At 45.4% G+C, this 71,288-nt stretch overlaps 3 protein-coding genes across 8 annotated transcripts in view; 2 read left to right on the top strand and 1 right to left on the bottom strand.

The window, feature by feature from the left end:
* The window catches only part of loxl1 (lysyl oxidase-like 1), a 14,357-nt gene extending 13,958 nt beyond the window's left edge, over window positions 1-399 (top strand). The window contains exon 7 of the mRNA XM_011609726.2: window positions 1-399. This exon is cut by the window's left edge and continues 1,564 nt beyond it. The gene's annotated coding sequence lies outside the window, so the exon portion shown is untranslated.
* Window positions 400-6,929: 6,530 nt separating this feature from the next.
* LOC101078619 (secretory carrier-associated membrane protein 5-like) lies at window positions 6,930-10,828 on the bottom strand. 3 transcript variants are annotated; one of them, XM_029846141.1, is made up of 7 exons: window positions 10,564-10,828; window positions 10,144-10,195; window positions 9,648-9,767; window positions 8,810-8,966; window positions 8,602-8,703; window positions 7,741-7,858; window positions 6,930-7,662 (listed from the first exon to the last, which is right to left on the bottom strand). In XM_029846141.1, exons 2-7 carry the CDS (start codon window positions 10,148-10,150, stop codon window positions 7,483-7,485), a joined length of 684 nt encoding a protein of 227 aa, XP_029702001.1. In that variant the 5' UTR covers window positions 10,151-10,195; window positions 10,564-10,828; the 3' UTR covers window positions 6,930-7,482. The 3 variants fall into 3 exon arrangements, with proteins under 3 accessions (XP_029702001.1, XP_029702002.1, XP_029702003.1); XM_029846142.1 differs by having other exon boundaries at window positions 10,144-10,218; XM_029846143.1 differs by lacking the exon at window positions 10,144-10,195 and having other exon boundaries at window positions 10,564-10,827.
* Window positions 10,829-18,756: 7,928 nt separating this feature from the next.
* On the top strand, window positions 18,757-50,683 carry igdcc4 (immunoglobulin superfamily, DCC subclass, member 4). Of its 4 annotated transcripts, none has more exons than XM_029846539.1 (20): window positions 18,757-19,323; window positions 30,679-30,990; window positions 36,024-36,165; window positions 37,296-37,429; window positions 38,729-38,863; window positions 39,270-39,422; window positions 40,441-40,851; window positions 40,920-41,084; window positions 41,674-41,811; window positions 41,960-42,142; window positions 42,371-42,565; window positions 44,825-44,926; window positions 45,022-45,205; window positions 45,291-45,418; window positions 46,881-47,051; window positions 47,135-47,269; window positions 48,010-48,112; window positions 48,225-48,453; window positions 48,582-48,710; window positions 49,493-50,683. In XM_029846539.1, the coding sequence occupies exons 1-20, from the start codon at window positions 19,257-19,259 to the stop codon at window positions 50,006-50,008; spliced, it is 3,732 nt and encodes a 1,243-aa protein (XP_029702399.1). In that variant the 5' UTR covers window positions 18,757-19,256; the 3' UTR covers window positions 50,009-50,683. The 4 variants fall into 4 exon arrangements, with proteins under 4 accessions (XP_029702399.1, XP_029702398.1, XP_029702397.1 ...); XM_029846538.1 differs by having other exon boundaries at window positions 18,758-19,323; window positions 37,293-37,429; window positions 41,963-42,142; XM_029846537.1 differs by having other exon boundaries at window positions 18,759-19,323; window positions 37,293-37,429.
* Window positions 50,684-71,288: the final 20,605 nt, after the last annotated feature.

Here is a 71,288-nt window from a genome sequence, read left to right on the forward strand (position 1 = left end):
CTTTACCAAAACTGTGATTATATAAATTTGTGTTGACCAGTAGGAGTGAATAAATCAAATTCTAAGGAGCTTACAGTTATATAAATACAACATGCAAGGGTCTTTTTCCTCCCTGATGTCCTTGCTTCGGTTCAAGGCCTTGATTTGCCCTTTAGCTACACAGCTTTTCCTCATTGCAGACAGTTCTTCACATTTTCTTGTAAATTGTTTATTCCTTATTTGTTCCTCGGTAGCCTCTCATATCCGCTCACTGAAAACTGCTACATGTAAGTCTGAGGTTCGTGGAACCTGCGGGTGACAGTTATAGAGCCCGCGTGAGACACGGTGATGAAATTTGTATTTTCATAACAGTCAACACCTGTCAAAATGTAATTTACAATAAATACATTTACACATTTGCTCTGTGCGCGTCGTTCCTACCACACGTGCAGGTTTACGGAGGATCGGCAGCAGGTGGCGGGCTAAAGAAATCATCAAGATTATTGTATGTTTAATGCATTAAGATGTCTTCTTGGGTTCTGTTGACGCTTTTGTCATTTATAATTCAGGAACGTATGGAAATGTGACCTTTAAAAATAAATAAACACACACGGTGGACGGATGTTTGCAACCAGCGTGCACTCCACATCTGTCCACTGGTGCAGAGCACGAACGCCCCTCCCAGCGCTGTCGAAACCCGGTCCTCAAGGGCCACGATCCAACCGGGTTTTCTGACCTACCAGGTGGCCCCGGCAGTTGGCCGATTTCTCCCTGGGAGGACAGACCACCCGGCTGGGCGTCACCCCTTGAGGACTGGGTCTCCACACCCTACGAGGCTGGTCATCAGATTATTTTCCAAGATGAGATCTATGTTTCTTTCCTTTTCCTGCATGAATGTATAAACTGTTTTACACAAAGATGCCTTTTTATCAGAGTGCTCCCCTATATGTTATATCGGTATCATAGATTATGCGATCCCCCCCCCCCCCACCCCCCATTGGGTGGGGGCTATAATTCCATGTCCACCACCCCGCTTTCATTTTCATGGTGATGCCAAGAACTGTATTTAGAATAGCTGTCAAAGGTGGTGTACAGTTTTCCAGTGGAAGGAAATGAAAACCACTGTTGTGGGGGTGCATCCAATGTGTTTTCAAACAGTCTAAGAGGAGCGCATGAAAAACACCCCTGAAAGGGGGGTGGAGGCCGTAAAAGAATCTAGCCGATGCCTTGTGTTTTGCTAAGAAGAGGACCACAACGCGTGCAAAACAGCACACATGCCGCCTTGAGCAGAAAGGGACTGAAAGCTGATGGAGCAGCATGTGTCAGGAGGAAATGCTGGGACGGTCAAAGCAGCTTGTCAGCTGATGATCCAATTTGTGGTTGTCAGGTGGTATCGATCTGCTTGCAACCCTGCAGGATTTAACATAAGATGCATGACTTTTGCAAACAAAATGGAGCCACAATATTCTTCTTTTTTTTTGTCTGCACTGGGGATTCACAGTATCAAAGAGCTGTTTACAATGAGAGCTTCAACATCCCCCTGCAGCCCAGCGGAGCGTTTTCCCACAGACCAACATCATATTAATGTTGACAGTAAGCCTCAAAGTGCAGGCAAGGTCAATTGTGACCGTATCGCTTATGAAAATTCTATTTTGAACTTTCCTCCAGAGGAGAAAAGCGGTCTGAAACCCTCCGATGACCCCGGCTGTGAAATGCAGGGCGGAATGCTATCAGGAAACCAAACTAAACCCGGGAGCTGGAAAGCTTTGGCGGTTTGGACTGAATCTGGTGACTAGTTCATCTTTGTCCAGCCATCATCTGACCTGAGAATAAAGGAATTCTGGACTATTTAGTGCAGTCCAGATCTGCTGTGGCTTCTCCTTGCTGTAGCTCTGTCTTTTGCTGACCATCGTTGAGGTAACTAGCATTTCTGCAGCTGTAGCTTGGAGACCTTTGCGAGGAAAAAATCCAAATGATCTCACGCATTGTGTGATTACGCCCCCTAGCAACACTTCTTCCTGGTTGGCCCATCGGAGCACGGCTGCCTTTAATGTTTGCTTGGGCTTTAAATTCCATGGCGCTCTTCTGAGACCTCCAGTGTCCAAATCAAATATGAAATAAGGGCTGAAATTGGCAGTCAAGCTTCCCAGATACCCACTAGACTTATGCTAATAGTCAAGTGGCATTTGACTACAGAGAATCAGGCAGAAGGCTGCAAGAGAGCACAGGGAATTTCTTTTAAAGAAGGCCAGATTAAGATCCTTCAGACAACGTGATGGCCTGTGATCAGGCCCAGTGACGACTCGGGTGGCAGGTTCGTTCCCCCGACAGCTGCAGAAAGTGATGCGTGCGTGGCCATCATTACCACATAGACTTTGGCGGGAATCTTTGGGCTGGAATTTTAAGTGTCTCTGGGGAAAAACAAAACAAAAAGGAGAATTACATTTGCACAAACAAGGAGCGTTTCCCCAGTTTATACGTGAACCGGTGGGATAAAACACACGCTCCCCCTCTCATGATAATTTTACTGTCAAAAAGGTTTTCTCAAAGTGTGAACACCCCCCCACACACACACACACACACACCCCTCCGATGTCCTCCTCTTTTCCTCTCCACTGAGCACCAGATCCTTTATTTGACCTGACACTTGCTTCACTCTGCAGCATGTTAATGTCAAGGGCACATCATTAGGAAGTGTTCGCGGCCCAACGTGGATTATTATTTGATGAGGCGTTTTCCGATGAAGCACATGTAGCGGTTGATAAAGCGTTAAAGTACGTTTTAGCTTAATCTGTCCCCGAAAATCTGAGACCGGAGACGGGAAGAACAAGAACGAGGAGGATAAGCAAGGATGCGAAGAAGAGAAAGCAGCCCAAAATAGTTTAAATTGTACTTTTGACTTATTCGTTATTTAGCAAACTACTCTAAATTGAGCAGTTACGTTGCTTTGAATAAGACATGAGGCCAAAAAGACGCGGCTTGAGACCTCCATTCTTCAGTCTAGGAGGGTAATTAAATTTAGTGCAAAAGGAAGAAGGCGAGCACGCAGTGGAGGAGCCAACGTTCCCAGAAAGCCCACCTCCAGCCCTCAGCGTGGACACTCTGTGGCACGCTATCAAGGCCACGGGTAACAAATGTTCTGGCTCTGGTTCTGCATTTCTGCCTAATTAAATGAATGAAAAATGTGGCAAAGCCTTCGTTTAGACGGGATAAACACATCGCCGGACCGGGAAAGCAAGCCTTTGTAAAGGAAAATGAGAATCCGGTGGCTTAGAGATGGTGAATAGATGGGGGGGGGGGGAGTTTTGGTTTAAGCTGAGCTGACTCCAGCATGTGTTACATCTGAGCATTAACTCTCCTCATCAAAAAGGCTGTGTGTTATATGAGAGAAAGCAGCTTGTGTCTCTTAGATGAAGAGGCCGACAGCTTCCTGTACCCACAGAACATCTGGCCATTTGGTGTTGACAGCAAAAGTCGTTCTCGCACCGCCGTCCCCTCGCTATCCTCGCCCATCAATTTTAAGCGGCGTGCAAATGGCCGAGCCTTTGCCGTGTCGCCCAGCCAGCACGTTTAGAGAAACGGGGCAATGCATTCTCATTAGGGCTGCACTTCACAGAGGCAGGAACTTCAGTTGGGATATTGGTGTGGATACTTTGAACAAATGAGGGGATCTCACAGTGAAACGGATGCTTCCAACTTTAATCGGGTTCCTGATGCCCCAAACCGCCCCCTCGCCGCTGCAATTAGCCAGAGTGAGTGACAGCTCCCTCCATCCCCCCCGACGATGGAATCAGCCCCTGGCGAGTCCACATCTCATAGGACTGGTTCTCTTACCTCCGCTGTCACTCCGGTATGACATGTGCAACACACAAACACGTCCCCAGCTCCAGACAGCTGGCCGACCCCTGATTCTGGCGTGCCACTAAAACTCCTCACGTCTACGTGGAAAACCGAAGGCTGCCAGTATGGAAACAGCTGTTTTTAGGACATTGACCTGTTTTTGGTGTTGGAATTTTGTCAAAAATGACAAGAAGCAAGAATAAAATTCAGAGTTTCCCTCAATGCTTCTGGATTAGGCATTCGTTGAAGACATGACAGATTGATACGCCGAGTTTGACCTAAATATTAACAAATGGGTGTTTTGGTGATAAAGAATAAATGGTAAGAAAGCAAGAAGGCTCTGTTTAGCTTAGACTATTTTAGAGAAAGTGTTTAGCTCCTTTACATGTAACAAAATGCTTGACTGTTTACTGGAGAATTTCCAGTATGAAAATGTAATGGAGCAAAACTGACAGGTTCCACTGGTCAGACTAATTAACCAGCGCCTCATCTGTAATCAGGGAAGAAGAAAAGAGCTGATAAAGATAAAGTATTGATCCACAACAATAGATGCTGACTCATGCCTTTATTTATTTTTTGATATTGCAGGGCAATTATGCACTATAACTAATTATTCTGCTGCCTGTCAGCGTCGGCGATTTAAAGTGATTAGAGGATTTAAAATAAAACGTTAAAATGCTGCGTTTTCTCTTGATGATCTGAACATTTGTTCATTCATTGGTTGACATCTCACCAATAAATTTGGGATGGACCTCTGACCCCACTGACCCCCTGAGCTCTAGCTTTTGTTTCCTGGGTGTAATTGATGTATCTGCATGTATGACGTACATCTCTCCTCTATCTGCCCCCCTCACCCTTTCTCCTCCTCTTTTATTGAGCCTGCCAGAAGCAGACGGTATGAGTGTGGTCCTGCTCAAGGTTTTTTCCTGTTCAAGCAGAGGTTTTCCTTTCCACTGTTGCTTGTTCATTCATTCACCTCGATCTAAAGCTTGGATTCCTGTCGTTTGCTCATGATTTCTGCTTGTCACTGGTGTCCCCCACCCCCCAGACTTTCACAGGTAACCTCTGTTTGGCACAGTCAGGCAACCCCCACCTTGACCTTTTTGCCCCTCCCTCAAAATTGGGGCAAACTCAGCATAGTGAGGTTGTGACCTCAAAGAGCAGTTTTATAAGCGTCTGTGTTACGACTTGGGGGGGGGGGGGGGGGGGGTCGTCTGTCAGCACGCAGCATGTCTCAACTCTGTCCAGACGGTAGAGTGTGTGTGTGTGTGTGTGTGAGTGAATGAGTGTGCGTGTGTGTGTTCACAAGCATGAAAGGACACCCTATCTCCATCTCTCCTCGGAAGAAAAACACTGTGTGATTCATCAACATTCATAATGTGCCCTTTAAACTTGGGGTCACAATGTGGCCTTTATAACCCCCCCCCCCCCCCCCCCCCCCACACACACACACACACACACACACACACACCCCTCCACCCTGTTCCAACCTCTGTTCGCACGTGTAGCTCCAACTTTAATTAAATGTAGCTTTGCGGTGCCGCTGTGCAGGAATCGGTCGGCGGGGCCAATTACAATTAATGAGCGATTACCTTGACGACCACTTTTAGAGGGGTGGGGGTCGTTGCTAGGTTTTATTGAAAGCTTAATAATTTGGATATTTTAATTGCTCGGCAGGAGTCGGACTTTCTACTCAGGTTAGCTTCTTCAAGGGAGTTCGGATCAGTCCGTCAGGTCTCCGTGGGAGAGGGTTTAAGACAGAAATAGACGTTTTTAGGGAAATTATTCATATTAGAAGAATAAAACGGCCCCAACCTAAAGACCTACAGCAGTCTCCCTCCAGTAGAACCAAAAGAAGAACATGTCAAGCTCAGCGGTCCAGCCATGCACTTTTTATCCTGTTCTGATACTGCCCTTTTTTGTGCACAGAAGCTCCCTCAATCTCAGCGGAACAATGAGAACGCGCCGCCTTCAGATGAAACGGTTCAAACATATTGACGTGGTAAGATGCTTTTGTGGCACCTTCGCAATGCTCGTTTGCCACGGCGGAGCATTTACAGCAGCAGAAGACGCGCGTCCCCCAGGAGACAAAACAACAACAGAACAGAAGAGAGAAAACCTTTGGCGCGCTGCCGCACACACAATCTCAAATGAATGCCGATGTTTGCATTGCATCGCGCCGCCATTCGTCCTCAAATGTTGCGTTTAATGCTCGGTTTGCACGCACGGCCGCCGCGGACGCGGCAGCAGGCTGACGAGCTTTGCTAAAAAGGGGAGGGAGACAAAAACGAGAGAGGCACCTTCTATCTTCGAGACAGGGTGGGGCTTGAAATTTTCTGGCTTTCCAGACACAATCCATCACACACCCCTCCTCTAAAGTGCTTGCTGCTGGAGACTACATAAAGCTACTGAGACATGTTGAAAAATTCAGAATCTTGCCAAAATCTGCTCCGTTGTTTGTGACGTGGCAGCAAAACCTCATGCGGCCTGTTTATCCTTTCACAGAATCATGATGGTTGTGTAGATTTTCCATCCATGTTTGACAGAAGTCAGAATTTATGACTGGGGTGGGTGGGGGGAGTGTCGGTGCCGGTGTTGACTTGTTATGTTGCTGACAAAGGGTCCTGTTTGGGGTCAAGTTTCTGCCCTTGGGATTTTCACGTGTGTGGCAGTTACCGCTTTTGTTAGCGGCAGCCAGCTGGTAGTGCTGTATGATTTCATCCTGTCACAGACTAATTCAATGAGAGGAGACAGTCGAGAACATGACATCCACACAGAAATCCGCTCATAGTCGTATGAATCTAATCTGGGATGTCGGCAACTCAATCATTCTCTCAAATAGGTCACTGCAGCGCCCCCAGTGGACGGTCTGTGCAGCTGGTTAAAGTTTACAAAAAAAAATAATAATCCAGTCTGAATAGAATTAAAATTAAATGATGAATTAGTTTGTTTTTAAACGACTTTTTTAATCACAAATTCTAATTGTATTCTTTTCAAATAGAAACCAATGTTTTAATCAATCCTTGAATACAGAAATAAAAGTATCGCTGGTGTGGTTACCGGAAGGTATGAAAATCTTCTATAAAATAGAAAGAAGGACCATAAATTTCCTTTAACCTCCTAGAAGGATGAATGACAGCTGGAAGATTTCTTTATTTCACATTAAATCCATTAGCGCCCCTTCGTGGCCAGATTGTGACACAACAGGAAAAAAACACTTTATGGAAAACGACGGTCTAATTTACCAATCAGCACAAAACACACACATTCACTATCCTACCAGTCACACACACACTGCCTTTCTTTGCATAAAATTCACCTTCAACACATCTGATTCATCTGTGATGTGTCTCAACACAGATTTACTGTACTGCACATCGGTATGCAAACCTTAAAGTCACGGCAACAACATCAAATATAATCTTTGGTTTGTCCTTAAACTAAAAAAAATAAAGGCCAGCTACATCCTATAAACACAAATTATATAAAACACTCAAAAATACTTAGCATCCCTGCTAACAAAGAAGTGATTTGGCCAAGTGTGAAACCCAAATATGTGTAGTAAGCATTGTTTCTGGTGCGTTAACTGTCTTGTGGGAACTTTATCTCGGTATTTTGCCCAAAGTTTGGCATATCTGTCGCATCATTTCTTTGTTAAAGAGGCTACATCTGGTTGTCCTGGTACTGTGGACTCGAGAACTGATCCTGCATGCTTCCTGCGGCTGCACCCATGGCCGCCTGCTGAGCTGCAGCCTGGACATGAGGGTTTTTCCAGGCTCCTGTGGTCCATTCCTCCTGAGCCTTGGACATGCTGGCTCCGCTGCCACGGTAAAAATTATGGATCTACAAAGAGACAGTGATGAGGAGCGGCTGGGGCTACCGAATCAGCAAAGGGTAGTTTTGATATGTTAAGAACTCCACCTTGGTGAAGGCGATGAAGGACAGAGATGCCACAGCAGTGAACATGAGGGTGGGAACCAGCATGACCAGCGCAATCAAAATATTGTAGCTGAAGAAGGAGATGGTAGCCAGCCAGCCGCTGCAGAGACAGATCGGGGCAAATGTGCGATTCGAAACAAGAACACAATGTGAAAGCTCACTGGTGGAGGTGATGATGAAGTCAGAGCAGGAGCACGGCGCTCTCCTCCTGCCCTCGGTGACATTTCTGAGCTTTATCGCCACTGTCATAATATGACTGGGGGACTGTCAGAGTCAGGTGACATTTGCAGCGTGTCTTCAACAGCCTCCCAGACTCTAATAACACAGCCGTCATTAAAGTTTTACCAAGGTTGTTTCTGATCTTCCGTCGTTCTCGGGCTAATAAAAGTGTTTCTGCAGGTCTCTCAGAAACAAACTGCAGGATTTACTGTTTAAAAAGACTAAAAAGATTATTCATTTCAAGGGAGGCGTGGCAGAGATTTATTTTTCAACCTGGCAATGTTTTGAAAACAGTCATAATTTACTGTTTTGGGAAAATATTCTCTTTATCACCCGATGAAGGACCAAATAATAAGTAATTGCTCTTAATTATGCACTGCGATGAAGTGACTTGTCCAGTTTTGATTCCATCCCGCCCCCCCCCCCCCCCCAAAAGCAAAATAACCGTCACTTATAAGAATAAACTTGATTTTCTCTCCTCAATAAATAAATAAATATATAAATAGAGCAGCTTGAAAAGTAGAAATGACTAAAAGGGGGTAAATGCTCATCGGGTTAGCTCCGCTCATTATTGTCCTAGCAGTAATATCTGAGCGCATGTTCCCATGGAAACCCAGTCCTCACCACACTCCCCAGCCAGGGATGCCGATGCTCTGGATGATACTGATGCCAACTTGAGCCATGAACACAAAGAAGAAGATCATGAAGTTGAAGGAACTGTCGCTCCTGTGGGACCAAAGACAAGAACAAAACATCTGAAAAGCATCCAGATGCTGTGGAGTCGCTCCCAAAGGCAGCCACAACCCATCCCGACCGGCCTCCCCTGGGTTACCTGAAGGCTTTGTAGATGGGCCGGAACCAGCACACGTAAGAGCAGGGGGTGAACATGAGGAGCCAGATGATGGCCAGTCCGAAGTTGGTCACGCCGCCGCCGCCGAACATCCACACGAAGCAGCCGATCAGATTCACCACCAGCGTGGCAGCGTTAACTGGAAGCACAAACACCTTCCTGACCACCTTACAGAACCTCGTGGTAAAACAGGCTTCTGGCCGAATATTTGACAGGATTGGACTGTTAGCGGTTCTGCTCTAACCAGGAGCATCTCAATCAATCAATTTTATCTATATAGCATCTTTTACAATCAAAATTGTTTCTAGGCACTTTCCAGAATCCCAGGGCCTGACCCCAGACAAGCAACAGAGGCAAGGAAAAACTCCCCTTTAACAGGAAGAAACCTTGAGCAGGACCAGGCTCATGTAGGGGGAAGACAGGTAGAGGAGAGGAGAGGAGAGGAGAGGAGAGGAGAGGAGAGGAGAGGAGAGGAGAGGAGAGGAGAGGAGAGGAGAGGAGAGGAGAGGAGAGGAGAGGAGAGGAGGGGAGAAGGAGAAGGAGAGGAGAAGGAGGGGAGGAGAGGAGAGGAGAGGAGAGGAGAGGAGAGGAGAGGAGAGGAGAGGAGAGGAGAGGAGAGGAGAGGAGAGGAGAGGTAGAGGATAATGATCTGGTCAGCATCCTTTACCAGCAAGATTCAGGCATTAAAAAATACACTTTAAAGTGAAGGAAAGGGACTTGCACAGTGCTGCCCTCCTGGACCCCCTGCGGTGGACCCAAAACACGACTGAGGACCTCAAAGCTACACGTCTGCTTCAGACGGACCCGCGGACACACTCACGCATCCACAGGTGGTACATCTTCTTGCACATGCTGCGGTGCTGCTCCGGGATCTCCTCGAAGTCCTGGTAGAAGCAGGGCTTGAGCGGGAGGAAGCCCGGCAAGGGGGGGAAGTTGGGCTCTGGGATAAACGAGCGGTTACGGTCAATCCTTTGTTTTTCTGAACAGTGTGAAATTAGTGTGGCTGCCTTCGTTATCGGCCTGGACTCCACAGACTTTGATCAAGACCTAATCTCCCCTTTTTTCTGATCTGAGCTCTTCACACGCTCCTATAGAACCCGCCAGCCGGTGTCACTGCGCTGCTTTTGGGGCCCTTTTAGCATCGGCCTCACGATATCACAGTTTCCAGTTACGCTAAGTACTGCGGTTCAGAAGATCAGTGCTGAGCGTTGGAAACGCGCGTACAAGTTTTGCATTTGGTACCAGAGGCAGAACTAAAACATCAGAGTCGAGAACATCTTAGAGGTGAAGCCACGGCTGAATCTATCGGTACTGACCGGCCATGTGGAGGGATTGCTTGGATTTCTTCCTTCTTCAGTGTTTTGGGGCCTGTCAGACGAGAAGAGAAGAAACTATTCTGCGGTCAGTTCCCTCCCTATGTCGGAAGTGTGTGCGCGTGTGCGTGTGTGTGTGTGTGTGTGTGTGTGTGGGGGGGGGGGGGGGGTCCTGGGGGAAAGGGGGCTGCTACAGGCTAAGCTTTCTGTTGAGGGATTTAACACGCAGGCGCACATACACGCACGCACGCACACCTTCATGGACTGCAGGTTTTATATGAGGACGTAAGGAAACGGAAACACGCATAAAGACGCACTTTTAGAACCCCCCATGAAGCTGAAATGAGCTGTATTGTTCACCGTTGCGCACTCTGACAAACAGCCGGGAATAAGACGCAGCTAAGGGGGGTCTAATCTTCTTACCTCCCCTCGGGCAGCAGCTCCTCTGGTCCGAACTGTCCTGCGGGAATCTCAGCTGAGCAGTTCAGCCGAACAAGCGCCGCAAGATCCACAAGAACGCAACACTTAACTTCAGCAACTTTTTTTCTTTTTAGAGTGCACGAGCGGAGCTATTTTTAATTTAATTCTTCCAATTCTCCACCAATCACTCTGCCCGTGACTTCTATCCAGGCCAATAAGCCGATGGCTCTAATCCTTGACGCGGTGTGGTTGGACGGATCCCAGTTGGACTCTCTGTCCATGGTGCTGAAGAAGCTGCTGACAATGATCCGGCTGTCACATGTCCGACCAACCCAGGTCTGCCCTGGAAAATGCCTGTCCTCATATTTACATTAAAACCATTGTTTTGCAGTTTCTACGCTGTTTACAGGTAAGTAAAATTCCCCAAGTACTTTAAATTAAAAGATTAAATTCTGACTTTTGATAGTAGCAGCCATTGATAGCAGCATATTATTACTATGCCGACGCCCCGATTCAGGGAGAGTGGGTCAATAAATCGAGAGTCAATTTAATTCAACCACTGACTGTAAAATTAAACTATATTATACAGAGCAGAGCCGCTTGCAGCCACGCTTTCGGGCCTAATAATATTAACCGCTAGATGGTGCTGTTTCATTACATTGACACACGGGATTTTAAACATACATGAAATACAAGATTGCTGGTGTAAACAAATTATCTAATAAAAAACATGTTTTTGTTGATGCACTAAATAAAATCTGTGATTTGGTACTGTGTTGTTTGCATTCATCCTCCAAGCAGAAAATAACACCAACATTAATGGGAAATAAATTCCAGTGCTCATGCACCATGATGATGACATCATATTGTGCTCAAAGACATGCTGGTAGAGAACTTAAGATAAACTCTTAAAATATAGCAAAATGACTGTATGTTGCACATGAAAGGGAGCGAAAAGAGAGAGGAATATGTGCCCATAACGAAAAGGAAACTCTTCTAATGGTGATATGAAAAATTCGCAAAATCCTGCAGAAAGTGCAAAGCACTCAAAAGCCCTTTCTGTGTTCACCACGGAGCCAAATTAACCTTCGATGAATTATTTTCTAATGTGAAGAAAGAGAAGCGACAGCTGCGCATTCTGTGAGACCTGCAAAAGTCCTAAATGCCACACGAGCTGTTCCCACTGGCTGAGTGTTGGCCTGAGAACTTTTCACTCTCGGTGGCATTCACATGTTCACAGTTGCAACTCAACCAAAGAATTCGTTTTAAAAATGTTAACCTAAATGCCTTTTGAGCTGTGAGGACAGTTTCCCATCACTGTCTGTTGAGGCTGAAGATGATGATCACCAGAATTCCTTATTAACGGCTTCCTAACAACCAAGAGAACATTAAAGAGCAGGTTGATGTTTGAGCTGAAAATACAGTCATTCATCCACCTTCTATCGCATTTACCTGTCCCATTACTCTGAGATGCTTAAAGCTGTCCACTGAGATGGGGGGTGGGGGGTTCTTAGGCAGTCACGGGTTTAGGAAGGGTACGTACGTCCCTGCAGAGCTTGGGTGTTGAGGAAGAGGAAGGCAGCCCAGGAGAGGCACCGGGGCACCTCAGGTCCTGGAGCCTCGCCAGGCTTGCACTGCTCGCTGAGTGCTCATCGCCATGGTCTGATGTAACGACGTCTTCAAGCACCTGGATGAGAGCTGCTTGTGCAACAGTGGCGCTTCCATATTGTTCCAGGAGAAACATTTATTTCTCTGTTTTCATCGGTGAAAGCTGACTCAGCTGGAACCCTCCTAACCTCCGCAGCCTCATTTCAATCTTTTATCCTATTGTAATAAGGTAACGTGCGTAAAATATGCAATTTGTGGTCAATGTGGAACTCGATAGCAAAGCATTTCATTCTCTGTGGCATTCAGAGAAGCAGAGCTTTCAGGTTGCTCACTGGAGGCTGCCGTTTGCCCCACTAAACAGAAGAATTAAGGCAGCTCCTTGCAGGGCCCAATGATGAAATCGGCTGAAAGTGTAAAGTGCACAGACAAAAGAGGAAGAGGAACCCATTTAGGTTATAATTGGCTCTTCCTTCTCTCAGCAGTAATAAATAAGTTATGCACGCAGAGTTAACTGACACAAGGAGACAAGACAGACAAAAGGCTCTGATGTGCCAAGTGTGCCCTATAAAACGGAAAACCCGAGAATAACTCGGGAAAAGCAGACAGACACTTTGGATGTGCATTTATTTGCATTTTCTCTCTAATATCAGGATGTTGGAGGCCGCTAATCCCTCTCAGGATGTGAGGAATCCAGTTCTCTCATCCATCAAAACCATTTCGTTGTTGGTGACTATTGAAGGGTTAAAAAAATGCAATGCTAAAGTTAAAAGTTTGCTAAATCTTGGCCTTGTTCGGCCAGTTTAGACTTAATCATCACAGCTATGATCCATATAAGCATGTACTGATGTGTTTTGCTCAGTTAGACACTGAATGTTCTCCTTATTTAATCATCATCTAAGCGCTGAAAGCTCAAGCTGAGTTTTGAACAGCATGTTTGCATTGTGGAAAGATAAGTTGTCTGCTAGGCTTCCGGTGCCTCGTGTCCTTGTTGAAGGATCTTGTTCCAAAAACACAAGTTATGTAAGCGATGGGCCTGGTTTTAAATTTGTCTTACAGTTTATTCTCTAGTGGATGTAAAAACTGGCTGCTAGCATAAGGTGTCATCACAAGTCCGGAGAGGTACAGTTGGCCTGGTGAGCGTTCAGGCAGGAGACCGGAGGAATCCTGGCAAAACAATGTTTTCCATTTGTCCGAGACATTTTCAGCATTATAGAAGAGTAACTAGCATATAAGGCTACTATACTACTAACCACATTTCTTCCATCCAACTGCAGTTGTAGATGAACAAGTGAGTTGGGATGTGGGGACTCCTCAGGCTTACCTGCGACCTAGAGGCTCTTCCACGCACAGAGATGGTGTTGAGGTGGTGCACGTTAGGTTAGGAGCAACAGGACGCGATAAAAAGAGCCCACAGATATTTACTTCAAAGGCTGGTCCACCACAACTCCCATATTGCTCCCAAAAAACAGTTTCAACAATGTCAGCAGTATGAGCTTCTCTTTAGTTGGTGTCTCTACAGGAGAATTTCCCTCTGTGTTCAACCTGCTCCCAGTTTGGCTCCAGGACGACACCGGCTCTGTTTCCAAGGTGAAGCATGGAACCATCATTTTCTGATGAGGGTGCGTTATAGAGTTGGCTGACGTGACCCAGAACCAGGCCTGTGGCTGATGCTCCTCTCCTTCCCTCCAACCCGGAGATCCACATATTTGACCCAAGGAGCTGATGTGTTTCACCTGTGGGCCTGACCTCATCAACCTGCCCGGCCCCTATTAACCGTTCTGGTCCTCCTGCTAATCATAGCTCATGGTCTCATACAGACAAGACATTAATACCACATCATAGAATTTAACTTTTTGGTGATAAACTATATGTTATAAAACTATATGATAATCAAGTGGATGAATTCTTCTCATGATAATCACTCAGAAAAGGGGAGCTAGTTTAGCAACCTGAGTCACAACCTTTGATGTAGGTCTGATAAAAGGCGGCACACTGTCACCGGTGACCCGGGGGCCCTGGTCTTTTGGAGTGTGCGCAGGATCTGTGTGGGGGATGGGTGCCTGGGCCTCTTTGATGTGGGCGGGCCCCTTGTTTGGGGGGTGGGATTTGGTTTCAGCCTCGCAGGGCCCCGGCCCCGGATCCCTATTGTGCTCGGGATGGCTGCCCTTTGGCTCAGTTGTGGGCGTGCTCTCCAGGCATGCTGCCCCCGCTCAACTGGTGTCCTCGGTCTCAGCCTGGGCCGGTTCCTGTGGTGATCCATGTGTGCTTTCACTCTGGGGTGGACATATGTTTGTCCAGGGGACACTTGGCCTTGGACCACAGGGTTTGGAGGAATTTGGGGTTCTCACTTGCCTGTCGTATGGATGAGTGTGTGTGTGTGTGGGGGGGGGGGGTCAGCGGCCCAGGTTTACGATTAATGACATGCTGTGACAAGATGACATGGACATGGACGTGCACACACAGCAGGCAGCAGCTCCCTTGTTGCTTTATTCCTTATAAAATATAAAATCCATGGAGTTCAAATTTCCCACGACCGACTTGAAGCCAGACAAAGTTTCTATTCTGGATCTTCTTTATTTCATGCTTTTTTTATTAACTTGAGATTTAAGATATAAAAAAATGTAATGTTGTTTGTGTGTGTGGGTGTGTGTCTGTGTGGGCGGGGGGGGCAGTGTGCCATTCACAGCAAGAGGGCGGGAAATGAATGTCAAATGAAGAAAAGGTAATTAATTGTGAGAGCAGAGTCTGACGGCTTACAGTGAGGAACTAGAGAATCTTTTATGTATTTTGCTGTGTCAGGAACAGTCAGAGACAGACAGAACCCACACTGCAGAGTTACAGGAAAAGAGAACTTGAAGGATTTTAGAACATAAGCACAAGGAAGCAACACAATCAGGAAACCGGTCGGTGTCCTTCAGGCAGAGAACTTCAACAAACTGCCCAAGAGCAGCACGGCCACCAGAGATTTATGGAGCACGAGTAATCAGGGGAATCACAGGCAGCTGGGCTGAGGGGGGGCAGATGGGGCAACAGGGCAGAACCGCCCCAGCTGAGGATGAGAGTGTCACTGAGAGCGGGTCCCAGCACGTCGCTTGTGGTTACCCACAAAAACGTTGCATATACTGTGAATCTGCTGAACTGGGCGCAGCTATATGCCCATTAATGCATCCACGCCTGTAATTTGACAACTTGAAATCCAATTTTAACAAACATCTATTAAATCTAGAATCTTCTACAACCCCTGCCTGCACTTGTCAGGGCTGCGTAAATACACTTTAAAGAGCTCCAAGTGAAAGTCTGTTGTTTGACACTCAATATTCCTCCTTGATGCTTTTTATTGTGGCACACTTCCAGTGCACCCCGGTGTCATTGTCCCACAAAATAAAAAGCCATTCGTCCAGGCGCCCCCTCTTACCGCCCCTCCTCTGTGTGCCACCGTTTGTTGTGGTTTCCATGGAGACGTTCCCTTCAGATGAAGCATGTGGAGGGCACCCCTCCAGCGGAAGGAGGTGGAACAATATTGCGGTAAGGCAATCATACACCAAGCTCATTTACATATCCAAACATGAACCATGGACTGTACCGTACAGTGTTTGTTCTGTTAAAAGAAAAAGGAGATTAAATCCAGATGCTAGTGAGCAGATATTACATATGTTAACATGTGTTCACCACCGAAAGGTTCAGATGAAAGAGAGTTAGCCGAGTGAAAGACTTCTGTCCTTTGTTTGTGCACCGGTTAGTTAAACATTCTGGTCACATTTTCCCATTATAGAGATTACACATGAATGCACATGAATGATGCAAGCCTGTCTGGCCTTAATGGGTGCAGTTCTCAGTGCCTCCTGCTGGGGGCGCTCCTCCGTCTGTCTGGCGAATCCTCGTTCATACAGCACATCCAGGAGTCATGCTGACTCTCCTGTCATGATGGAGCTGTGTGGCTCCGACCTTGAGGAGGCTGAAAGGCAGACATGTCTTATTCGTATTGTTCACACGTTAGACGATGAAGACAGTTTTGAAAACAACAACAAAGAGACAACAAAGCAGGAAAGAGCGTGGCTATGTTGCCACAATATTGAATATTGAATTCAATCTCTTTAAAAATCCTTTATTACAGATATGAAAATTAAAAATAAATATTAATTAAAAATTTTCATTTGTTTAAAAATGTGGAACCGTAAAGCCAATACCACTGTAATACAGTATAGCATGCTTTCTACAACACTAACTAGTCGTTGCTAACTAGTCGTATCATCTTCAAATCTTCTGGTAGAATATGTTTCACTATAGATACAAGATGTAGGTGAAAACTTTTTTGAAAAAACTTTTGAGTATCAAACCAATATTATCCAGCATGTGGCTAAGATCAACTTCCATGTTGGGTTTATTAACGACACCACGACCGTAAAGTAGGTAAAGGGAGGGAACTTTGCGAAGGTGACAGCATCCTGAGGGATATACGATGGTGGAGATTAGTCGAGAGTGCCAAAAAATAAGTTTTCAGCCTCAAATCATCTGCCCAATCTTGGTCTCCAAGGTCCTTGTCTCGACAGCTAAGGCCGCGGTGAGGAATTGATATTCTGGAATCGAGGTAGATCGAGTTGTGTCATGTATCATGGTCTGTGCAGGGATAGGTAAAAGGCTGTAAATATGAATTCAGTTCTTGGGGAAGTCTGGGAAGAGAAACCTGGGGTGTAGTATAGAAAACTAATGGGCTGAAGCTGAAAGTTTTGGACAAACAGATATTTTTCTTCGTGGAGAATCTTTTTCTGCAGGCTCAAACAAAGCAGCTCAGTTCCGAAATCCGAGCTAACACTGAAATCTGTAACAAACCACCAGATAGAATACATTGAATTTCCCCGAGAGAACCCCAAAAAGGTGAGATAGTGCACCAGAAAAGAGGATCTTTGGAGCTGAATCCTTGCCTGGAGCGTACTGCACACGAGAGAGGAGCATCCAAAACCTGATGCTAACTGCTGAATGCTCCACAAACAAAGAGCATCCTCATCAGCCGCTCTCTTGTTCCTATTAGCAAACACACGGACGGACTCCTACTGAAAGTAAATGATCCCTTGCAGACTTCTGTATGCCGCTTCATCTCGTTGGAGCAGCAGACCCGTTCAGCTAATATCCAAAATCATCACAAAACTCTTGTTTTCAAGAGTAACGGAGCCGCCAACCAGGGATCAACCGCCAAATCAAATGACATAAGTAGGAAGTGTTCATGCAGCCCCATTCTCCCCTGAATGGCCTCAACTGGCAGATCAGCGAATGTTTAAATAAGTCTCCTTTCACTTTTTTAACAAGAAAAGGAAAGATTCCTCGACATTTTTTCCAACTAGCCGGTGAAGACCTATGCGTATTAGCGACAGTTTGAGACCTTGAGAAGCCACACGCAACCAAATATCCCTTTTGTGATGGAAGAGGCTCCAAACGCTGACAAACTACGAACCAGAACTGTTGAGTGAGAAGTCGCTGCCTTTATGGAAATTCCATTTGGTCTTTGACTTTCTGCAATATCACCCAGCCTGGGACATTTCCTAGAGTCTATATTAGTCTATTAAATAAATAAAAGCGAAGAGATGAGGGAATGGGAGAAATTACAGACCATCATTACAGCGGATACAGCGGCGCAATTAGGTTTTCCCCAGCACAATCCCATAATCCGATGGCTCAGCCGTTTTCTTTAAGCACTCACCTGGGAAATTCCTCGGTCCCCTTTCATTTCATCAGCTCAAATCAATCGCACATCGTAAATGAAAATGCCCAGACGAGAAAGCCGGCCAGACAAGATATTATTAGCTTCTCAAAGGGAACTCCTTCATTAGGGCCATTTTTGACCACACGCCTTTCTGCTTTAGGAGGCAGGCGATGTGCTGGTGGTGGCGGGATGGTGCAGTGCATGGACATTTTAAAGAACCCCCCCCCCCAAAAAAAAGAGGTTTACGAGAGCGAAGGGGAAGCTTTGATAGCTGCATCTGACTGCTGGAGGGGAGCTTTTGTGTTCTCCTTTCCCTCTCAGCCTTTGCTGCCTGAGTCGGTGATGCTGTGATGCTGCGAGTGCTGCGCGAGGCGGAGTCTTTTGTCTGCTGGAGGAAGGCTGGGCTCCAGCTGGCTCCCGCTACCGCAAGAGTCAGTGGGTCCAGCCAGTACAGGAGGCAGCCTGCCTGATTGATTGGGATGCGCGCACACACACACACACACCCACCCCCCATCTCAGCTTCCCTCCTTCCTCCTCCTCTTGTCTGTTTTGCAGGGTGCACGTGTGCCACTCTCCTGTCCCCCCCCCCCCCCCCCCCCCCGGTTTTGTTTTACTTACATGTTGTCATGTACATTTGTCTCTGATATACACAAGGACGAATGTGTGTGTGCGCGCGTGTGTGTGAGAGAGAGAGTGAGAGAAAGAGAAAGCTAGAGAGACGAAGGCTTTTTAAATAACTGAATAGGTAGTCTCCTCCTCAACAGAGTATCTCTCCGCGCCTGGGTTCGGCGGGGACGTCATCCCATTTACAGCTGTAGTTGCGCGCACATGATCGCGCTTGCACACTCGGTCTCGAAGCTTCGCGGTGAAATGACCATATCCGCTCTGAAAGATCCTCCCAAGTGTTTGTTGGAGCTCGGAGCCCAGCCAAAAAAGAAGGAAGAAGAGGGAGTGTGTTAGTGTCCCCCGAGTGCTTTCCAGGACTCAGGCGAAGCAGCCAGCCACTGTCTGGTGAATGTGCGTGTGCGTGTAAGAGCGTGCGCTCGTGTGCGCCCATGCGTTCTCTCTCTGCTTGTGTGTGCGCGCAGACCAGCCGCCAACACACACACACACACACACACACACACACACACACACACACCCCACACACACTTAACATTGGTTCGCAACATGGCGTTGAAGCGCTGAGAGACAAGACGGCGCTCCCCGGACCAACGCAGCCTTATTGTTAGGTGGACCGAGCGTCTGCGTGACCAAAGAGAGCCGGAGACTCTTTTACGCACCGGCAGAGACAAAAGCGGATTCCAGCATAGGCTTATGTCGCTGTGACGGTACAGCTGCCTGGATAGACGCAGACCGCTACCCCGCTGGTGGAAATCAGAGGCTGTACATGGCGCTGGAGAGTCCAATTAGGCTATTCTGTCTTCTTTGGCTGCTTTGTGGTCCATCCAAACAAGGTAAAACACTCACTTTAATCTCCCGCATGGTTTGTTTTTGGGGCATAACGTGTGAGACGGTTCACTCCCCCCTAAAGCGCAGCCGCGCCGACGGTACCGTTAAACTGGGATGTGATACGAGAACCGACGGGCGAATGCGCACCTTGCTGTAACATGCACCCGTGTGCTCGGTAACCTTTGGTGGCCTCTCCGGCACGTTTACTTAACGGGCTGTCTCGAACGCGGGAGGCGCTCCTTGTTTTCAAAGTTGCAGCATTGGCTCGGAAACGGGTCCCCCAGAGCCGCCAGAGGGCTTCGAACTGGTGGAGAAGTTTATGTTCCGGCCGCGGCCGGAGGCTTCTGGAGTCAGCCTCGGCCTTGAAACGCGCTTAACTTAACTCGTTTGCACCTTGCATGTGTGGATTTTGAGAGAAACGAGCCGGGGAACGTTTAAATGGGAAAGGTGGAAGTGCTGGGTAGTCGCACACGCTTGGGAGAGAGCGCAAAGAGGAAAGTCAGCCCACACAGGCGGCGACGAGACGGCGGCTCTATTTACATGACAAAGACCTGTGCGGAACATCACTGCTGGTTAAAGTGCTGGAAGTGAGATGGCACCAGTGTTTTGTCCGAGGGCTGAGGAGAGGGCATCAAGTATTTCTGCATCCACATGTAGTGAACAAAGCATTAAATACCGTTCTGACTACCAGAGACGGAAGTTTTGGGTTTGCTTTGGCCTCAGGTGTCAGACTGCAGCACACATTTTTGGTTTCATGGGTTATAAGCAGGGAAAAAAAAGTTTTGGGACTTTATCAGAGAGAGAAAGAGATGTGATTTGATTTCTATTTTCACCCCAGTCATCCTTTTATTTCATAACTTGTCCCCCTTATCCTCAATCCACATATACAGAGGCTGATATTAAAGTTCAGCCCACTCCAGCAGCCACTGGCACGTCAGTTGCGTCTGTTTTTATTACCCTGTATGGCTCCTCTTCATCTGAGAGATGGGCCCAGCGTGTCGGACTGGATCTCATCAACTAACTCATCAACCAGGTTCCATGACTTTTTTGTTGAATTGTGAACAGAGAAGCCTTGAAGTGGTGGTGGGTGGAGCGCGTTGAGCGTCCAGGATGCTTCACTTTTCATTTGATTTAACTGGAGCAGGTCAGAGAAGGCAATTTATATGCTGTTGGACTTCCAGGACGCGCAGACGCCAGCAGAGACAGAATAAATAAGGCTGCCCTATGAGCTCATCCTGACACTAGCGTGAGTGGCGCTTGCATTCAGATGATGGAATCTCTCTCGCAGGTAAATGGAGATCCTGATGGACGCGGGGATTTATCCGCGCCCCTGATTTATCGCTGCAAGTTGTGACAGGTAGCCGCCGTCGGAAGAGCCGCTGGGTTGATAAACGAGGCGCACGCTGAAATAACTGGCGGTCACAAACAAACAGATAAATGGAACAAACACACTCAAGTGCGAGTTGGTGGTGATAAGTACGCGCTCGATCTGTGGTCACACCGCTCGGCGTTCGCGGCCTGCTGGCGTGTGCACGTCTCTGTGCGTGTGCTGTGACGGTCGAGTGGAGCGCCAATGCTGAGCGGTCGGTGTCGGCCGTGGGAACCGAGGCCGCCGAGCGGGTGGGCAGCTGAGGGTGGGGAGGGAGGGGATTTCGGGACAAGGATGAATTTGCGGTCACCAGAAGAAGCTAATCTGAGGTCAAGGGTCGACCTTCCGTCCGCCAACAATAGAGGCTGTTCTGATGGATTGAAAACGTGTTCCAGCAGTGTCACATGCGCTCGTTAACCGGCTCATATGAAAAGAGCATCTGCGTGAATCTCTGGGCATCAATGTAACGCCTCACGCAACGTTGTCACATCTCATACGGCATCTCGCAAACGCTTGACGTTAATGCGCGTTCACTTGACTTGTGCCAGCAGGTGAGCGGGAAAGCTCTCCGCTCCTGTGGCTCTGTGGCACCACAGTGTTGCCTCTTTTGGCGGGAAAAGTAGAATTACCGCAATCCACATTGCTAACATTAAAAAACAATAAAAAGAAAAAGGAAGGCACCGTTTTCATTTCCAGATAAGGGAAATCATTTGAATAAAACCATTCCAATGATTTGAGTTTGCACTGGTGCATGATTCTAACAGCACTCAATAACATAAAAAAAAACCTGCTGCATTAGTCTGTGAGCAGATATTGCTTCAATGTTCTCAGGTCAGGCGGCGTTCGCGTGCAGCTCCTTTTTCCCCTCCAAAAGACTGAACGCCAGAGGAAATTTGCGTGCGGTGAGCAACTTGGTTGGAATGACCCTGTGCGCTGGTGGGAGGGAAATGCTCTTTGAGTCAACCATTTATTCCACTGCACCATGTACTCCGGTCCAAATTCCATTCTCTAGCCTAAATATGTGGCGATGTAAAGTTGGACAAGGGTTTCAGATTTGCAGCTTGGCGGAATTTAGAGCGGTGCATTTGTGGTCATTTGTGATCATCATCAAAACGTCGGTGCGCAGCACAGTAGGGCCTGATATTCCACACATAACCACACGGCAGTCTTTTTAGACAGATGCACATTTTCAGTCTAATCCAGTCAGAGTTTCTATACAGCTGCCGTCTCGTCATAGTTAAGCTTGTCAAAGACAGTGAATTAATGTTCCTGTGGAACGTCTTTCTTCTTATTTCCAAACAGTCTAAGTCAGCAGCCTCATTTGATCCATTTGATTAGTTCATGAAGTGTTTGAATATAAATCTGATCTTTCCAGATATATTTGTCTCACTTGAGTCCCACGTTAATTAAGCACAACAGGCTCTGGACGCTCGTCTGGTTTTATTTTATTAGATTTCGTTTGAACAAGGTACAAAACCGCTGGTCTGTTGTTGTGTTGAACCTCCTTTGGAAGAGAATTCAATCTTTTTTCAAATGAGGCTGCAAAAGTCTGGACAGATTTCGGTGGACACGGATTTGGTGATATTCCAACGACCTGCAGATGTGGATAAAACGCTGTGGCAAAGGTGAGCAGACGCCTGTTTGGAGGAACAAAGTGGAAACAATGTTTTTAGGCTCTGTGTCCGGTTTTACTTTGTCATTTAAACGGTGTTCATTAAAGGAAAGACGGCCGGCTGAGTTTATGTGGACTCCTGACTCTAAAATAGTCCCTGTTCCTGGCCGCCTCTCAAGTGGACACTTAATTTTAAACCAAGGGCTATTCTAAAAGCATGTGTCTTACGTTAGCGCCATTAATACGCCACAATAAAAGCGTACTGACATTATTGTTGAGTTTTCTTTTTCTCGCCCTCTGCCATCAGGCACATGTCAGTCAGTAAACTCAATAAATAAAATCATTAAATATGTGATGAAGGGACTTTGCCCCCCTCCAAGTCCAACGCTTCACCTTCTATTCATTCTTTCTGTCTGTGGCGTGAAGCCACAGGTCTTCGCTGAGTTTTTAATCAAGTGTGCAAAATGCAAAGCAGCAGCTTTCAGGGCACGGTGCCACTAATTTGTCCAATTTGGCCCTGGTACTTATATATTGTTAGTTTTCATCCAAGAGGGGGTGTGGCCAGACACAGGGGGTGTGGCCCGAATAGCTGCTATCTGCTGTGCAACTGTCCATCTGAGCCTCTGGATCCCAGTCACGGTCGTTATTCCCCAACCCACCTCCTCCGAGGTGTCCTGTGTTCTCATCTTGAGGCGCTAATCCTTCGTCTCGCCACATCAGAGCTTGTCTCACACGTGCGCGGATCGTGCGGGCCTTGGCTCTGCACGTTAGCATTCAATCAACCGAGTCTGCGTGTGTTTGCCTGTTTGCTGGGGAGATTTCACCCTGGCGTGCGCGCCTGTTTACTAGCATGTGTGGATGGGTGTGTCAGCTGTGATTTGTGAGTACACCCCCCCACACGAGAGTCCCAGTTAAATTAGGATGCATATTATTTAAAGAGCCCCTGGGCTGAGTACAGGCTGCATGTACTTCTGCGGCCAATATGCTGATTCCTAGTGAATATGTTAAATTTCCGGTGCCCAGCGTTCCCTCTTTTCATGCTCAGGGAGCAGAACCACGCTGATGCAGGTAGACAGAGCTCGGAGCACAAATTCCATCTGCTGAATTCCTCCTCTTCTGGAGTTAAAAAAAAAAAATTGTCCAGATGTATTTTGTAGTAAGAATAAATTAAAAATGTGAGATCGGCAGTGCGCAGGCAGGTGCTGCCCATGTTAAATATTTAAGATTCTCCGGGATGATAATTCACTGATTTCTTTTTCATATGTCATTAGCTCATTTACATAAAGAAATATAAATCAGCACCTCTTTAGTGTATCTGCCAGATCTGCTTTGATAACATTTAGACTGTGGCCTCGTGTCGGCCCACAATGTGATCGTTGAATATTTAATATGCGATGGAATTTTTTTAAAGGAGCCATATAAATGAGCTCTCTGCCATGTGTAGATCACAAGAAGTGTGACTGTAACAGCTCACATTTCCATCCAGTCACAACGGAGTTAAGGGGTTTGTTTTCTTTCCTTTTTTAAAGCATTGCTTCTTATCAGTGGCACTTTCTCTTGGTTCTTTGTTCCCAGGAGGAACAACAGATATTACTGCGGCGACAAAGGCACTCAGACAGATTGCACTTTTCATCCCGTCTGCTTATTGGCTCAGTGACGTTTGCCACAGACTGTCATAGATAACTACGCATGATGTCCCTGCTGCTGCTGCACCGGGGTAATAAAATACATCGCCCCAACAAGCTCGGCCGACGTCAACTTCAGTCTGAAGCACAACATCACTGGAAAAGCCGGCTATCGCTCTGGCCGCCGCCTAAAACCCCAAATGCTTTGAATGTAGAAACACTATAGGACTGGCCAGAGAGGCAGTAGGTTGAGTAATGAGGTTGGTGAACATCAAAAGGAGGCAGTAAACTGCAGTTGTGGACCTCTTTGGAGGAGAAAGTATGTATTTCATTAGCTGTACCCGCTGGACTCGGCAGCATGTAACTGATGCAACCTTCTCATTCTCTCATTAGCTGAAGTTTTAGTGTGCGTGTGAGCCGGCAAGCTGCTTGTTTACGGATCGGTCCCATTTGAAGAGAGCACACTGATGAGGCAGTCGCAACAATTGGATACACATTTGAGAAATGCTTTTAGCTTCTGTGCCTGGGCAAATCTAATCTTATATGGTATGAAATGAAGTGTATACACCGTGAATTAAAGCTCGAGAACACGTTCCCCAAGCAAAAGCCACTCTAAGTGGCTTCCAATCAAGGATCTCTATAATAAGGTCATATTCAAAGAGTGAAAGTAAAAATCAGTGGCCCTGACAAGGAAATGTAGCCACACACTTTTGAGCCTCTCTCCAGCAGCTGCAAATAAAAACATCACTTGGATTTTAGTTGAATTTCTTCCTTTCAATCAGGCGTTCTTTGAATTTATGTATAGACGTGAAATGACTTCGAAATCATGCCATTAAAAGTTCCCTCATTTGTTTTGTTTGTTTCCACCGGCAGGTAGATGGCTTCGTTGAAAGTGAAGCCTATTTTGCTTCTGATTCCACTTATGTTGAATAGAAGGCGTTTTCTCAGAAGAATCGCGGATAATCATTTTAAAGATTTGATACTGAGAAGGGAAAGGCAAAAAAAGAAAATAACTGCAGTACAATGTCGCTTTTCGGTCTTTGATTCCAGGATTAATCATTTGTACGAAGCGCACTCTCAAGAATCCTCGGGGAAATGACGGGACGCGGGTGAATTTGTTACCGCTCATTCAAATGCAACGCCTTCCTCAAAGATCACAGCAAATGTCTCACAGCAGTGATGGAACATTTAATTGTGGAGCACCATGGGGGTGAGCGGAACGTCCTGTACCTGCTGTCACGTCGCAGCCGCATTTATCATCTCTGTCCCCCTGTGAGATCGGCCCCGTCTTACTGTCAATCTTTATTGTTTTCCAGGTGACACATTTTAGGGCGACGCGTTTTGCCTTTTTCCAGCTTCCGCTCCAGCGTCCTGTAACTGGGATTGTGTGTTAAACCACTATTTGGGTCACAAATTCCTGCGTGTTCACCGCGCCCCCGCGTGAATGAGCAGATTCTGATTCGGCCGCGTTACTCCCGTGTTAGTTTTATAACTCGCTTTGTTGACTCGCGCAAGTGGGCCTGACAGTTGACATGGCCCCGTGCTGTTGGGAGGCCCTTCATAAAGGGAAGGTGCGCTGTGATTGGAGGAAGTCGGACTTGGATGAGTGAGCACTGTACATAGAGCAGGAGGCACGAGGGGCTGAAGTGATTCACCTCCTCCTGCATCCCTCCCCCACCCTCGTTCCCACCTGTGGAGGACGGCAGCCATGTTTGTCCCAGCACGCAGCTTCATGGCTTTTTTGCAGCAGTGTTTATTTTTTTTTGTTATTTCTTTTTAATTCACCTATCTTTGGGTCACTCTGACCGCTAACTTTTCATTCGTACCACCACCTGTGACATGCTTTTAAAGTCAGTAAAATGCTACTTGTCCTGAGGGATCCAAGCGAACTTTTGGATTCTCTTTTTTATTGTAAACATGCTCAGATATTAGCATTGACGTTTTAATTTGGGACCTTTACTCAAATCACTGGGTTTTAGTGGAAAAGAAATATAATTAATACAAGAAAAGCATATATGAGAGTGACATTCTGTCACACACAGAGGGGGAGCCATGTCACCCTTTAGACAGGATCTATAAAAAAGAAAAGAAAATGTGATTTTCACATGAACACCGAGGATTCATTGTTAGTCTGGTTAAACCCGGCAATGTCCCTATTCAACCAAAATCTCCATAGTGGGTTCCAACCTGAACCGGAATTAAAAGTAACAATAAACCAGTTGAACCTCACCGATTAGACTGGAAACAAACTTTTTAAAGATGCTGGAAAGAGTCATTACATGTGATCTCAGTCAACCCTGCCGATACCGAAGCTGTGTAAAGGCATCTGAGGGTGAAGGAAGCCCACTGTCTTGCATTATCATGGGAGTAAACCACAGCTGGGCTGTTTAACACCTAACAGAGCAGCTGTTCAGAACGCGGAGTGACGCACAGCCTTCTGCAGCACTCCAGAAATCGTAAACACTGATTTACCATCACAGAAGATATCTGCCTCAGATAGATTCAGATCACTCAAACAAATGAGAGTTTTACTATGTAATCTTGCTCTCTCTCTCTCTCTCTCTCTCTCACACACACACACACACACACACACACGATCACTGCCCTTGTCCTCTTTGCCTATGGGAGCCCAGTTTCCGACACCAATATGACCCCTAAATAGTTCTTCTTTTGTGGATCCATAGCAATTATCCACCGCAGCCGTGTCCCTTCAGCGGGAGGCACCAGTCACTGCATATCACTGCACAGAGTGTTCTTCATGGTCCTTCGTGTCAAATGCACCTGTAATCACATTGCACTGGACTCGACTGGAGACAGCCTTGCCTAACCTTACCTGCACTGTTGTAGACTATTGTTTTAAAAATTCTTTAGTTTGTTCCCTCATGGTGTATCTTTCCTCTTCATAGTGTACCTTGAATTTTCCATCTTCTGAAGTGTGCACTCAGCCTTCCTTCTATCTGTCTATCTATCTGTCTGTCTGTCTGAGTGCATTATGTTCTTCCTAAACAGTTAAAGCAGCTTTTAATCCACACTCTGGGTTTGAATGCTTTAAGTGATAATCCTGTTTTCATAAACCTTATTTATACATCAGAATTTTTAATCCAATTCAGTTATTCTATGAAGAGACTTTTTCCCAATATAAACCTCATTTTAAGAAAAAGTTTTATTTTATTTTTTTTTTTTCTTTTAGCTTAGTAGTTCACTCTAAATGCTTCACCTTGTCCAGGGCTTCATATTAAATCTACAGCTCTTTCAACTCTCTGGCTTTTCATCGGGAGCTATGCGGTCCAAGCTGTGGGTCTTATTGAACTCTTATTGAAACATTAGTTCCAAGCCCAATAAAGCTTATGTGGTTGTCCTTTGGTCACTAAACATAAAGTGGAAAGGCAGTGATGCTATTTCGTGTGTCTGTACTTATGTGCACACAGTGAGGAAACAGAAATGTGCCCACTTGGTCTCTGATTTAGAAGCAAGATACAAAATCCTCCATATTCTTATGGAGCACCAGAATCAGAAAAAAAGAACATTTGCATGCAAAGACCCAGAGCTTCTTTAAAATGGCTAACAGAAACAGACTAGCATGATCTTAATCATTATTATTCATGCCATTTTTGTTTAATTCGAAAACAGGAAACACACTTTTTTTTCCCAAAAAATAGAATTTGTTTTCCATCTCCGACTCTGTACAGTACAAACACATTTATACTGATTTAATAAATCATTGCAGTCCTACTTTAATCCCCGTGTAAGACCGATGCATAGCCAGAAAAAAATGTCGATAGCTAGTGATGCTATATGGGCGGTGTATAATACATGTGAAATGTGCTTTTGTGTATGTGTGTGTGTGTGTGTGTGTGTGTGTGTGTTTGCTCCCAACGCAGTGTAAGCTATGACTGATTCTGGCAGAGTGCCATCGTGATCCATTCACTGCAGCTCAGCGTGCTCGCACAGCTGGAGAGCGCCCTGTCCTTCCCAACAGCTCTCATTTGAACAGTAAAATGGCCACTAAACCCCCCCCCCCACCCCCTCCCCACACTGTGTCCTCATGAGGCGCAGATATTTATGTTGGGGCTGCAGATATTGCTGTGCTGGTTTTAATGCCGCTCCATGAACATGAACATGCTTGCATGTTCATTTTCCCAAATTGTGAGAGATTCCCAAATAGGTAATCTCTGTTTATGCTTTAAGTTCTTCCACAGTGAGTTCCTACTGGGTTGGTGTCATGTGTTGGAACCTTGTTAAAAGGAAGTACGCCCTGTCCTGTTTTTTTCCTCGTTCGCCTCACACCTCCTCTCAACTTCTGCGAGAAATAATGGCTTTCATCCCCGGCGTGCAACCATCCCTACCTCTCCGGTGAAATCGTTGGCAGCGAACTGGAATAAGGCTGCTCGCGTTTTAATGACTTAATGAGACCTAATTAGCTGAAACAGGAGAGAGTTGCTGTGAAAGCGATCTGCGCTTGTGTGTCGGCATGCTTGTACACGAAGGGTGTGTTTTTTTTTCTTACAAGGTTTGCACGAGTCCATGTGTACATGGGTGTGTCGTTGCCATGGCGATTGATGGGCACTGTGTGTGTGTGTGTGTGTGTGTGTGTGTGTGTGTGTGTGTGTGCGCAGCCCTCCTCGGCACAGTGCTACCTCGTTTCTTCATCAGGAAACGATGGTGGGGGGTCAGGCCTCATTTAATCAAGGAAGAAAATTCCATCTCCCATTAACTTAATTAAACCAATGCTGGTGAACAAGAAGCAGAAAGAAACCTGCTCTCTTACACACAAACACACACTCTTACACACACACACAGTGAGCGCGCGAGAGAGAGCAGCCAGAGGTTGATCTATCTCACAGCCACTTAAAACCTGTGGATTCCTGGTTAGAAAGAACAATGTGACCTTTAAAGGTTGATACTCTGGTTTGGTTGACAGTGTTTAATAATAGACAGTTAAGTGCCAGTAAAATATAGATATATAGTATATATACACACACCCACACATGCATGTTAGATGACATGTGAACTTTTTCAAACAGGACATTTTATGAGATCACCCCCCTCTGATTCGAGACTGGAATTCCTCCAAGTTACCTGGGGCGACCTTGCTACAAGAGGACTACTGTTTGCAGCCATCTTAATGTCTCATGTTACTCCTGTCGTCCAGGTGGACATCAAGAAGAGGACAGAAAATGGGGATTTATGTAGATTAACACAACAGTAGACAGCCCAGGTGGATCACGGAAGTAGAGGCCTTTGAGATCCAAAAAATCCATCTGCTCGGTTTTGAGCCCTGAATTGGATTTTCTTAATGAACAATAAAAATGGCTTTACTTTATTGATCCCACAAGGAGAAATTCAGTTCATTTAAACACAATTATTTTATTTTCTTCAAAATACATGACGCTTTTTGAACAAACAAATGAACACAACACACACATTGAGGGGGAGGTGACTGAGTGGGCTGAGGGTATATAACTCTGAATGTGAAAAATAAAGTCCATTTTTGTTCTATTTGTCATTTACGTAGCAGGCATCTATATAAGTACAAATTTTAATAAGTACACAAATGTATGGCAAGCATTCATTCCATTTAAAATGCATTTCGCCCTGATTTAATCTTCATTTGCTGTGCCAAACTAGACTGAATCTGTATCATTGCTGATTCTTTCAGTGAAAGATGATTGTTTTTTGAGTTATTTGTGTTTATGGTTCATGAACTCTCAGAGAGCACGCATTATAAGGTATTAAACAGCATTTTACCTCTTCTTCATGAAATCGCATCAGTGTATTTGCCTACAGAATTGAGATTTTAACACAGATGTCGATGTGCAGATTCAACCCCACTTCGTCTTTACTTCGCTGTCCTTCACCTTGAGCATTCTCTTCCTTTTCTCATGGTATCACGTGGGCGCCTTTCATGCCAGAAAGTATTAAACCCACTAATAAGAGGTGAGTGGGTGCAGTCCCACAGCAAAAACCTGGAGTTTTTCCTTCTGGTATATTTCATCAGATGTTCGTAAACTCTGGAACGCTACACGGAAGCTCGCGGTAGCGTTGCCCCTGTCTTTGGTTTACCTGATTCTCTTTGTAGGGGTGCAAACTCAACGCAGCCTCGATGTTCGACCGTTGCTTGAATGGAAACAGAGGAGGTTTTGGCTGACATTACGGTGGCGTGATGAAGGTTAAGTCTTTCATCGTCAATCCGAACGTATCGTTCCCTCTGCTGCCAATCAGCCAGAGCCGGGGTGGTTGGCCAGTAGGGAAGAGCTTTTTGTCAGACACCTCTGAAGGAGATTCTCCCTCAGCAATAAGAGAATATTTCAGAGTTTGTGGATGAAGGTTTTCTTCAACTGAGGATGCTTCTGCTGCTCATTTCCACAGCTCGTAGGCCCCTCGCCCCAGGGCTCCCCCCTGGATCTCACTGACTCTAATGTCTGCTGCTGACAGACAAATCCCTCTCCTCCCCTCACCTGCCCAACCCTCTTTTTTGCACTCCATCTCTTCGTGACCCGAAACTCCCGTTTTGTGGAATGCGCTACCCCGATCCCTCCATGTACCGCTAACACAATCAAGTCATTGAAGCCATCCTATAAGCAATAAACTGGATCAGCTCATTCTGATGAGCAAGAGGGAGGGTGGCAGAGCTGCAATAGTGTTATGCTGCAATAAAAAAATGTGTTAAGATGGACAAACTAAACTTTTGAATAACTGTTGTTTAAAACATGTTCATATATAATGACACACTTCTTTTTTCCCACCCGCACAGAAACTATTGTTTCAGTGGAGCTGAGCTGTGGGGGTGGACCCAGCCATGTAGTGTTGGAGCCTGGCTTGCCCCTCTTGCTGGATTGCAACCTTGGGGCCACCGAGGCACCTTTTAATGTCACCTGGCTTCAGGATGGTCAGCCGCTGCCTCTGGAGGGAGGAGACTTCGTGCAGTATTTGGACAACGGATCTTTGCTCCTGCAGCCCTCTCAGGATGGAAAGCCCCCTCCGGGTGTGGAGGGAGCCTATAGCTGTGTCACTGCCAGCGCACTGGGAGCCTTGACCAGCCGAACTGTGAATGTTCTCGTGGCAAGTAGGTGTCAAGTAGTTATATATCATCCCTTAAACTGCTGTAATGAAACACCTATTTTAATAAAATTAAGGATTTCAGATTCGGATGCGACTTGAGGTTGCGATAATGTGATTTTCCATCCATAAAGGTTTGCCCACTCATGACCTTGAGAGACTACAACTGACATTTTGCTAACTTCTGGTTAGAAAAAAAAAAGAAAAAGAAAAAGCACACAAAAAGACAGGGAATTCATTCCATTTCCTAAGAAATGTTTTTCAAACTGGAAACATTGCTCACACAACTGTGGGGACATCAGCGCAGGGTCAGCTTTTGGCCCAAAGTGTCTCTTCCTTTGTTTATGGAAAGTTAGTGAAGGTCCCGCTGTTCCTCCAGCACCAACATTCTCGCAGCAGCTGTAAGATCCGATACACGTGTTGGCTGATGGGATAACTGTCCAACTCGAGTGAGCTCGAGAGCTACTGGATGGGTTTCAGATAGACGTCAGATTTCTGCACATTAAGGGGTGATGTGAGCTGGGTAAGATTTACCTAAATGCCTTAAAGTAAACATTCAAAATGCAGTAAATGGGCTTTCAGCACTAATTAAAGTAAAATTATTCATTAGTCTCAATTGGCGAGTCAACTCTCCGGCTGGTAAAGCTTTAAGGTTATGAGCACACAAGACAAAAGATTCCCAAGAATGAAAACAGGATGTAAAGGCTTTTAAAAGTACCAGTACAAAGATTTATGAAGGGATGTCTCAAATAATCAAGGCTCAGTGCTGCTTAGGCTACAGTTTCTGCCTGTGCTGCTGCAGCCTTTGTTGTAGGCTGATGTGATGTGCTGCAGCTAAATAATGATTTTTGAACTACCCTAGTCTGAAGAGGGAGTTGGTCTGGCCACTACAGTTTACATGCTGTAAGTCTTTTTATTAAAGAGTTTCCTCTTTTGCTATTACACAATAAGACTTGCCAAGATTGTGGCTAACAGGTGTTGACAAGGCTCTCACCAGTGCTTGAACTGGGCCTCTCTGCCCTCACTGACATCTGATTAAAGCAAAAACATGTTAAGGGATATGTAGCATATTCCATTGAAAGTTCTTGTTTAGACAGGTGCTAAAGTAGACCTCCTTAAGTGATCTAAAAATAAATAAAAAGGAAAAAGCACCAGTGGACATATCAGCTTTGTTTTGTTTTAATGGCTTCTAGAGCTTTCAACTCAGCCACATTTACAGCTGTATATCTGAAGTTGTCACTCATTTACCCTGAACAGACAGAGACGGGGCTGTGAGTGATTGAGTGCAGGTACGCTTTTTTTAAAACAGGATTCTGAGCTGTCATGGAGTAAAGGAGAGCAGAGGAGGAATGCAACATGAACTGAAAGCTGTTTGTGTGAGAGGAGAGAGGACAAGCTGCAGGTTCTGAACTGCACTCCAGAGGAGGCTGTCAGTCTCTCATTCTTGAGTGCCCGTCTTTATTTCATCATTAGCTTTGTGTAAAATGATACAGTTTCCTTTGTGGATGCCTCCCCTTTTGTCCGCTGTCACATGTCTATTTATGAGGAGTCCTTGTTTGACGGACAATGCGGACTGAAAGGAGAGGGAAATGAATGGCAGAAGGTGTAAGAGGTGAAGGAGAGTCTGTGGGGATGGTGAAACCATAAAAAATGACCTTCAGCATGCGTGCATGCAAATGTGGGTGCAAGCACCCCTTCATGGTCTTTTGAATTAGAATTAATGCTAAGAAGCTATGAGATGCAAGCAAACCACCTTAAGTCTGAATGGGCATCCAGTGTCAAAACGTTGCCATGATCAAATAAAACCTGCCACTCTTCACTGTTGTGGAGTATAATGAGCATGTAGATACGGCCTGGACCAAACGGTGTATGATAGAGCCTCATGAACTGGAGAGTCACCCTAAAACAGGATTTCAGCTCACAACACACAGCCGGCTTCAAAACACCAAAACAATTAAACGTTTCTTTACTTCGCTCATCTGAAGGCAGTGCGACAGCTGCAGAAACATCTCACCTGTGAATCAGAAAATGAATTCATGCCAACAACAAGAGCGGACGCTTCCAAACCCAAACATCAAAAATGTAAATACTTTCATACGAATCACGGGTCGTGCATATTTTCTATTTTACGGTCAGCTCGAAAGCTGGTGTGCAACAGGGTCACATGGTGGAATTATCTATGTGTGTGTGTGTGTGTGTGTGTGTTTGGGAGGGGGCTGCAATCTGATAGCTGTGGGGCGAAAGAGTGAGGCAAAGCTACAGAGTTGGACAGAGACAAAGACAGGCAAAAGTCAGAGGAAAGTCAAGGGCTGGAGGGAGAGAGTGGGAGAGCGAGGCAGCAGATGAACAGGAGCGATGCTGCAACTTTTGATTTCTGTTGCCTACATTTTTTTAAACATAAAGTTGGACCCTGCAGCAACACCATGATTATTCTTTGCCTTGGCAGACGTGGAGGCTCAGCCAGATTCCGTTGCTGCATTACAACACGAGCAAAGTGTCTCCTCTCAACTCTGTGTGTGCATTGAGACTGTAGAATGATCCAGCCCACTCGAGCCTCGTAGCTTTCGTCAATGACACACGCATTCCCATTTGCCTGTCAAGCACTTTCTGGCAGCCTTGCGAGTGACGTGTTTGCATGGAGGCATCGCGATCTCAGTAACCGCCGCCGAGTCACGAGGGTTAATCATCAACCCCTCCTGCAACGCTCCCCACGCTGGAGGGATGACAGCATTTTCTCTGACGGATCGCCACCTCTTATGAAGGCGCACCTCTAGATAGTATAAATTAAAAATGGAACGGACTTTTCCAAATGAATGTCTGCTCTCTGCCCTCAGTGTCTCTGTAATTCTGTTGTTGATGAGAAGCTAGTGGACGTCCTGCTGCCCCCCCAGCCTAGATGTGCTAGCAGCAGCTGTAGTCAGACAGACATGTCAGTCTGTGGGATGACCGGACACACTGTCTAACACATGCTCTTTGGGTCTGGGGGAGTGGGGGGGGGCTCAACAGCTATTGGATAGATTTCAGCTTTTTTTTTTCTCAACTGGAAACATATGAACATGAACGAACCACGGCTTTATTCAAAGTAAAGCAGATTAAATAAAGATTTATTGATGAAGTCTTAAATAATCCAGGCTTAGTGCTGCTCATGCCATTTTTATTATAAGATTGACCCCACCAGTCTCAAACTGAGTTTACTTTTAGGTAAACTAGAAATATATTTTAAGGTTTGAGGCTGAGCCATGTCCTCATTTTTGGTTTCAGTTCACTGCATTCTGAAGACAGAGTGAAACCATCATTATCTTTGGTGTCACTGAAGCTACTAAGTACAAGGCTGCAGTCTTTGTGTGGGATGACATTGATCTAGCAACGAACAAGAACGGGCCTTCCTATTCACCAGAAGAACAATTAGGAGAACTTAATTGGACCCTAAATTCAGAGCAAGCCTTTCCCACATCAAGCGAAATGTCTTATTCACAAAAGAAATGGTTCAATGGTCGTTATAGACGGGCATGATCAAGTTACTGTTTAAGAAATCACAGAGACGCACAGCAACATCAATGGCAAACTGATGCAGACAATGATGCAGAGCACCAACTGAAGGTTAAAACTTCTGTTAACTAATAATTAATATTCTGAGTTTGTCTGATGGCCGCTGGTTACATAAATCTATTAATTAAAGTGCTTTTCTATTTAACCATCATGCAATGACAGAACTCTCCTTTTGCAGATCACCTCAAAGAGGTTCATGATGTCCTCTGATGGACTCCTGGCTCAGCGGTCTTTGTCATGACAGAGTTCTAACGATACCAGATGAGGCGGCTCACCGCAGAGCTGGTACCTGTCTCCCCTCGCTGACATCTGATCACATCAGTGCCAGCCGCGATGACTCCTACAGACCTGCGGTGTCGCTAAGCATCCCGCGCTGTAGGCGTATAGACCCAGTTCTGTCCCAGACAAACCAGGAAACCAGCGTCCTCCTGCATCGCCCTCAGTTTTTCACCCTGTAAACTGGCTAAATGCAACAGGAGACACTGGATAAGTCAGTAAATGTGACTCACAAGGTCTAATTGCACCGTAACAGTTGTGTGGAAAGAGATATTAAGGTTATTGGGTTCAGCCGCCCGCTTTACGATATTGATTGATTCGGCTTGCGTTTTAATTATGGACTGCTAAAGCTAAGAGAAGAATTGGAAAGATGTGATTTGTGTTCTTGTCGCATCTTTCATGCAAAGTGTTTATGTGTATTTTAACTGAAGCATTTATTCAGTGATGAAGGAGCATCAATTGTTTCTTCTTCAACAGCAGCCTGCAATGGTGAAGGAAGGTTTGTAACTTCTATGGCTCCAACCAAAATGCTGGACCTCTGGCCACACTTAAGAAAAGAGGCTGTAGCATAAGTCAGCACGCTCCCTTTCTTTTTGGCCTTGCCACTGGTCGCCTTCGGTGTCTCTCTGCTCTCTCCTTTAATCAATGCCCTCTCCCTACTTCTCAGTCTGAGCCAGTCTGAGTCTGAGTTTTGTTCTATCCTCCAACAGGCGGTCGGGGTCAAAGATCAGACCCTCAGACAGTGCTCAATTCTGCCTCCTGGTGCTCAGCTTTGTCCACAGGCTTTCTTCTAGGTCAATGTCCTGGAATGCAGCCAATACTTGACCTGTTGAGTGAAATAATATATCAGAGCCTGATTAAATCCTCCAGTTTCTCCTTCAAGAGTCTGTAAATGGGTGCAGTGAATACACAGTTAAAAGTGGCATTGCTATTGTTGTTTATGCTCTTCTAAATTCGATTTATTCTTAAATGTTGTTTACTTGCCTCAGTCCATCACGAGGCTCCGTCCATCCTTCTGTCCCGTGCTTTGGGAGGGAACTTTCACAGAAAACGGCCCCAAACCGCTGCACTGGATCACACTTAAAAATCAACTTCACCTATTTAAAAGGATTTACTCTCCTGCTGTTTGTCAGCACTAAAAATAGGCCTTCTTGTGTGTTTGCTTGACAATCACCACGCCATATTTTTTCCATTGTTTTTCTTCTCTGTTTTCAGGCCTGTCAAGGTTTCACCATGAGCCGTCACCCCAGACAGTACTCATCGGGGGGGCTGCCCGCTTTGAGTGCCAGATCGAAGGCGTGCCCACACCTACTATTACATGGGAAAAGGACAGAATGGCGGTCCCTGAGGAGACAAGGTCAGCGCGCTGAGCCGACTACATAGTTGCTGTTGCCGATGATGCTTTTGTCTTTTGATGTTTTCTGATGTGAAACATCGCTGAGATTTACGGCTACTTTAAGCTGAGTCGGCACAATTGAGGAGACGACCGAGTCTTTCGATCTCGCCAGTACTGCTCGTGGATCATGCTGACTGCTGACTCAGCACACTGCTATGACTATTACACTATCAGTCTGGAGGGAAGTGACTTAACAATTAGAGAAATCCTGATACACAGAGGTAAATCCCCGCTAGAGGTCTAAACACACCATTTATCATGCTGCTAGCAACAAAACCTAAAATGTCACATTCTGAATCCCACTTTCACATTCAGTTAAAACCCCCAGACGTTTAACCCGTCTGACATGTCTGATATGGCCGCAGTGACTTTTCCCTACAGCAGCCCTGTTTTGTAAGTGCCACGGGCAGCCGTGGCCTCGTCTGACCCCCTGACCGCGTGCTGTTTGTGCGATCTTATTAACGGGATGTGGTTCTCCCACCTCTGGTGCTGTAAATGGCCTGCCAGTGATAAGCTAAGGGACGGCAGAAACATCATTGAGATTTGCTCGCTGTGTTCCCCCTCGCTCCGAATCACCTTCCCCTCTGTCCACCTCTCTCCTCTTGCTCGTAGGATTACTCTTTTCTCACACGCTGCACCAGGCTACTGCTCACATTTCGTAAGATTAATCAGACACTAGGAGGATGTGAGCCGACCCAGGGCCCTTTGGGTCAGAACAAGCGGCGAGCATTAATATGCAACCCCACATTGAGGACAGGAAATCTCAAGTCCCCAGAAGAAATTTTACAATGTTATAATGCTTTGTGCCAGGGAAAGAATTTACTTTTGTCCTTGTATTGAGGCCACAATTTCACTGGCCTGGCTAATCACAAGAACCCTTCCCATTATAAGAGTAGATGAACGCATGAGTCTCTCACCTGAATAGAGAAGAATGGAGATGTGTGTAGACTCCCAAGGTTCCCTTTGGGCAGCTGGTTGTTTTATACTGCAGGGCATAAAGGCCTTTTTTATGATGATCTTTTACCGCTTCCCTGTTCAACTCACTTTGTTGTCGCTGGCTTATTTTCTGGCCTTTGTTCCGTCTGCAGCAGGTTCATTTCCCTTCCTAATGGGGTGCTCCAGATTCTGAGGGTGACCAAGAAAGATGAAGGTGCGTACCGCTGCGTGGTGTCCAACTCTGCCAGGAAGGATGTGAGTCTGGAAGCCAAGCTCACAGTCTCTACAGGTTTGTTGTTTCAGTGTTGTAGTCTGTAGATAAGCAGCCTAATTAATCTTTATTTTCTAACCAATCCTAATGTCAGACTTTCTGACGAGGTCATTCTATTGACGCTGGTCTGTCCTGTGATGCTGAATATCAACACCTCTGCATTGCAGATTTCGAATTCTAATTGCAAATGACAGGTTGCTTTAATACTTTAAGAGCTCCTACGTATGCTTTTATGTGTGCGTTGAAAAGGTGTTTTAGAATCTGCATGTATAGGTATTAATGCACATTTCTTTCAGAAATGTGAAAATGAAAAGTATGTGTAGATAAAAGAAGAGGTTGAAACTAAAAGAATGCATGCTCTGGTGTTTTGACCTCCACATTAAACACATGGAAGAGAAAGAACACCATAAGGCTAAAGGAGACAACTTCAAGCTGCCTCATTAAATTCCTACACTTGAAGGGGTGGGAGCACTTTGAACAGTTTTGCACAAGGTTTTACCAGATTTCTGTCAGGGCTTGCATCTGAGAGTTCTGATTTTGAGGCGCATCACAGATTATCAGGGCTCTGGCTTGGCAGGCTACTTTTCATTTAGAAGCTTTCTTCCTCGTCAAATTGATTGCAGAAAGCTCTAATAATCCCAACAACCAAAGCACTCACAAGTGGAAACCAGTGATACTCTCGTCACACCCAAGGATACATGGAAATCTACTCAAGGCTTTCTAAAAGGACTCCAATCTTGGTCTTCATCACGAAAGAAAGCGGAGATAAATCCCTCACTGTTTCCCTACTTGAAGCAGCAGCAGTCAGATAAAAACAACAAAACCCTTTGTGTGTGGAATATTTAAAGGCTTGACGATCCAAAGACTGATTTATCTGGGTTCTTTGCTTAGATCTCCTAGGTTCTAATATTAGAATAAAAGACGGTTCCACTCCTCTGACTTTTGGAGTTTGATCACTCTGCGGGTTTATTTTGAGAGGAGGTCTAAAACAAGCTACCTTAAGAATACAGTTTGGAGCATCTTTTTAGTGTTCCTGCTCCGTCCTCCTCAAACAGAGCTGTACGGAGCAAAAACCCCTCAAAACACACGTGCACACCTCCTATATTAGTTGTAGTGTCTATTTTATTGAACATGAGCCTCATCAGTGACATCTGAAAGAACTTCTGATGCTGGGAAAGGCCACCAGGGGACAACGTTGTAGAGACAATGGTCAGAGATTCAGAGAGCATGAGCTCGGGGATGGGGGGGGCAGCACCAGTCAGTGAGCTCTAGTTGTCTGTCTGAAGCTCTTGCCGATCTCTGATTGTCTTCTTCCAGAGCCGACAGCAAACCCGAACAGAGTTGTGATTGTGGCGCCGCCTCGCAACACCACGGTGATGCTCGGCCGTCCTGCGGTGATGGAGTGTATGGCAGAAGGCCAGCCGAAGCCCCTGGTGTCCTGGAGCAGGCAAGGTAAAAGTCGGGAACACGCTTCTTTGCTGTTTGGCTCTATGGGTCATTAGAGATGAGGTTTCAGTTAGCACTTGCTCCATAAACAAAGAGAGCGCCCAGACATGGTGAGAGGATGATAGAGGGAGGCGGCTGTAACAGGCTGATTGGAGGAGAGTGAGTGCAGGAGGCCAAAAGTCAAAATACGGCCTTTTTACTACATTTTTCAGGGCCATAATCAAATGGTGTGTTGATGTTCACGTGTGACTGAAACCAGCCACCAAGACGCCTGTTTATTCCACCTTTGTGGTCACAGGTCAAATGTACAGCTAATCAGACAGCCGCCTCTGTATCTGGGTGTTTCTCTGGCAACTGAAGGCTTAAGAAATGATCTCTACTTCCCTCGATGGCACTTTCACTCTCTGATCAGATGGGAAGCCCATTTCCACTGACGTGGTTGTCCTCGCAACCAACCTGGTGATTCGGGACACCAGGAGTCACCACGCTGGAGTTTACGTGTGTCGAGCCAACAAGCCGAAGACCAGAGAATTCATCACCGCTGCTGCTGAGCTGCACGTGCCTGGTAGGAGACAAGCTATGCAATAGAAATCCTTTATTATCTGTAAATATCAAATGTCATTTCTCTTTATGTGTTCCCATCTTCGAGAAATATAATTCAAGCAGAAATGTAGGAATTAATAATATTGAACTGAATTTTGTATCAGAGCGTTCTTTACAGAGTGAAGATGTGCTGCAGAAGTCTTTGAATGTTTGCCCTTGAAAATAACGTTATTTTCAGACAAAGTTAAACGTTATATTACTGCTAGTATCTAAGCAATTAAAATGTTTAATCAGATTAACCACAAGGTTTCTGCTGATTCATTCTAATGAATCTCGATTTTTAATCTATATTAATCACGTTTTGTTTTGCATGAGACTCAAGAAAAAAACTTGTTGCAAGCTGAGCAAACTGTTAGCTAGCATGCTAGCAGAGTCCATGACTAGCTTTTGCCTCCTTTTAATGTGGGATGTTAACCTGGAAGTGAAATTAGAGTCTGCATAATATTACTGTTTTGTTTTGGGTTTTTTCAATACATGTTCAGGGCTGATTAGCATCATCCATCTTTATCGGTTGCTTCTGCTGCTGCATCAGCATCTGCAAGAGTAGCTCTACATCGTTAACTGCTTTTGAATTTTTAATCAGATTGATTGTGACGATGGATTAATTCACATTAACCCGTTCATTTGGACAGCCCATCTTTATATATATATTTTTTTTTTATTTTTTTTTTTTAAAGAAAGATATGTTTATGTCATCTCTCATTAATATTCTCAAAAAGCAAACAAATTGGTGCACCTTATATGATGACCAGCGATGAAGGTGAAACTTACCATTTACTTACATTCATTTGCTGATGACCTTTCAGGCTATAATGAATTTTCTTCTATTTACGGGGGATTCGTCTGGTTCACTGACATCTGGCTGAATTGTTCAGTTATCGGCTGTTTCCAATAAAGATATTTGGTACTATATGTATACCTATTTGGTAAACATCATAGTTGGTGCTCAGTTGCTTACTTTTGTGTCCCACTTAAAACAGCACCTCCATTGATTGTGCAGCCCCCCGAGACGGCGTCCTTGTCCCGGGGCAACACGGCCAGGTTTGTGTGCAACAGCACAGGTGAGCCCTCCCCAGTCCTGCACTGGCTCAAGGACGGCCAGCCCATCAAATCATTCAGGCGGGTCAAGAGCCAAAGCCCCGGGATCCTGCTCATCAACCAGCTGGCACTGGAAGACGCGGGTTATTACCAGTGCATAGCTGACAATGGACTGGGAACCGCATGCGCCACTGCCAAGCTGACGGTCATCGTGAGGGAAGGTCTGCCCAGCGCTCCTCAGCACGTGACCGCTACGCCTTACTCCAGCACATCCGCCCTGCTCGCCTGGGAGAAACCCGAGCACAACTCAGACCAGATCATCGGATACTCCGTTCACTATCAGCGGGCTACAGGTCGGTCTCTGTCCGCGAAAGCCCGCGCTTCCTTAACGGCTTAACGACAAACTGCCCAATCTTCTCAGGCGCTGATAATGTGGAGTACCAGTTTGCGATGAACAACGACACCACCGAGTATCTCGTCAAAGAACTTGCCCCTCATACTGCCTACACCTTCTTTGTGGTGGCTTATTCCCCCATGGGTGCTAGCCGTCCGTCTGTGCCTGTAACCATAGAGATGATGGAGGACGGTGAGTAACACATGAGACATGCAGATAAAGTATTGAGAGCCATTAATAGTATTCACCACCCTTAGTTGTTGTTCGGGTTTAGGAGGCCTTGGATATTCGTAATGTTGGTTTATAGTTTATTTATGTCCTCATGTTAGAATTGGAAAGTTGCTGCCTGTAAACCAGTGATTCCCAGAGCAACAATCCCAGCATGTCGATAGGTCAGACGTTGCGTAATCTAGCTGGTAAAACCAACAAACCAAAGTTTTCCCGCTGATAATGATTTGACTGTTGTGCAATGTGGACCACTAACACAGCTGTTGGACATTCTCGCGATAAGCTGAAGCGAAGCTGCAGCACTTAATATTTCTAACCTTTATTCATAACAGGCTGCAGTGTTCACTGAGAAAGAAGCTCAGCAAATGAGCATTTAAAAGAGACAAACATCCCTGATATAAAGACGCAATCATTTCTTTCGTGGATCGGACTGATCACGGTGATCACAGCACCTTCGCAATGATGCCGGCTCAGAAATAAATAGAACCTTGTGTAATCTACAAGTAAGATGACCCAGGTTACACTTTGCAACATCTTTTATGACACCATCCAGTTCCGAGTGCACCCCCGCAGCTGGCGATAGCCAGCTCTTCACCTACTGAGATCAGGCTTATGTGGCACCCTCTGCCCTCGGAGCGCAGCCGAGGAACCGTCACCCACTATCGCATTGAGTACAGCACTATGGAGCAGGGTGAGTGATGGCATCTGCTCAGCAGGTGATTGCAAGTTACCCCCAAAACAAATAAACAGGAACCCCTCTTTGCAACATGCAGGGGTTCCCTTTCAATGGTCCACATCTCCCAGGAATACAGTCTGTGTCTCCCCTTGTGTCTCCATAGCAGACAGTGTGTTCTCTGTTGAAGTTGGGGGCAATGAAACTCAATTCACTCTCAGTGAATTGGAGCCCAACCAGCTATACCGAGTGAGGATAGCGGCTGGAACTGGCATAGGCTTCGGGGTTCCCTCCGACTGGGTCCAGCATCAGACGTTAGCCCGCTACGACCACAGCGACCACAGCATCTGTAAGATCTGGCTCCTTTTTCTTTTTTTTCCTTAACTTTCCCCATCTTTGAGTGTCTTTCTTTTTGTTTTTCGGTGGCTCCCTCGCAGATTTCCTTCTTTAAATAAATACACAGAGACACAAACACAAGTGTAGCAGCTGTATGTTGTGTCTTCATCTGACTGGAGATCTGATTGGTCCATGGTCTCCACGGTTCAAGTGTTACAAGCCCTCCATGTTTTCGTTCCAGTGATCTTTGCCCCAACCGAGCTGAAAGTCCGAGCGCACATGAACACGCTCAACGTGACGTGGCAGCCGTCACCCAATCACACCCTGGCGTCTGGGTACAAGCTCTCCTACCGGGAGGTGGATGCTGCTGAATCAGCCAAGACCCACACCGTCAGGCTGCGTAAGAAGGCCAGGTACCATCTCCTCACTGGGATGGGTAAGTTTTGGAGAGCCTCTGCCGTGCGGTACTGTAAAAAGCACTTGCTTTGTTAGAAATATTGAAACTGATTTTCACATTTCTCCTGTTTTGTTTCGTGGACGTTCAATCAGACTTCACATTGATTGAAAGCACAGTTAGCAAACAAACCATTAATAAAAAGGCAGTAGCTCCAAAAGTCATCAACACTAATCTCTTCTTCTGTGGCCTATTTTAATCAGGTTCTTTCATATCCTCCCTTTTGTTGAAAGCCACCCTTTAATGTAACTCCCTAATGCAGTTCTTCAAGGAAAAAATTCTAAACATTCACCATCACCTAGACACAGGCACACTTTCCGCTCTCCAACCCGGACCTCCTCCCAGCCCACCAACTAATCTGCCTCACCGTCATCAATTCTCCAATTTTCTTCTCCCTCAAAATCTTGACATCGATGCTCTTATCCGGAAATCCAAACCCTCAACATGTCAGCTGGATCCCCTACCCACCAATCTGGTCAAATCTTGCCTCCCTGCTGTGCTCCCCCTCATTTCTGCCATCATTAAATCGTCACTTTTGACAGGAACTGTTCCCTCATCCCTCAAAACGGCAGCCATCACCCCAATCCTGAAAAAACCAGGCTCAGACCCCAATAATTACAACAATCTCCGTCCCATTTCCAATTCTACCTTTCATTTCCAAAATCCTCGAAAAAGTAGTCGCCTCTCAACTACACACCCACCTAGCACATAACTCCCTTTATGACCCGTTCCAATCTGGTTTCCGCCCCCGCCACAGCACTGAAACTGCTCTCATAAAAATAACCAACGACCTTCTCACTGCAGCTGACTCTGGTTCACTTTCCATCCTTATCCTCCTCGACCTTACTGCAGCATTGGACACCATCTCCCACCCCATTCTACTCCGTAGACTCTCCTCCATCGGTCTTGCCAAGACCCCCCTTCAGTGGTTCCATTCGTACCTCTCAGGCCGCACACAGTTCATCCAGCTCAAATCATTCAAGTCCAACCTCTCCCCAGTCACTTCAGGCGTGCCACAGGGCTCAGTCCTGGGACCCTTGCTATTCATCATCTATCTTCTTCCCCTTGGTGCCATCTTCCGCAAATTCAACATCCAATATCACTGTTATGCAGACGACACTCAACTGTACCTCTCAAGCTCACCTAACTCCTCACTTCCACCCTCCTCCCTCCCCACCTGCTTAGCTGAAATCAAAGCCTGGTTCTCGTCCAACTTCCTTAAATTAAACAGTGATAAAACTGAAGTGCTCCTCGTAGGGACGAAATCATCCCTCTCTAAAGTTCCCAGTTTCTCCATTCCCATTGACACCTCCGTGGTCTCCCCCTCCCCTCAAGTTAAGAGTTTGGGCGTTATCCTTGACAGCACTCTCTTATTTAAATCCCACATCAGCCATACTACTCGGGCCGCCTATTTCCACCTCCGACAAATAAATCGACTTCGTCCCTCCCTCTCCCCCAACACCACCTCCATCCTCGTCCATAGTCTTGTCACCTCACGTTTAGATTACTGCAACTCCCTCCTCTTCGGTCTCCCTCAAAAATCTCTCCACAAGCTACAACTGGTCCATAATTCAGCTGCCCGCATCATCACCAAAACCCCATCTTCCCACCACATCTCCCCCATCCTACAACAACTCCACTGGCTTCCCATCACTTTCCGGATCCAGTACAAAATCCTTCTACTCACCTTCAGAGCCATCCATAAACTTGCCCCTCCTTACCTGTCTGACCTCCTCCACATTGCCATTCCAACACGCCCCCTCAGATCCTCCTCCTCCCTCAACCTCACTGTGCCCCCTGTCTACCTCAGGACCATGGGGGCCAGAGCTTTCAGTCGCTCTGCTCCTCACCTTTGGAACTCCTTACCACCAGACATTCGAAATATCGACTCTCTCCCCGTATTTAAATCAAACCTCAAAACACACCTTTTTCGTCTGGCTTACTCACTGCACCACCCTTAATTGTTTTCTTTGTTTAGGTTTATGATTATATGTTGCTTTGTTGATCTTATGTATGTATGTATGTTTCACCTACTATTTTCTTTTTTTTGTTGTAACTGGTGCTATTGCAACTGTTATTGAACTCTTAACTGTGAAGCTTACCTATGATTTTAAATTGTAAATAGTGTTGCATACTTGTACTGTAAAGTGTCCTTGGGTGTCTTGAAAGGCGCTTTGAAATAAAATCTATTATTATTATTATTTAATGTTTGACTCTCAGTTGTTTGGGTTTGCATTTCAGTCCCTAACCGCCAGTACGAGGTGAAGGTCTGGGCGTTCAGTAAGCAGGTGGATGGAGCGGTTGCAGTTTGGAAAGGGAGGACGGAAAAGGCCCACGTCAGACGTAGGACGCCTCAGCGCTCGACAAACACAAACACAAACATCTCCTGTGTTCAATAATGCAAAGCTGTAATGAAATATGCATCTGTGTGCGTTCAGCGTCCCCGCTGCCCATGCCCCCTCCGTTGCCCCCCGGCAGCATCCAAGCTATGGCTAACAGCTCCACCTCCATCTGGCTCCGCTGGGAGAAGCCGCGGTTCAGCAACGTGCGCATCATCAACTACACGGTGCGCTGCAGCCCGGCCGGGACGACCAACGCATCGCTGGTGTCCTACCACACCAGGTCAGACCCCAAAGCCGAGCATTTCAGAGGTGCGGCTCTCTGATGGTGACGGTACACTCAGGGCAGCCGTGTTTGTGTGTCGCAGCGCCGCTCAGGAGATCCTCCTCGGGGCGCTGAAGCCTTTCACTCGCTACGAGCTGGCGGTTCAATCCAATGGAGTGGATGTGGTCGGACCCTTCAGCGACACGGTGGAGGAGGCCACTCTGTCCGACCGTAAGTCTCGATCCGTACAGGCAACCTTTCTCTTCTTCAGTTGTTTTTCATGTTTTCATTTCTATAAATTTACTGGACAAGCAGATTTCTTTTTCCATTTCCAGACATTTTCCTTTTTTTAAAAGAAAAAATCAAACTCATGTCAAAATCAAATCAAATCAAATCAAATCAATCTTTATTTATATAGCATCTTATACAATCAAAATTGTTTCAAGGCGCTTTCCAGAATCCCAGGGCCTGACCCCAGACAAGCAACAGTGGCAAGGAAAAACTCCCCTTTAACAGGGAGAAACCTTGAGCAGGACCAGGCTCATGTAGGGGGAAGACAGGTAGAGGAGAGGAGAGGAGAGGAGAGGAGAGGAGAGGAGAGGAGAGGAGAGGAGAGGAGAGGAGAAGGAGAAGGAGAAGGAGAGGAGAAGGAGAGGAGAAGGAGGGGGAAGAGGAGAGGGGAGGAGAGGAGAAGAGAGGAGAAGGAGAGGAGAGGAGAGGAGAGGAGAGGAGAGGAGAGGAGAGGAGAGGAGAGGAGAGGAGAGGAGAGGAGAGGAGAGGATAGGATAGGAGAGGAGAGGAGAGAAGAGGAGCACAGAAACACACACAAAAATACACTATACAATGGGCCAGCGGGGCCGGAGGTCGTCATGCAGCTCCGAAGGTGGCGATACCTGTAAATAAATAGAGAGGGGAGGGGGGGGGGGGGAGCAGAAAAACTACACAGGAATCAAGTATTTGACCCTTTGACGAAACCTTTGACACACACAATAATAATGTTAATAGAAAATACTTGGGTACCTCACGGTCAGACTGAAAGAGCGCCCGACTGTGAAGGTAATACTTCCAAATAAAAACAAGGCTTCTCCCAAATGCTTCTGAAGTTATTTTTTAAGGCAGACTTTTGTCTCTTCACAGAATAGTCAAATGGGCTCCATGGTCCAACTAATTCTCCCTGCAATTCTTGAATCTTGAAACTGGGTCAGACACCTGAAGCCTCCTTTATCACAGGATTTTGACATCCGAATGTCAAATGTGGAGTAAATGGAAGAAAGTGTTCCTGTGCTTGACTGCTCTCATTTATATGTGGGTCAGTGTGTTGGCTGGACGGGGGCCAGCTGCTGCTGTTTGGCACTGCTGGCTAACAGAACATATTCAGGTGTAGTCGTGGCGCTACCTCTGTCCGTGAGCCGAGCAGGGCCGGGAAGCCAAGAGGAGTCTTTTTTAAAAAAGACATTATTAAATCCAGTCAACCTGTCATGCTCTCCACTGCCATGTCTCATCACCCGAGCCACAGCCCAACCCCTTCTTGGCCTAATTGGCCCCTCGCTGCTGTACCCAGGTGGTGCAGACGCAAGGACGCAGCTGGTCGACACACACGTCGAATCCCTCCTTGACATAATACACATTCCACAGCTGTGAGGACTGATGTCTGGATGTATAATCACCGACCGAGCTCGTCTCTCTCCCTCAGGGCCATCCACGCCTCCGGAGGAGCTGCAGCTGAACGCTCTGGATTCTTCCTCCGTGCTGGTGAGCTGGCGCCCTCCACTGGAGCCTAACGGTATCATCATCAGCTACTGGATCTTGTACAGCGGCAACCTCAGCCAGCCTGATCACTTATGGGAAAAGCTCTCTCAGGAGGGTGAGTGTCAGCTTGTTGAGCTGCTCGTCAAAGTTTGAAATCAAAATCACCGACGACCCCGACAATAATCATCTCTTTCCTAGGGAGCATCACCAGTGTGGAGGTCCAAGGTTTGTCCAGTGGCAGCCATTACTTTTTTAAACTGGGCGCAGCTACTGAGGTGGGACCGGGGCCGTATTCACCTGTAAAAGATATTCGCACCCCACTCCCAAAATACGGTAAGTGTCAGGAACTTCAAAGCGTTGACACGTCATGTAGAAGATAACTGGTCATTACGGGATATATAATGATGCCCCCCCCCCCCCAAAAAAAAAAAAAAAACTATACACAGAATTGGGTTTCATTTGCTGTAGATTTAACATTAATGACAGTAGAAAATGCACCATTTGCCAGATGTGGCGTCAGGAATTGATGGTTAAGCAATCAGCTCCAGATGTTTAGTATCTACCGCTGTGCTGGAAATATCTTTGATGTTGAGTATAAGTGTATTTTAAGACACCGAGAGAGAGCTGAGGCGCGGCTGCATACTGTTAACGATATTCTGGTGCATTTGAGGATAAAATATAGCTGCTGTTGCTGTATTTATCAGTGACCCCTCTCCCCTGGGAGATGATACTTTTGAAGAGCTACGCTCCCTAACATGTGGAGCTGCGATGGAAGGCACTTTATGTATTCTGCTGTTAATTAGTTTTAGCTGGAATTCAGTTAGCTCCCTTTTAAGGTAGGTATCATTTCAAGAGGTATCAGTCAAAACCACTCATCCTCAGATATCAGTAACAGTCGAATTGGGAATTAATAATCACTATAATATCTTTAATAATGACTATAATTAGTGTGGACATTTAATACAGTCTGCTTCATCATGTTTGGAGCACTTTGCCCTTCTGGGATTTCCATGTTCCCGATATCGGTGGCAAGAATTATCATAGGTTTTCTTCTTATGTGGGACCGTTTACAGAGCTGGACGTCCATGCGGTGACGGGCATCATTGTAGGAGTGTGCCTGGGACTCATCTGCATCCTTCTCTGCATGTGTCTCAGCTTCCGTAGCAACAAAACACGGTAACGAGCCCTTAAAAGCAAACCAGTCACCACGCTAAGGACGCGCTGTTGCTAAAGCTACATTTATCTTCCACTGCGTCCACCTTATTGTGCCGTCTCTGCCCCCATGCAGAGAGGTGGCGGGGGGCCTGGTCCCTACTGCGGGGAACACTCACTACAAGAGAGGAGGCAGCCCCGTCTTACCCAGCCTGCCAGAGTGCATCGATAGCCACGAGCTGGAGACGCTGATGTCCGCCGACAAAGGTGAATCTGCTCATCTTCCAGATGAGGCGTCAGAGGAGCAGAGACTGATGCCAAGTGCTCCAGGAGACGAGGAGGAGATCCCTCCAACTGAACCCAAGGTGAAAATAATTGTTGTGGTGGATCATTTTTACAACATAGGGCTTTTTTTTTTAAAAACAAAACAAAACAAAAATGTAGTGATAGTAGTTGTAATTTTAGTCAATCTGTTGCATTGTCGCTCTTACAGGCTGCTTGGAATGGCTCAGTGAGCCATAACTGGGGCAACAGAATCACAAGATACAGAGATACTATAGCAGAAGACTCTCCAGCACTAGTTAATGGAGCTGTCAACGTGTTTAGAACTGATAATGTCCAGGTAAATGAATATACCTCCCTCAATGATGAAACTGGGCCACCCAACTATCCTAGTCATCCATTTTAAGCAGCTACATTAAAGGAGTCCCTGTTTTTAATTGCAAAAAAGGGCAAAAATGTGTTGAAAAGCAGTTTAGGAACATTGTCATCATAGATTTAACAACGCAGTGTTTAAATGCTTAGGGGGCTGCAGTCCAGAGCAGTGGAGATTGTGGAAAAGAGGTGAAGACATGAGTGCCAGCGGGTCAGGACGAGGACATCAGGGGGACATAGCCTGTTGCTGTAGTTGTTTTGGTGGCAAAGGCAGACTAAGATGGTGTGGACATGTGCGGAGGAGGGACAGTGATATGTCGGTAGAGGGATGCTGAGGTAGGACAGGCAAGGTAGAAGAACACTAAAGAGGAGACTCATGGATGAAAGAGAAGATGGGGCTGACAGAGGGAGCTGACGGGCTGCGGCTGCAGATTCAGCAAACGCAGAGTGGGCGAGAGTGTCCTGAAAGGACTCATGCATTTGGGTGATAGGTGGCTCCTTTAAATGGACCTTAGAAAAAAAACAGTAATTACTGAAATCTCTTGTTCCGCTTTAGCATTTATTTACCTCATGAAGGTCTCCCCGTCCTTGCTGATGATTGCTAATCATAACGGCTAATAAAGTCGATGAAGTGCTGCATATTGCTTGACAGCTACTTATGCCGAGTTGTACGCACGAGGAAACCATTTTGCATCACTCGTTAGAATTTTGTTTTGAGAAGTCAACTGATTCCGGTTTGTCTGTTTGCAGGATTCGGTAGATCATCTGTGCAGTAACCGGGTGGAAGCAGAGGTCATTGTTCACTCAGAATTGTCAGACGCCGGCAAGGAGAAAGCAGAGGAGGCTGCTGGAAAAGGGAACGGTTCCTTCACCCCTCGAGGACCTTCATTATCCGAGAGCACGTATTCCCCCTTGAGGGAGCAAATCCCACCAGGAGAGAAGGAAACAGCAGGGAAAGTGGCTCACGGCCCCGCGAGCGTTCCCTCGATAAAGTCGGTGGCCAATCACAACGGGGAGCTGGAAGCCAGGGGAGTCCAGCTGAGCTCCGAGCTGGAGCTGCCAAAAGACACCGGGTTGACCAATGGCTTCCACTCCCCAAAGGACATGTGCTCCATGCTGAGGTCAGACCATCTAGAGAGCAGGGACTCAAGACAATGCCCTTTGGCACCAGGGAAGGTTATCTCTGGCGGGCTTCCCCCGACGCCCTTCGTCAGTTCCGGCCTTGTCCACTCTACCTCAGCAGCGCACACTTACTTGTGCCCGTAGCCTCTGCACGTCGGGCCGCGACCACTTGCCCCGCGTACAGACGTCAGAATGTGTTTGTCACTTTTGTGTATCCAGGAGGAATCCCTGTGGATTGTTTTTAACGCTTGTCGTCATCGGATGCCTTTTCCCTTCCTTTCGAATGTTTTGTAGGTACTTTGAATCCGTGTTTAATACGTGTGTATATACAGTATATTTCCGGGGGTTGTTCCGGTGGCGGGGGCTGCGCTCCGCCACCACATTCACCTCCAGGGGTTCTCTTTCCGGTGCCAATGGAGGGAATTAAAAGCATAAGCCAAGCAGATGGAAGTGGATCGGAGGAGGCTATTCCAACTGTGTCCCAGTTTGGCCGCGGACCGTTCTGGAAGCAGACGGCCCCAGAATGTCCTCCGAGCGAGTGACACCGGCTGTTGTCGAGGATGGGAAGAACAGCGTGGGGCGACCCGGCGGGATTCGCCGATGAGTCTTCACCGCCGGGCGCTGCGGAATGAGCCTTAACGTTTGTCTGCACACCGGGAGAGCGCAGAACACCTGTGTTTCTCTCCAACATCCTGCTTTCTCAGGGTCTCTCTCTCTCACACACACACACACACACCTCTCTCTCTCTCTCACACACACACACACACACACACACCTCTCTCTCTCTCTCTCTCTCTCACACACACACAGACACACACACACCCCTCTCTCTCTCTCTCTCTCACACACACATACACACATACACACACACACCCCTCTCTCGCTCTCTCTCTCTCACACACACACACACACTTCTCTCTCTCTCTCACACACACACACACTTCTCTCTCTCTCGCTCTCTCACACACACACATACACACCCCTCTCTCTCTCTCACACACACACATCTCTCTCTCTCACACACACACACCCCTCTCTCTCTCTCTCTCACACACACACATCTCTCTCTCACACACACCCCTCTCTCTCTCTCTCTCTCTCACACACACACACACACACTTCTCTCTCTCTCTCTCTCACACACACACACACACACACACACACACACACCCCTCTCTCTCTCACACACACACATCTCTCTCTCTCACACACACCTCTCTCTCTCTCTCTCTCACACACACACACCCCTCTTTCTCTCTCTCTCTCTCACACACACACACACACTTCTCTCTCTCTCTCTCTCTCACACACACACACACACATACACACCCCTCTCTCTCTCCCACACACATCTCTCTCTCTCTCACACACACACACACACACACTCACACAATCATTATATATCCGATTCCATTTTTTCTCTCAACCATGATCACACATTTCCTGAATGAAGTTTGGGGAACTCAGGTGCCTTGCAGGTTTAGACGTATGTACATTTCTATACATGATTGTATTCCGTACCCCCACCCCCCCACTTCCCGACATTAAGTGTGGAAAAAACACTTGAAGTGATTTCTACACGGCGTGCAGCTCTCAGTATTTCTGTATGTGAGATGATGGATGCGAGCCCGTTTATGTCGGCGTAATGGCGTCAGCGGGAGAACGGGATGAGACGTCATAATGGCCCATTTGCAGGTCACTGTTCTGATCCGGCTCCCGCTGAGGGACGTGCTCCCCTCATCAGCGCTGCGCCGCAGTCAGCTGTTAACACAAAATGGTTTCAATCGGAGGCTTTTTTCTCTCTATCCCTCTCATTATTTTTACACTGACTGTAAATGATATTTCTCACTTCTCTGATGAGATTCATTGTCTGGATTGATTCAGTTTTAATGTAGAACCTGGTGCATCCCTATAGCTTATCAACAACACTACCTCATTTGTTTTCAGGGTGGTTTCCAGGATAGTTTTAATAGTCTCGTGTACCTATCGACTTTTAAATCACTATTTGAACGCGTCTGATTTAAACGACTTTTGGTATTTATACAAATGATTGTCCAGCGCTGACTGTCCGTCTCTCCTGGTGTTCATGCTACTTCGGTGCATTTTTGGCCTCCTCTAATGTTGTAAACGCTGTCTGATCAGCAGATTTCACCCACTGCTAGATTTGGTTCTGGCACGCAATCTGCTAGCCTCCATGATCTGACCTGTTGCCACCTACACATCCGCTTCAGTTTCACTCTCTCCAAATGTGCTTTTTTATGGAGTATTTATAGGAGCCGTAGTCACCCTGACAGGGCTTCACTTTCAGGGGTTGGATTATGAGGCTAAGGGAGTTTAAATTACACTAAAGCTATTATAGCTCATTAGCTGCTTTGGCTCATTCATTTTTATTTAACATTTTCTGTCACAGCAAAACACTTTCCAGCAAATGAGTAATAACGAACCGTGATGGCACTCGAATCCATCGAGATTCAAAGTGTGTGCTTTAAATTAGCCCTTGGTGGCCTAGCGGCTGAGCTAACAAACTGAATGCTCTGTCAAGAAAAGAGCGTCATATTCATATTTTATATAGAAAAATACAGTAGTTTGACAAATGCCCGAACCCTGCATGCGTGGATACGCAGGTGATCCTCAGCCAGCTGTAGCTAGTCAACTCAACTGCCAACAGAGTAATTCCAAATTTTGTACAGTTACAGTTTTATCATTATATCTCCAGCATTTTTAAAATTCCAGTAAGGTGCTTTTTTTATATTTTGGAAAATAAAAACATAATAGGACTCATTCAAGAGCTGTAATAGTTGATCGTTGTGTGCATTTCATCTTCTCTCAGGTGGCTTTCTTCTGGCAGCGAAGCTCTTTTTATTCTCCCCACGTGTCCTCACATGTCCCCCCGTGTTTCCTTCTGTCCCCGTGTGTCCACATGAGTGCCAGAATCTCACCAGCTCCACTCAGTTACGTCAGCAGACAGGAGGGATCCCTCATGAACCCCTATATTCTCATCATGATTGTGAATGGAAACGATATCGTTGCATGGTCCGTACCTCAGAGAGACTTATTTTTGTAGCCTGGACACGTCTGTACTCAACCGTTTTCACTGCAGCAGCAGTCATGTAGGGACAGAACTGAATGTGTGTTTTGTTTTGTCAACCCGGATCAAAGTTGATGTTGAATTCAGGAGTGAATTAATTAATGATTCAGCACTTCTTGAGTTTAAATCGGTACATCATGTTACATCACCCTCAGTCTTGTCGCACATCCTGGAAACAGAGGTTTTTGAATGCTAAAACAGGCTAAATTCTTTTAAAAAGACACGTTTTTTCAGTGTCACGTGTCAATATCCTGTCTGTAACGAAGCGTAATGATCTCTAAAGCATTCCAGGATCCCACTTTTAGTCCCTGTCAGCCTGTATTTGTCACACTCTGATGGGTTCATCCAGACCTCAGTCAGATCCTTTACTCACTCTGCAAGTCGGCCTGGATTGTTTGCAGACCCGCTTGGAGTCTGACCAAGTGGTTGCATGTGTCTAGTGGACGGAGTCCGTCAGTACATCCACCGACTGGACAGTCCAGACACATTTGTGTGATTGTATTGGGTGTTTTTGTCTGAAAAAGGGGATCTTTCCTTTTTTAATAATCAAATTCAGTAGACACAATCCAAAACACCGATGTCCGCCTGCAGTTATCAAAATGAGAACAAATATCACCCCGAGTGACACAGGATTCTGTTTGACATCGTTTACATGTGCAAAAATCTGCATTCGGATTCTTGTTTTGCCCCAGAACGTTTTGGCGTTTGTGAAATATACTTTTGGATTGCACAGTTCAGCCTGTACTGTGGATCCCTGACACGGTGGATCATCGTCACAGAGATGATTAAAGAAGTAGAACCTGCCGTCAGCCTGAAGAACGGCCGCTTTCTCTACAGACGCGCTCTTTATTCTTCGCTTTTCTTTTCCTTTTGTGGGCCGGAACAATCGGATTTTCTCGGGAGGAAAAATGACTCGTGCTCTCATTTTATAGAGACGCTAATTATTTTGATAATTGTGTTTATTTCATGCTCCTTTGTAAGGGTTTGATTAAACAGTATACCTCATGTTGGTAATTTATTGATTTGATTCTGATCAGTTTCTTGATACTGTGCATTTTTTTAATGATGTGCATTTAAATTAGCATCCTGTTTGTGTCGTGAGCCAGGTTATAATTGTTCTTCTTTTTCCCCACAGAGGACAGGAATGACTTTCATTTTTACCTCAGCGGGAGGGGGGTACTCATGATGGAGGGTGGACAGATGAAGGGACAGTGGTTCTCACGCTGTGATCACGTGACCAGATTTAGCAGTTACGTGCATGGATGCTTCACGGTGCTTTGAAACGCAACAATAAGCCGAATGACAGGGTATGGGTCCGTTTCTGGTAAAAGGAGCACAGCCAGGGGACGGGGAGCGGGGACGAAGGGACGTCCTCGCCTGACGGCTCAGTCCCCTGACAGTCCTACAGACAGCCATCTTCAAGTCTCCTCTCGACTCAGGTGCCCCAGCTCGTGCCAGCATATCTCAGGCGCTCCTGCCTGTGAAGCAGCCTCATCGGATCCTTTATGGAAACTCTTCGACATTGACTGTGTTTGTTTTTTGTACAAATCAATCAGTGCGTTTCTGTTCATTTTGGCTCTTGTCTTTACATTCTGGTGCTTTTCTTTTGTAGTTTCTCACTCTGTTGCGCATCGGATTCAGCCCTTTCTGTAAATCCCTTTTTACCCTGAATCGAGCCAGGCGGTAGCTGCGACGCCCTGCAGCTCCCAAGACAAGGTTGTTGCCATCGTCCGCTGAACTAGACGCTGATTCACATCAAAAGATGCTTCCACAGCAGCCAAATGATGAAGGCCTTTAGAAATTAGTACATTTTTTTGGGGTCAGTGATAATGAACTGGGTTTTTTTCCATTTTTCCATAGAAGTGCAATTTGTTAGTGTGTAAAGCTTCAGATGGTTTACTCAGTGTTATCCATGGCAACCATAGCCGCAGTCTGTGGTAGAACTGTTGCTCGTTTGGAGGAATCTTCACAGAATAGGTAGTTCTTGTGGATTGTAGGAATATTTCCTCTGTGTTACCATGTGTCAGGCGCTCAGCTATTTGCAAGATGTCTGTGGAACCTGTTCTTCTGTAAATAAATATAAAGAAAAAAGGGGGAAAAAGGGCTATTTGTCTGTTTTCAGTCTAGCTTCTGACCTTTCAGTGCGTTCAGGGTTTAACACTGAATCTTATTTAGACTTTCATTAATCCACAGTCAATTTACATCTGGCTGACACTTTGTCTTTGAAGACTTTAATAATACACTACAGAAAGTGCTTCTTGAGTTATTTCTCCAAGGAGGTAAAAGTATTTCACAATGCATAACTTATTTTAGATTGTATCTCAATGTGTGTTACAGTCTTGGTTGTTTGCACTCATGCCATAGAAGTACATTTATCACATCCCTTCAAACGTGATGTCTGGATGTTCATCAGAGCACAAAAACTAGAGCTCAGCGAAGTAGATGATTAAATAGTCAATTATTTTGCTGGCATAAAAGCACAAAAATTAGGGATATTAAAAGGTGAGAGCACAAGTTACAATAACATGTGCTTTCTCAAATGCAAAAACACATTTCTGTGCACTCTGCATCACAGGTTTTCGGGAGTTTAAATTCACTTCTTTCTTCCTCCCTTTGGCATAATTAGTCAAACAGCACGCCTTCATTTGCAGTTACACTCTAGGGTGTCATTCCCCTGCACGCCGGTAGGGGGCAGTGTGTCTCTGTTTAAAGCTTCGGTAAAAGCAGGCACTCGTGTGGGTGCCACTCCCATCGTAAGGAAAGATTGTTGCCAACAATCATGGAGCTTTGCTCCTTCTACATCATATCTTTGTTTGCTGTGGATCACAACTATCTCACTTGGAACTCTGGAATTTAAGTCCCTCTAATTCATCCATCCTCGTGGCCTTGACACGTGCACATGTGCGCACCTGCATGCGTTTGCCACATGGGCAGACAGGCTGTTTGCGATGGAAGATAAAGTGAGGTGATGGAGATAAGACAAAGGTGCAGAGTTAAGACAGAAGCACAGAGGTGGCGTGACATTGCAGAGGCAGATAAAAAGGCCTGTGCCAGTGACGAGACGTCAGCCTTCGCTATCACCAGCAACTTATCGTTTCTAATCAGAGGGCAAAAGTCTTCTGCTATAGGGGGTCGGCGTGCGCGGGAGCATGCGGTCTTATGCTGACATGAGGGCGAGAATGCGTTGGTCGTCATAGCATAGCCACACATGCGCCTTTCTGAATGTGGACTGTATATGTGTACAGTGACTGTGTCCTCCAGCAGCAGAGTGGGCCTGATAGTAGAGTCAGACAAGGAGCGCTGGGTTCCCCCTCTTGAATCCTGTTCACAGCACCTCCTCCTGCTGCGACACACTCCATCCTTGCTGCCAGCTGTGATTGTCTCGCCGGTGAACCCAACGTGCTCTCTGGCAGCCCAAAGCATCCAGCAGAAGGCCTCCCGGTTGTCACGGGTCCGTCAGATGCCTTTATTCTTTCTGCTTGTTGCAGGTACCCGTGGAGCTGGTCGCAGTTAGCCTTCTGTTTCAGGACAAGTCACTACGACGGCACCTTTTATGACTGCACACTCATACTGCAGAGTCACTTCATTAGCATTCTGTCACTTTCTTTTGATAAATAACATCAGCGTCTCTTTGCATCTTAAAAATAGTGCCCTGACATTTCTGCTTCTTTCCCTGCAGTGCGCCGTAAAGTTTGTATTGCGTGCATCCGGTTTGAAATGTCAGTTTATTAATCTTTGGTTATTGACTGATTTCTTTCAATTCACCCACCTACGCTAAAAGCACTGTATTGATCACATCGCCCATTCTTTATATATTTCCTTTCAAAGCTGTCGATGCCACTGCTGAAGGATGGCGTCCAACATGAAACATCACAGATGACATCATAGTTTAAGTAAAGGGTGGTTAAAGTTGTTCCTGCACCCACAGTGCTGCAGTGTGAGGAACTTTGAAATGGTTTCCAGAAAAGTGAAAAATGGTAAATCATCTGAAAGGCGGCCCTCCTGCAGATTTAAACCTGAAATATTCCCCAGACTAAACAGACGTAGCCCGGGAGGAAAGAGAGTGAAGGAGGATGAGGTTGAAGATAAAGGAATGAAGCCTGGGAGAAAAGGAGGATGTGGAGGAAGTTATCGGCGTTATTTGGACAATGTATCTCTGGGGTTGAATTAAATCCTTTGTGCTTTACATTAGGCTTTAATGTGCCATATAAAGTGCAGTAAAAGGTGAGCTCACAGAGGCATGGCTGGCAGAGAAACTGAGGAGCAATCCAATCATGGCGGGCTGGCCAAAATGGGCCCCTTGAGGGGAAGCAACTTAAAAACCACTGTAGCTTACAGCGGTTTTCCATAGAAACCAAAGGTAAAACAGGTTGGAAAGATAGCGCGGTGCATCCGACATCCATGTTTTTACAACAATCTACGGCTAAAATTATTCAAGGGTATAAAAAGGGAAAAGGGAATTCTGAAATCTGCCCATGACCCAACAGTTGTCTTATTAGCTTTGCATCAGCCCAGCTGTGAGTGAACGCTGCCGTAGCCGTGAGCCAACCGCGGCGATGACAACCTTCAGCTCTCGGCATTGCATACGGATTAGAGCCTGCAGATTGCCTGCCAGGGAGGGCTCGCTCGGAGTAAAGCGCTGGCCCGGAGCCATCACACATCAGACAAGCATTTCGCTTGCTCTTACATTATATCGTAGTCTGACCTGGTGTCAAAGAGACGGGGCCTCCCAACCGCTGCATGCGTTACAGCAGGCCGGGCAGCATCACGTATCAGCATCACGTACCTCCCCTCATGTCCGCCAGCAACAAAGAGACACATTTCTGCTGCTATGACAACGTTAAAGTCTTTAAAGGCAACATAAGTCGCTGTTTGTGTCCTTAGTTTTTTCTTTTTTCCCTCCAGCCTTCCTTCCAAGAGACCAGGAGAAACACAACACAGTTACAATGACTCTTTTTAAAAGGCAGTAAGCTCTTACATTCATTTATCTTTAAAAAACAACAATAAATACATTGCAAGCAAACAGTTTATTGTGTTGCTGAAATCCAAAAACATAGAGATTAATCCATCTGTTTAATCCGAACATTGTGCGTCTGTCACATGTTGGCACGTGTAACTGGCGTGTTGCAAGACACGAGAACGAGCCCTTTTGTCTAACATGAGCTAACTATGGCAGTGTTTGCTAGTGTAGCCTTGCTAGCTGGGTCTGACTTCTTTCCACATGACTGGATGGTACAGGCTGAATCTCCGAGGGTTGTGTGACCCACTTTCCCAGAACACGTCGACTGTACGTTGTGCAGCTCTCCATACATGACAGCAACTGATGTCATGTTGAAGTCATAATCCAGAACATCCTGTCACTCGGGGCCGATTCCAGCAATGATGAAGAGCTAGAATCTCCTCAGTCAGCTCTCACTTAATAAAATACACATTTGACAGCAAAAACATTGACACCAGCAGTTATGTCAACGTGTGCCGGTGTGAAGTGTCAATTACAGTTATTACAGTAAAAAGCTTAGTCAGTAACAGACTAATCATCTGTCAGAAGGTGCCGATCCCGAACATTTCATTCAGATGCATTTCTATCTTTTAAACTGCTCAAGTTGAGCAAATATTTTGGTGCATTAAATTACAACTTTGCAAGAGTGATTGTCAGGAGGAGTGTAAAACGGCCCCTGTTGCTCCTGCAATCTAACAGAACGTCAGAAGAACCTCAGCATATTTCCCCTGAGAAAAGGCAGAGGAAGAAGAGAGCAGTAAAAATGCCCTCACCACACATGTGACTGATCTTTGTTTACACAGTGACCTGATCAGTCCTCTTAGTTTTTAAAAACCAGAGCAATAAAAACAATTGGGTTAAAAAGCAAGCTGCTCACTCATATCATTGTAAATGGAGAACACTGAGAAGTGTGTGTGTGTGTGTGTGTGTGTTATAAAGGATCATTTTACAATAAATCTCTAATTGTATTACTATGAATAAGGAAATAAAGTTTTAAAAAAGACTTTGCTTTATAGGAAGCATGTTCTAAGGGGGACATTTGAAACAGGAAGATATCAATATCAACACTTCATTCCTTCTGAAATTAAGATAATAAGCAGAGACAGTTTTACGCTGCAGGGAGCACAGTAAAAGTGAAGCACACTCGAGCTTGAATGTGCCTCAGATGCTTGTATTGGAGTGTGATACAGTTGTCTTCCGGTCTAAAAGAGCCGTGGAGGGAGCAATTTCATTTGAGAATATTAGTTTGCTAACAGGAACATAATGGTTCATAAAATATTACATTAGACTTTTACGTTCGATGTTCCGCTTACAGCTTTTAGGAAGAAGGTTCATAATAACCAGGCATTTTCTTCTTTTTCTGAGTTTGGTTTGGGTGATTTCATTCTTCATTCTTATGTTTCCGAGCTGCTTTTATACAGGCTATTTTCTGCCTCTGTTTGCTTTTTTAAAATTATTTTCCAGAGGTGCCGCAAGGTCACTGATGTAAACAAAGGTTAGCCAAACTTTCTTCCTCATAATTCCACAAGCAGAACATGAGCAATGTGTGCTCTGAATTATTCGTTGACTTCAGGGCTTCTGGAAGCCTTATCCGTCCTATTTGTCTTCTGAAATAAGTACTAAATTAAAAATTCCTCCCCTGTTAAATAGGTTATTGGGAATATATATGGAAAACTAAGCAGGCAGAACGCTGTGGAGCCATTTCATTGTGGACCTTTTTGTCAGGCAATGGTGATTTCCAAACATAATTTTTCAAATATTTGCATTCGTGGGAAATCTCCAGTCCCCTCTATCACGCTGTCCTTGTCTCCTTCTCCTTTTGGAAGCTGGGACTGGCCCAGTGACATCACGCAGGACTTCATTGGCTTATCACTGGCAAACACAACCAGGAGCTGGTGTGCACTTTGGTTCACCTTACACCGTTCCTTTGCCAACTTGAAAGTGCACTTTCAGCCACACGCACGGCGGGCCGAGTGGACGTTTACGCTGAAGGAGCATGACACAACAAAACATACATTTTTTATATTAACATGCAAAATTGCTCACACTACGCTGAAGCTGTTGTGACCTCAAGGACCCATGTAGTTGAGGATCCTGGGCGGAGGATCAAGGGCTGAGAAAATATAAGCCCCCCTTGCTGTCTACTGCCGGATTTATTTACACGAGATGCCCATGAGGTGCTTTTAGAGTGCCTATAAAATATGGTATGGAATTGCAGCCTTATCTGCCCCATTATTGTTATTATAGCCATATCACTCATGCATGGAGTACAGGGTGGGAATAGTGCAGGGAGTAATGGAGGTGGTGGGTCTAGTTACTTGGCAACCTGTGTGTCATTGTATCTGTCATTAGGAATACAGGCAGGTTGCCATATCTAAAAAAAAAAAGAAAAAAGTGCTTTGCCTCATTTTTGATGCATGAGATGCAAAGTGCTGCTGGGAAAACTGCTTGTTGGTGTGGATGTCTAATGTGGTTTTACCGCGCTAATGCAAGCTAAAGTCGGGCTGCAGGGTGATGTGACCGAGCTGACTAAAGACTTACCACTCACCGCCAAGGTCCGTGTGTGGTCCCGCCCCCTCAGGTGGTTGCTACTCCGCATCCGTCATGGTAGAAGGTAAAGGGATAAATAAAATCGAAAAATTACAAATTCTTGTAAAAAATAGCCTTCATAATACATTACAGAAGAGTTTTTTAGAGACTCTGCCATGAACCCCCCCCCCCCCCCCCCCCCGTCTCAGATGGATTTAACTGGTCTCGGAAAGCCTTCAGAAGGCTGTTGAGTTGCTTTTATTCCATAATTTCATTTCTAATTCATAAGCAGCTGAATGGCTATCGACTACCTGCAGAGGCAAACAGCGAGGCCCATTCGAATCCCGGGTCTCGCCTCCTTGGCAGTGATTTTCTATTTATTAGAGTTTGTCTGCTGACATTCTCACTGGGCCTTGATGCAAAAACTCCTGTGCTTGGCCCTCATTTTCTCTTGAGATTGTCTAGCCCAGGCATTTCACCTGTCAAGAACCCCAGAGGAACACCCCCATTTAGCTATCAGCAGACTTTCTAGGAGACCCACCCCCACCTACAAAGAGTCAAATCCCAGGATCAATGGAGAAATTAATCCAGCGTGAGGTTACCGTATTTTCACAACCATAAGGCGCGCTGTATTATAGGGCGCACCTTCAATTAACAGCCTATTTTAGAAATATTTTCATACACAGGGCGCACCGTGTTATAAGGCGCATAGCATAGAAACTGCGTAGTGCCTGTGGTTTCATGACGCGTTCACTAGATCGAGCTTTGTTTTATTGACATTCTCTCTGACTGATGCTGAAACATGTCCCCACAGGAGTGGGAATATAACCAGTTTAAAGACCGGCAGCTCCTACGAGACACTGGCGACGAAAACCCCGTGTTGTGAGTGGTGGTGGTGGTGGTGTTGGGGTGTCTGTCCAGTCACGTCTTTAGTTTAGTTTCATTTTCCTACTGCCAACCACACCATCTATCCAGAGAGAACACAGCATAGCATTGGGAGAGGACATATTTCAACCAAACACTTTTGAAAACCTCAACAGCGTTATGAGTAATGTGGTTGTTCCTGCGAGGTAATCAATCACCCCATAGTTCGTAGTGACTTTTAAAGTTTTTTAGGCCCGTGTTGTATTTTCATTATTAGGTTGGCACAATAGGCACAGAATGCCACGTTGAAAGGCTCTAATCATTTTACAAACATCCCATGTCAGACTGAGTTTCCAGGCGGGGACATTTATGGGGCATCATTGTCCTGGAAAAAAGGCTCTGAACCACTCTCTGACAAATAGATGACTTGTGCCACGAGGTCACAGTTGGAGCGTGCTCATCTGATTTATGGTTTCAATGCACTGCCTGCATGGAGAGGATTATTCAGGCAGCCCACAGGGCCCCAACAACACCATAAAGGTTACTAGGGGTGATCATCCACTGCACACAAGGCGTCATGGGTAAAATATACGTTTTTAACTGCAGTGTTGTGGATCCGGGACCCTCCGGGGACTTTAGAATCACTTCTGAACAACCACTCAGCAGAATTCCGTTTCTCAAACAAGTTTCTAATCCGAAGGTCAGCTTAGTCACAAAGGCTATCAGCCTATTTACGTGGTCTTCCACCAACAACCTGACAACTCTCACCAAAGGATTGTGTGCACGGCCCCTGGGGAGAGAGAGGGGATCAAAAGAGGATCCACTCCCTCCTTGATCCTCCCAGGTTCTGCCAGGCAAAGGCATTTTCGCTGTCATGTATTTGTTTGTTTGTTTGGACCGCAGAGTTATTGCTAGAGAGCCTGCACCAATATCCAGAGTCTTGAACGGGATCAACATAGGTGCGCTGAGTTGCTCATTAAAGGATCCTCATTCAGGAGACAAACGAGCAGAAGCTGGAATGCAATAAATCGCCATTCTAACAGTCCTTCGAATTTGTCTTCAACACTCTGCTGAATGTGTCTGTTAAAAGAATACAGCACATTGTTCTCTCTCTGTTCTAAACAGTCGACGAACCTAGAAAATGTGATGGTTCCCCTCACTACGGCCTGATACATATATGTCTTATATAATAAAAAATCCAATATTAAACTATCTATAAAAAATGTGCAAGGAAAATGAAGGAATCAATGACAGTGGACGAGCTCTTTGTGGTGCAAGGTCCATCCAATCAATTTATTTCCAGTATGTGTGGTGCACCATCAATACCCAGAGATTTATGTTGACAGCATTGTAACGATAAAGATATTACAGCTGTCCTGTGCCTGTGTTTTCAGCCCATCAAGTCCCAATTTTAATAAATGGCATCAAAGCACGGCCACGGAAGCAATGACTGAACACAGCCAGTATATCAAATGGGATCATAATGGGCCGTCATTTTATCAGCGGTAATGATTGAAAAATCAGATAAGCCATTATTAGTTATCACCTGTTGCGTAAGCGCTGCAAGGCCCCTCTGCAGTGCACTCGACTCAAGTCCTTGCAGATTTCAGAACAGCTTCTCTGGCTTGTGAATATATAAGGCTGAGAGTGTTTTACTCCCTTTATAACTTCAGCCTGGTAATGCATTGTGGTGTGACGGGCAATAATGTGAGAAGGGATATGAAGTGGTGAAAGGGGAAGAAATCAATCCAGTCGAAAGGGATTCATCATACTGAACAGTTTCAATGTCTGACTCAAATGCAAGAAATAATTGATAAATTTCACCATGGAAGAGATCATTTAGTATAATTCCACATATTCAAAACTCGATAAAGGGTGTTGCTCAGCTCTAAAGTAGTTGAGCACAGCCCATATGGTCAAAACCCACAAAGATGTAGCAACAATCGCTGTGAAACGCCCATCACTGCGACCCTACAGACATGCACAGTGTTCCTGTTAATGGGCTTCATAACTGGATGATCTTTATTTACATCCACAAGATTCTGTAATTGGACCGATCCTTTTCACCTTGTACATGCTTCCCTTCGGGAACATTATTCGGCAGCATAATGGATACATTTTTATTGTTATGCTGATGTCACTCAGCTTTATTTATCCTTGAAACCAGAGGAGACAGAGAAGTTAGTGAAGCTTCAGACCTGTCTTAAAGACCTGTCTTATCATCCAAATAGACCGCTCCGCTCTCAGAATGCTGGTCTACTCGTGGTTCCCAGATTCTCTAGGTGTAGAATGGGGGGCCGAGCATTTAGCTACCAGGCCCCCCTGCTATGGAACCAGCTCCCTGTCCAGGTACGGGAGGCTGACTCCATCTCTACTTTTAAAATTAGGCTTAAAACCTACCTCTTTGAAAAAGCTTAATGTTAATAATTCTGTCGTCCCAGTTACTATCATAGACAGACAAATTATCATACTGAGGGGGTCGTCTAATCATTAGGTTCTCCTCTTCTCCTCTCTCTCTACCCAGCCCGCCATCAGCAGGAGGGTCCCCTGTTAAATGGGAGTTTTTCCTTGCCACTGTTGCTTGTCTGGGATTAGGCTCTGGGATTCTGGAAAGTGCCTTGAAACAATTTTGATTGTAAAAGACGCTATATAAATAAAGATTGATTTGATTTGATTTGATTTGATTTGATTTGATTTGATTTGATTTGATTTGACAGGATCATTACTATGGTGATGCTATCACCTGCCTGAAATATCACTAAGCATTTTTTATAGTGTGGCTGCAGGCTGTTATGATATCATGCAAATGGCACTCAAAAGTCATCAGTCAAAGTAAGAGATGGGATTTTTTTTTATATTAGACAAGCACAACTGTAAGGTGGGAACAGATGACTGTAAAGTGTACGGTCATGTGTTAAAGCAGATGACCGTACATTTTACGGTCGTCTACAATGTAGACGATGTGCTCGGCCAGGTTCCTTTCATTGTTGCTAGCACTTTGCAAAGTGTCTGCAAACATCCCTGAGGGAACGCTGGTCTACTATCATCCCTGATGGAATAATAATGGCCTGGTTGAAAATTTTCTGAGAGAGCGAATAGAGGGTTTATTATCACCCATAATATGCCATGTATAGTTGCTTTTATCTAACTGTAAATGTTAAAATTAATGAACTCCTGTTTAACCTCCTAGAAATAAAGAAATATAGTCAAGTTAAAGATTATTCACTGTCTATTAGGAGTCAGATTTCTGATCTTCACCAAAAAGGGTAGGATTTGGTTCAAGAAGTATAATTTTACTATAACATTTGTTGATGAATTAGTGTATGACAGGCTTTGAGGGGCTTTTTTTTTTTTTTAGAAATGCATCATACTACGTATTGTATAGGCATCTGTAATACACATTACACTGCCCATGTATTTTTCAACATTTGCAGAACTTTGTCCTTAGGGTACATAAATGAAAAGTACCTCTGATTGACTTAAATTAACATTTCGGAAAATGGACCTTAGGTTATGAGATAGCAGCACCTAGAGTCCAAGCTACAAGGGAATAGCTTCCTTATGCCCTTCAATAATTGGTTTTAATAACCTTGTGCTTTATAAGTCCTGAAAATACTCCATTATTGGTGGGCCTTTGACATTACAATAAAAAAAAAATTAATTACAAAATGTGTAAAGTGTATAGACATGCTCTCAGCCTTTAGCTTGAACATTTTCAATCACATATATTGCCAAATTGCTATATAATATTGCTTCCCCAGATACGACATAAGGATGTATCTGTATACATCTAAAGAAAGTTCAGGTTGTGTGCACATATGCAAAAACACTTTCTCAGTGTATCCAGATAAAACTGTACCTCATCATTTATCACATGCAAGCACAACAGGGAAAAAAGGCTGAAGCTGAGACTGAAATATGAGTGGAATTATCTACAACTTCATTCCAGCAGGCAGAAATCATTTATAATCCTGTTATACAGTATCAACGAACAAAACACTTGTGGGATTATTGTTCAACGGGTCCAAATGGGAGACAGGTCTATAGCTGGTGAAACTACCTTCAACTCAACAATTAAAAGAAAAACTCTTCTCTATAATAAACAGATTCACTCTTCCTCTTTTTAAAATATGAAGCTTCAGCCAACAGCAGATACAAAGTCCATTTGGCTCCTCAATTCTTGCTTTTTCCCTCCGTGCTGCTATTTGCAGCTCGCAATATCAACAGTGGAGGAGTTAGCATTTTATCCGTAAAGAGTTCAAAGCTTCACTGGTTTATCATCTGCTACAAAGACGTTACGCTTCTCAGTCTGTGATTTGTTCCTCCAATTCCATACAGCAAGGTGAAAGAAAACAATCCCTTAGTCATTTGTAAGACATTTACCTGCCTCCAATTTGAATGTATTCCATATGTCAGTCATAAAAACCTATTTTTATGGGTGTGTGTTATATTACTGCAGAGTCACTCAGCCAGATGCTCATTTGGAGCTCATCTTTCTGAGAGTGTGGAGGTAGAACACGATCATGGGTACTGCAGGGAACCTGACAGTGATGATGCATCATCTGCCCGCCTAACATGGCCTGTATACACATGCCATTTCCTCTTCTTATGGAGATGAATGACCCACACGTTCATTTATGCCTGTGCAAGGACCCTGCAGTGCTCCTCCATTCACTGCTTCAAATCAGTCTGTGTTTAAAGCGGGTGAAGATGGCAAACCCTCATTCCCAGTTGGGAAGCGCAAGTCAGTGCTGTCATGCTGTAGATGTGCCTAATATCAGAAGGTATTCAAGTATTTTTCTGACTTTAGACAATTACTCCACCTTAATTGCCAATAGTTTGCATTACCAGTTTTATTTGTGTTTGTGTAAATTGGCTTTTGCCTCCTGCTCCGCCCAGTCCCACCCAGTCCCACCCAGCTTTGAACATCAAGCTGTGGTTATTTTCATTCTCAGTCTCAGACCCCTGTTGTCTCCAGCCTTGTGTCCCTGCTCCACGTCTTCTTTCGTTATTATCTTTAACGTGATCTACAATCCTGCTGCTCGTTTCTTAACAAACAACACCTGCTTTGTCATCACGTCACTGGCTTTAGGTCATTTTAGAATTCATTTTAAACTCTTGTTTGTTTTTAAAGCCATTAATAGGTTAGCACCACCAAAGCAGCCTAGCTCTCAAAAATCTCAATTCAAACAATGTTGTTGTTTTTTTAATTTATTTATCTGGCTGTTGCCGTTGTAGTTCATGAAACACTTTGGGTAGCTCTTTGATTTCTGTGCTGTATAAATGAAATAAAATGTGATTGAATTTGCATTTTGCTGAGCAGTGGGACAATTTTAGTCCAAATTAATGTGAAATCAAGTAATGTATATATATTTATATACTGGTATATTTATATACTGATAAGGTTGATAACAGAGGGAATATCTGGTTTAGGTTCCCCCACATCTCTCAGCAATACAGACTAACGCAAACATAATTAACAGTGAAATGAAATGAAATGAAATGCTTGGCTAGAGGCTACTATCTAAGCTCAGTGGAGGTGCAGCTCATAAGATATTGTGTCATCATTTCAGAATACTCATGAGATGGCCTCAGGCTCATCTGGGCTGAAATGACTGGACTTCTGCTTCTTAGAGCAGTAAAAGCCCAGTCATTATTTCACTGCTATAACTCATCAATGGGTGGAAGATTTTTGATTCAAAAACAGTTGTGTTTTGTCTATGGCTTCTATCAAACTGCATTCGATAGCTTGGAGATAATCTGCTGCACAGCTGATTAGTCCTGCCCTGCAACTCATGTTGCCATGGTAACACATCCCAAATGAAAATGAACAATCATCAAGAGGTGTTGGCTAATTTTCATTTAGGTCTAGATAGCAGAATCCCAGTGGATTTTACTTTTTTCTGTTTACAATGGAGCAAGTGCAAGAAAAATGACATGTGTACTATCGAACGGATCGTAAACTCCTTTTACATCCTCGTGGAACCATCCAAACACATGTTCACAATTGTAACAATATGATCCAAGGAAGTCTATACGAAGCATTTTAGCTTTTATTCAGCCTTAAACTAATGATGTTTTGTTCTGGACCTTGCTTGCGTATTTGTTTTTATCTCCTTCGTCCTTGACTCCAGTTTCTCCACAGTGGGTTTACAGATGCCCAGGAGGACCGACAGTCACTTTCAACAAAACGCTTTACACTGACACAAAGCTTGCAGGCAGCAGAAAATCCCATAGATGATGAATAAACATGTCTGTGGATGTACAGATAGCGTGCAGCTTCCCACTCGTGACTGAACAATGTATATGGAGCCTACACTGTAGATAAACACAAGGAGTTGTGCTATTTTACCATATTTTCTTCTCCCTCCTGATTTGGGAAAATGTTAATTTAATTCAATTAAACTTTTACACATAGCATCTGCCATGATGAAAATTGTCTTTCGGCATTTTAGAGAAACCCAGAGGCTGTTACCAGCAGACACACCTGTGTAATAAACACACAAAATTTCAAGTTTTTTTTTTTAAGGTTTTCAATAGGCAGATGACTCGTGACATGCAGGGATGCTTTAATGCCATCGGAGACAACATCTTCGGATAAACCTCACACCATTTACACATGTGACTACACACGATCAACGGCATCATAAAGGTTGCTGATGATGCACCACAGCAGGGCTCAGCTCAGGTGGGGATGAGGTGGAGCGGCTATCGCTGATGGCCCATGGAGAACAACCTCGCCAAACAATTCCAAAGCCGCTGTTGCTTGGTGAGGATTGTGTTCCGGTTCCTCGGCGAGTCCACTAAGGACCTAACCCAGAACATTAAGACCAGAGCCAACTTTAAAAAGTAGAGTCCTTTTTTCCCCGCCTGAAGACTGAAGAGGAATAATCACCTTTATCAGAAGCTGCATGTGCCCTTTTACTGATGCCAAATTGAGACCAGCTGTCTCCTCCCTCCCCTGAAGAACTGTTGCTACTGTCTCCGGGAAGCACAGCTGATCCTCAGGGACCCAACTCATTCTGGTCATTTGCCCTTTAAACTGCTACCCTCTCGCAGAGGCTACAGGGCATTGAAGGCCAGAACAAAGAGACTGAAGCACGGTTGTCATGCAAGAGCCAAAATTGGACATGAAATGTCGAAGGATTGTTGGATGGGTCTGGAGAGGTTTTAATTTCTTTTTAAAATTTCATTTATTTTAAATAAACATGCACTTTATATACTTAATATATTATTCTCAATGGTATAGATTGTATATCTTGTCCAGGTTTAAAAATTCTTTTATGCTTTCATATCTTTGAAAAAAATAAATTGCTCATGGAGGATTGGACCTTCAAGTTTGTCGCGCATGGCCATTGACAATAAAGACTTCTATTCTATTCTATTTAGAAAACCACATTGTCTTATAAATTTGTGTTGACCTCTCACATCCTGCAGAGAAGAATTGGACATAACGTTGGAATTAAGACATCGTCCTTGCCGTACATGGTCAGAGATGGCCTATGTGAGCATCCCCAAGGAAATTGCACATCTTTAACTGACAATGCAGTTATTTGCTAACCTTTGACTGTCTGGCTGAGAGTCAAAGGTTAGCACACACACACACAAACACACCCACAAACAATCATATGTACTGTATGTATTCATGCTTGTACAAAATATGACCTTAACCCTGCACAAAAATATAGATGTATGAAAAACTGGTATCTCCTCCTTATGTCACTGTCCAAATGGACAAAAATGATGAATTGCAATGCTGTCTCCCTATAACAGCTATGGCTGAGTGGCTGTGTATAAGATCACACTGGTGGTGAGTTTATGCAGTACGTCTGAGTGTCTTTTATATTTAGCCTTCTGAGCAGCCCCCATGCTGCACAGATTTTATGTGGTCATGCAAACATGATTGTCAGGTCATTCACAGTGCTCTGTTATATTCAGCTAGGAAATACCAGCAAGGTCATCGAACTATCTGGAACTATATAACTTACCAGGTTTAAAAGGCCTACAGCCCCCGGCACAATTGCCCTGAAATGCAGTCAGCTAGAGATGCATTCAACAGCTTGCTTCTGGCTTAAGACCATGTAATCTCCAACACCAGAGACAAAGCCAGCGTTTACCTCTCAGCTGGGCTGTAGGATGGTCATAGGGCCCTGGATTCAATCAGAGCCAACTGAGGCCCAAAGCTGTAATTACATATGAGCAGATGGCCTTGCTGGAGGACTCTCATCCCTCAATCCTTCCTTCCCTTCCACTGAATACCTGCAGTGGGCAGAGCTCCTGCTGCACTTTAAACTATGCTAGGCTTTCATTTGTCTTGTGTGGAAACAGAGGTAGGGTTTGCTGGATAGCTATACAGATTGTCAGCTGTGTTACCAGGGAGCAAAAAGCTCCCATCACTAACATCCAAACGATGCCACCCACGGTTAACAATCTCTGGGCATTATATAAAACAAAGCGTGTAGTCCTGGAGCAGTGGATTGTGTAATTGCTCATACGCACATACCACTGACACGCTTCAAACATCCCGGAGAGAGGAGCCCGCTGTTGGAAACCACTTAGATTGAAGAGAAGAGAATGGAGAACAGCACAGAGTGTATTTGCGGAATGTTCTTTTGGACTTGGTGAGCTAAAGATGGAGTGGGATGTGTGCTGAGCTAGCCATGTTTTCTGTTCCCTCTTTGGAATCATGCAAGTGATTTATGAGTAAGGAATACAAATAACGCCGCCCTTGCAATTGGATGTATCAGTGGATTAGTTTGGACAGCAGCAGGGCAATAGTGTACGAAGAGAACTTTATAGTTTCTTAATTCTTTAATTGAACCTTTGAGCTTTGTCCCAAAATATGAATTTCCTGACAGAGAGTGAACAGTCCCTGGGATTTAAAATGTAATAATTGGTCATAGATTCGGGGAATTGGGGTCTCCCTTTAATCAAAAGCTGCAAAATGGAACGGTGTGCAGTCAGTTGGAAACTACACCCTGATGACTGTATCATAGAGGAAGATAAATTGTGTCCCCTCCCCCATTTTTGTCATGTTTATTTGCTCCGCCAGTGTCAACCGGCAAAACCAATTACAGCATTGTTTGGGCCGACGACACGCTAACGCAGGGCTGCTTGGTGTCATGCTTCGGTTCAACGGCCCATCCATCAGGGTCTAAACATAAGCCCCTGCACCCTTTTACAAAGGCCATTGCAGCCATCAAGCCACCGTACAATCCAACCTCACGACTGTAGGGTGAGACCGCATAGCACTCAACACGTAGCCTACAATGTCCCCTCCATGTGACTATGGGTAGCTCTAACCTCCCCACTGTAGTTGTAGCCGTGTCTCTTCCTCTGTTTAATGGCCTGTTGAGGGGGTGGTTGGGGGGATCCACTGAGACGCGTAGACATGTAATTACACTGAGCCAGATTACTGTACTTGGGAGGGTGGAGCAAGCTGGCACCCATAGGACAAACTTAAAATATACATTTAATTGAACGCTATGTACATAGTTCATGGGCATATACATATGTGCTATATGCAGACTCAAATTGTCATGGGGACGGGAAGGTAGTGCCTTCAGATGCGGGTCACACAAGGTAACCTTTCCCTTCACACAGCACACCGCACACACAACTGTGCTGATGATTTATTAAAGCACAGCGAGGAGGAGCAGGGAGGGAGAAGACAGTGGTGATGAAGAACGCGGCTGGAAGACCTGTCAAATCGACACTGGACAGCATGGGAGGGAAGCCAGCTGGGATACTCAGCTCTCACTCTTACTGTATATATCGATCTCGCCAATGTCAGATTCTGCAAGTGCCAGAAAAATAAAACCGGATATTATACAGCTGACAAATCAGCCTAGCATCAAACGTGGCGCTCCCTTTCTCTGAAGGATCACTGAGATAGTCTCCAGCGCCCATAATAATCAGCGCCTACGAGACGATTGACCAGTGTT

This window comes from Takifugu rubripes, chromosome 13 (genome assembly GCF_901000725.2).
Source record: "Takifugu rubripes chromosome 13, fTakRub1.2, whole genome shotgun sequence".
NCBI lineage: Eukaryota > Metazoa > Chordata > Actinopteri > Tetraodontiformes > Tetraodontidae > Takifugu > Takifugu rubripes.

What these genes read in the sequence shown, in the direction of transcription:
- LOC101078619 (XM_029846141.1), bottom strand. An exon ending in CCCATCTACAAAGCCTTCAG is followed by an intron (nt 8,704 to 8,809) that starts GTAACCCAGGGG and finishes TTGGTCCCACAG; the next exon opens with GAGCGACAGTTCCTTCAACT. An exon ending in ATCCCTGGCTGGGGAGTGTG is followed by an intron (nt 7,859 to 8,601) that starts GTGAGGACTGGG and finishes CTGTCTCTGCAG; the next exon opens with CGGCTGGCTGGCTACCATCT.
- igdcc4 (XM_029846537.1), top strand. Translation starts at nt 19,257, where the DNA reads ATGGCGCTGGAGAGTCCAATTAGGCTATTCTGTCTTCTTTGGCTGCTT. An exon ending in TGTGAATGTTCTCGTGGCAA is followed by an intron (nt 30,991 to 36,023) that starts GTAGGTGTCAAG and finishes CTCTGTTTTCAG; the next exon opens with GCCTGTCAAGGTTTCACCAT. An exon ending in CAAGCTCACAGTCTCTACAG is followed by an intron (nt 37,430 to 38,728) that starts GTTTGTTGTTTC and finishes GTCTTCTTCCAG; the next exon opens with AGCCGACAGCAAACCCGAAC.